Raw genomic sequence first — 70,228 nt, forward strand, 5'->3', positions numbered from 1 at the left:
AATATCTTTCCCGCCCTTTTCCCCTCTCCTTTCTTTTGAATTCCAGTTACACACATCTCTCAGGCCAGCTCAGCCCCTTGAAGCCCTGTTAAAAAACATGGGTGTTATTCCAGCTACACATGCCTCTCAGGCCAGCTCAGCCCCTTGCTGCTGCTGCTAAGTCGCTTCAGTCGTGTCTGACTCTGTGCAACCCCAGAGATGGCAGCCCACCAGGCTCCCCCGTCCCTGGGATTCTCCAGGCAAGAACACTGGAGTGGGGTGCCATTTCCTTCTCCAATGCATGAGTGTGAAAATTGAAAGTGAAGTCGCGCAGTCGTGTCCGACTCTTTGAGACCTTATGGACTGCAGCCTACCAGGCTCCTCTGTCCATGGAATTTTCCAGGCAATACTACTGGAATGGGGTGCCGTTGCCTTTTCCATCAGCGCCTTGAGGCCCTGTTAAAAAACATGGGTGTTATTTTTCGCCAGGTCTGGTGAAGCCACCAGATCGTGCATCACCAGTGAAGAGAATTCATTCTTCACAGATCCCAGGAGAAGCGGTCACGCCGCTCTGTGCACGGCCAGACGGGGACACACCAGGGTTGGTCAGGAGAGAGAGTGCAAAGGGAAAACTGTGGGCCAAGAGCCTGTGCTGCTTCCACTGTCAGGGCAATGTCCAGGGAGCAGGCTTAGCAGCTATGCCATCCTGGGCATAGGGTTGTCCCTACTTGCCTGGCACCTGGCCTCATGTAGGGATGGTCAGGGCAGAAGGAGAATTGGCGAGAGTGTGATGTAACCCAGTGAAGAAAGTGCTTGGCGAGTGGGCTCGGACTGACTTATTTGTCTGTGAAAGATGTGCTGGAGCCATGTGGCATCTCTAGGAATTGGCTGCCCTGGGCGGGGGTAAGGGTGGGGGGTTGTCTCTCCAGGGTCAGCAAAGCCCCACCTGTCAAAGCATCAGACTAGAAAGAGGTGCTTAATGCAGATACTCTCCACGTTCTACAATTCTTCCATCTCTTTGTTCTTCAGATTGAATACTTTCCATTGATCCGCCTTTAATCTTCCTGACTCTTTTACAATCTCCAGTCTGTTGTTAAACTTATCCAGTGATCTTTAAAAAAATTCAGTGTTATATTTTTCGGCTCTTGAATGATTGTTCTTGTTTATAATTTCTGTTTTTCTACTGAGGTTCCACAACGAATTTCATAAGATTTTTTATTTAAACCCTGGACGTAGTTATCATATCTGTTTTAAAAGGCGTTTATCTCTTTGTTTGCATAATCAATTTTTTTTATTACACACTGGACGTGGTAAGAGCCCCTCGAAGAGCCTTAGGCTTGGTGGCCAGGCGGTCACAGGAGGCCTGTCTGGAGATGGGGTGGCAACACCAAGCTCATGGGGAGACCTGGCAAGTTGGAGGCCAGACAGGAGCCGGGCTCAGGGGGCAGTGGGGCGTGCAGCAGGCATACAGAGAATGAAGTCACCCACCGGTCCCGAGGAGGACCACACGCAGGGGGGCCCTGAGCTGGGCCTGAAGGCTGCAGGGTGAAGGGGGGTCGTGGGTGGGGCAGCTTCCGCCAGGCTGGGGGCTCCCGTGCAACTCTCAGCACAAGCCCCCCCAACCCCCACTCCGAGCTGGCAGCCAGGCGTGCCCTCCCCCAGGAAGAGGATGAAAGACTCTGGGCTCCGGGGCAACCGCAGCGATCAGCTCCTTGTCAGACAAAGAAAGCGCTTCTTAATGTTCCGATTAATTATTGACCAGTGCCGCGCGTGCCTGGCTGCTGCTTCCTGTCGACCGACTCTGGGTCCCCGCTGCTGCGGGCGCTGGCGGAGTGGCGGGACCCCCGGGGTGACGGTGACGCCTCATCACTCACCTTCTTGTAGGAGGACAGCAAGGGAGCCCGCCCTGGGGGCTGATGCTGCCCTGGTTCGGCAGGTCCGCACCGCAGCCGCCCCCGGACAGTGCCCGGTGGGCGGGCTGGCGGGGGTCGGGAGGTGGGACCCTCAGCACAGGCCCCGCGCCCCTAACGCCCCGAGGTGCCCCGGGCTGGGACCCGGAGCCACGACTGCGGCGGGTGATTTGCACCTTGAGTGAAGCAGAATAAGCAAATCACAGGGCAAAGTACATTCTTCTTGGCTTTTTATTCTTATTTTATTGTAAAATACAACACTCAGGCCGAAAGGTGCGTAAATCAGAAACGTACCAAGGATAAGGAACTGAACGGCCGCTCCCCGCCCCCGCCCCCGGCGCCCCGCCCCGCCCCCGCTCCGGCGCCCCGCCCCGCCCCCGCCCCGCGAGCCCCGCCCCGGAGCCCCGCCCCCGTCCCCGTCGCCCCGCCCCGCCCCCGCCCCGCGAGCCCCGCCCCCGGAGCCCCGCCCCCGGAGCCCCGCCCCGCGAGCAGACCCCTCGCTGACCACGTGGCTATCACTGCGCCTTCTCCCTCTCTGGTCCCCACCCCAAAGCCAGCAGCCCTCCACAAGCTGGTTAAGCTGTCCCTGGTGGTGAATTTCATATAAACGGAATGAACCGTGATTTCCCCTTTGTTTCTTGTTCCTTTCCCCTGCCGTTCTGTCGTGACATCCAGCCGTTTTTACAATATTGCGTCTCCCCGGCTCGGCCCGGTGGTCTCTGACTCTGGGTGGAAGCCCCCGGGGAGCCTGGATCTCTACTGACTCCTCGCTCGGATACATCCCAGTCTCCTCCCTCATCCCACTGCTGAGGGAAAGCTGTGGTGCTCCCACGTGGCTGGCCCGACCAGTACCACTAAGGACATTCTTGCCCGTGTCCACTGAGGTGTGTTTTCTGCGGAGGAGAACTGCTGGGTCATAGGGCCAGCTGTTCTTCAACCCGTCTAGAGAATTCCAATCTGTGTTTTTTTTTCTTTTACTTTATAGACTTTATTTTTGAGTAGTTTGAGGTTGACGGAAAACTCGAGCGGAAAGCCCAGAGCGTCCTCAGCGACGCCCAGCACCTTGCTCTGGCCTGTGCACTTGCCACGCTTGTTGAACCAGCGTTGGTGGATGGTCACTAGTGGGTGACCATCGCTAGGGCCCGTGGCTCACATTAGGGCTCACCCTGTGTTGTTCTTCCTGTGGTGTGGATGGACGTGTAGTGCCATAAATCTCGCACTGCAGCATCACCCAGCCTTGTTTCTTTGCGCTAAAATGCCCGCGCTCCACCCACTCCACTTCCCAAAGGGACTGCCCCCCCAGACACTGCAGCCAGGGTCGATGGGGGCTCCTGATGTGAGTGCTTGGTATCGTCAGAATTCAGTTTCTGCCCTTCCGCTGGACTGGCGGCGGAATCTGGGTGCTGTGATCCTGTTCTGGGTTTCCTTGACTGCTGATGGGCCCCGTTTAACACTGTGTGGGTTTTCTCTTTTGTGAAACGCCTGTTGGAGTCTCTCCTCTGTTTTTAGACCCGCACCGTCTCTCTTTTTCTTGCTGACGCCTTTCACACATCCTCTGCACGAGGCTTCACGGGCTCATCTTCCCTGTTTCATGGGGGTCTTCGCTCTCATTCCAGGGGCCTCCTCCACCCAAACTTTCTAAGGTTATTTAATGTTGTTGAATTTATTAATCTTTCTTGTTGGTTAAAGCTTTTAGTGTCTTATTTAAAAATTCTTTCCCTGTTCAGGAGTTGTGATGCCATGACCCCATATTATCCTCCCAAAGTTTGGTGTTTTGTCTTTTCCACTTAGGCTTCCTTGGTGGCTCAGATGGTGAAGAATCCACCTGCAATGCAGGAGACCTGGGTTTAATCCCTGGGTTGGGAAGATCCCTTGGAGGAAGGAAATGGCAACCCACTCCAGTCTTCTTGCCTGGAGAATTCCATGGACAGAGGAGCCTGGCTGACTATAGTCCACGGAGTAACAAAGAGTTGGGCACAATGGAGTGACTAACACGCATTTGGGTCTGTATATTTTTTTAATATGGTTTTTTTTAGTGGATGAATTGTATTTATTTTTAATGTGTATTTATTTATTTATTCTTTGGCTATGCCACAGCATGTGGGATCTTAGTTCCTTGGCCAGGAATCGAACCCATGTCCTGTGCGGTGGGAGTATGGCGTTCCAACCACTGGGCCTCCAGGGAAGTCCCCTGGGTCTGTACATTTACTTAGGGTTGATTTTGTGCATAGTGTGGGGAGAGCTGCAAATTCATTTTTCCTCTGTTATTGCAAAGACTGTCTGTTCATCCATGCTCCGGGGTCCAACCTTGGTACTAGTCAAGTGTTTGTCAACTCCCAGGTCCGTATCTGGGGTCTCTGCGCTGTGCTGTCTGCTTCCCTGTCCTGGCATCATGTTGGTTAGGGCAGGCTCCCCGCTGCTCTCCTCCTCCTCCAGGGCCTCTGGGCTGGTCCAGGCGCTTTGTAATCCCATGGACCTTTTAGTCAGCTTGTCAACCTCCCCAGCTCCATAGAAACAAGCCCTGTTGGAGTTTTGTTTGGAATCTCACGGAACCAAAATGATCTGGGGAGAAGCGGCACCGTGGCTGTGTCGTGTCTTCCAGCACGTGGACGTGGCTGTCCGTGTGTTCTCAGCCTCCTGTCGTATGACGCTTAGCCTTCTTTCCTGAAGCCGTGTGTAACCTTGTTAGGAATCCCGCTAGACCGCCAGCCTCCTCTGATGCTCTCGAGTCCCATGTCCACTTCGTCGGTGTCGCCGTGCTGCGTTCTGAGCAGGATCCGCAGATGGACGGTCTCGCCTGCGCCGTGTAAAGTCTGCCGTTGAACCCGTCCCCCTGGCTTGCATCTGTGGGGACTTTTCAGATGCGCACATTTTTCTTCTTTTCTGAATCTGCTCCGATGTGTGCTTTTGTTTTCAGTCTCCGCAGGGTTTGGTTTTTATCCTTCAGAGGATCATTCCTCCATATTTCGTGCTCGTGACGCCAGAACCCAGACTCTCTCTGCATGTGTTTCTCTTCTCTGTGTCTTTGCGGCTCCAGACCGTGGAGTTTTATTTACAGTGTGGGGAGGCTGTCCTCGTGTGCTAGAAACTGCTTCTGGAAGAGTCCCTGCGGGAGTCATCTGCACCCTAGAGGGAAGATTCTGCCTTTAGAGATGGTTTTGGCTTGCTTTCCCCAGGTGCCGGGCAGGGCGCTCCATCTGTAACTATTCTAGGCAAAATCAAACCCCGATGTTTCCCAGGTGGGGACCTTATCACCAAGTGTGAGCCCAAGCAGGGCTGGCGTGCCCCGGGTCCCCTCACCCGGAGCCAGGCCTTCGAGCTGAGAGGGTGGAGGCTCTGTCAGACGCTGCCTCCTAGTAGCTCCGGGGTCCTCTGCGCTGGTGCATCTTTACCGCCTGGCTCTCCAGAAATGCAAGCCCGACGTGCAGCATCTGCTGACCCCCAGGGTGTGAATACTCGCACTGCGGCTGATTTCAGGCCGGCAGGCATCACACCTGATGCCGGTGCCCACAGTCAGCTCCCAGCAGCAGGATGGCCTGCTCCAGCCGCCTCCAGAGGCCCATCAGCGGCCTTTTAAGCAAGAGCAGATCTGACGTCCGTCCGGGCTTAGCTTGCAGGCCCCCTGCCTCCTCTGAGTTTGGGGCTGGGGATGCATTCCTCATGGTCTGAGCTGTTCTTTTCTGCTTTAAACTAGAACCACTCGCATCCAGCTGTTCTAGTTGTCAGGGCTGGTCCCGCTCACCTCGCCTGTTCTTACTGGAAGCAGACGCCCTCTCTTTTCTGTTTTCAGGATAATATCCGGTCACGGTGGGAGAAAGTGGAAAATGCAGGAGGAGGATGCAAAGCGCCCCGCAGGAGGCCGCTGTGGACCCTGTGGGGACTTTTTCTTCCGGCCCAGGGCCTGTGCTGTGTGCAGAGAGGGCCACCTTTGCACAGGGCAGGGTGAGGGCAGGACACAGACGATGCTGACCACAGGGCTGGGCTTGGCAGAGCCTCCGGCCTCTCTGAGCCTCTGTCCCCTCAGCCGCCAAAGGGACCGTCCCCTGCTTTCCTCAGCTTGCAGAGATAAGCCAGGCCCCGCCTTGGTGTGGCCACTTGCTGCTCAGGGGACATCAGGAGACCAAAGGCTCCCTGCGGGCAAAGCAGATGCGAGCATGGGGTTGTCAGTGGCCGCAGGGACCAGCCTGGCCACCTGGCTGGCAGGGATCGGGCCAGCTGTTGTGCTCTGTGGAATCCTGGGTTTACGGGGAGCCTGAGCCTCAGAAACGCCCAGGAATGCGTTCTTGGCAGCCCAGGAATCAGAAAATGTGTCTCCCAGGACGGCATTCCTTCCCTGGAGCACAGCTGCCCGGCTCGTGTTTTCACCCTTGAGCCATAATTAGTCCTTGTCCCCGACCCCGAATTCCTGGCCGGCCCCAAAATACACTGAGGCCACTCCTCATGGCAGCCTGTCCCTCCTGCCCTCCCGTGGGCCCGGCAGGTGGCAGAGGGGCCCGGCATGCACAAGGGAGGGCTGGGGAGGGGTCCCACAGACGCTGCGGGGGCTGGAGATCTGCTGACCGAGGCGGTGGGGCAGGCGCTTGGGGCTGGGATGGAGTGGGTGACCGGTGGCCCTCACCCAGCGCGGGAGGTGAGCATACAGCCGGGGTGGGGGAGGCTGGGGTCCAATGCTCCGGTCCTCCCACCCAGGACGGCTGCCAGGGCCTGGGGCAGAGGAGGCCATGGGAAACATCATCCCCGCCCCACCCCTGGGCCGGTCAGCTGTCTTCCTCCTGAGCTGAGGGGCAGGAGGGAGCAGGAGATGGGGGCGGAGGGACACACGGGTCCCTGGCACACACAGGCTTGCCCGCTGCCAGCAGGTGAGGGCTCTGGCCAGCACCAGGCTCTGCCAGTTCCCCGCTGTCCACACTCGCCCTTCCCTTGGTGGGCAGAGGCCAGAAAGATAGGGGATGTGCCCCCTGAGCCTCTGCCCTTCCTGGCCTGGCTGGGCTCTGTCCCCAACAGCTGCCCCAGTGTCCGTGTCCCCTCCGCTCCCAGAGGAGGTGACCGGGCCTGCAGGTTTAAGCCCCTTGGCCCAGACCTGGGTCTCCACAGAGGCTGGGGTGGGGGTCAGGGCAGGTAATCACCCCCCTCCCTCCTGTGCCTGAGCAATGAATGGCTGGAGCGTGGCCCGAGCCCTGGCCCAGGTCCGGCCCCGGCGTGTTACCCTGCCCAGCAGTGTGAGCACCTCGGGCTCTTGGCATCTGACCAGCCACATGGTGAGTGCTGACCCGGGACGGAGAGATGAAAGGAAAAGCCTACTTCAGGGGGAGACCGAGGCTCTGGGGGTCAGTGAGTGGGGCTCGGGGTCCTGGCTGGGCCCCCAGCCCCTCCGAGGTCACAGGTCATGGGAGCCTCAGGACGCGCAGGGCACTGGGCCCCCTTTTGTCCTTGTCGGCCTCACTGTCGAGGGCGAGGGGCCCTGGTCCCGCCGGGAGGGGCGGGCTATGAGCAGATCCCCAGGCCCTGGAGGCCCCGCAGGGAGCCCATGCGGGACCGACCCGAGGCTCATGCCCCGGGGCCTTTGCAGGCCCTCGGATCCCTCCGGTCGCAGGAGTAGATGGTTGAATGCGACAGCTCGCAGTGTCAACATGCCAGCAGGATGTCTCAGCTGGTCTGGGGGGGCCCCGGGGGCGGGGACACAGCGAAGGCGCGTCCCTGCCTGCGCACCTCTCCCAGGCCGGCTGCTGGCCTGGACTTGCTGCTGGGACCTCGACCTGGGCCAGGACTTGATCCTAAGGCAGAGGCACCCCTGGTCACAGCCCTGAGCCAGCTCAGAGGCCGCTGGGGCCAGCATGGGAAGCAGACGGGATGGCGCGTGCGGGAGAACGCCTAGTACGGTCCCCTCCTCCAGGGGACCCGCCTTCTGCCTTCCCGTGCCTGCGCCTGCTCGGGGGCTCCTGGGACACGGGGAACGGCCCAGGGGGAGCCTGCCTGGCTCTCTGCAGTGTGTGGGGTGCCGGCCCGGCCAGAATCAGGAGGCTGGCACTCCGCAGGGCTCCCAGCTGTGCGTGAGTGTGTGTGTGTGACCCAGGAGGGGCCAGGCCTTTGAGGGTCCATTCTTCTCTGGGACCCTGGTGAGCAGGAATTTGGATGAGCTGTGGCCCCACTGGGGAGCAGTGGTGGGGGGCTCTGGGAGCCCAGAGGACCCAGGAGGGGGTTGTTCTGGCCCCTGCAGTCGCCCTGAGGAAGGCTGGGGGCTCCGGGACACAGAGCTGAGGGTGGAGAGCGGGAGGCCCTCGAGGAGCCGACGGGCAGCACCGTGCTGGGATGGCCGGGTGAGAGGGCACAGCGGCCCCGCTGTAGCGGGGACTGGACGCGTGTATGGTCCCCCCCGGGGTGCTGCTGGGTGGGGCAGCAGGGTTCCTGGGAGCTTCTTTGGCCATCTCTGGGCACCTCGCGGGGTCTGTCTCCCCAGGAACCCTCCTGGCCAGGCAGCCGGGTGGGGCGGTGGGATGGGCTGGACTCTGCAGGGCAAGGTGCCTCCAGAAGCTCCAGCTTCAGCCCCAGGAACTCCTCTGAGCAGCCACCCGCCCTCCCAGCCCTCCCGACCAGGGTCTGAAGGGAGAGCGAATTGCTGCAGCCTGGTCTGTGGGTAATCTGCTCCTTTGTGGAAGTGCTGTGGCTCTTAAAAGCCCGGGTGAATGCCTTTAAGGGAACGCGGAAACGCTGACGGGGAAAATCGATAGCCCCGTTCTCCTCCCAGGTCTGCGTTTGCGCAAGCGCGTGCGGCGCCGGGCAGTGTGGATGTCCCGGAAGTCTTCCGCTCAGTCCGCCGCTGGACGCAGCTCGGCCAGCGGGCTGGAGGGTCGGTCCCACGGAGCGCGCCGAGGCCCAGGGGAGAGCGGGCCCGGGGTGCCCTTCCCTGCGGCCCCTGGTTGGGGCAGACCCGGGGGCGCCCGTCCCTCTGCCCACTTAGGTTCTTTCTGCTCTGTGATAACGCCCTCCCCCGATGGGTGAGAAAACCAGCTCGAAGCTCAGGTGAGGCTGGGTCCTCCTGGCCAGCGTGGGGTGGGCATGGGGGCTGGGGGCTGATCTGGCCACCCTGCGGGGACTCCTGCCTTCCGGGGGGACATGGGCCCAGCTCGCCCACCCCAACCTCACCACCCCAACCTTGTGAGTGGAGGGACCCTGAGGAGAAGCTGTTAAGATCTCAAACTGCCTTCTCATCAGCTCCCAAGTGATAATCAGACTAAATGGTGATCTGAGTTTTCTAAGAGCAAATTAAATATACATAAAAGCAGACTTAGATGATTTATAAAGTTTCTGAAGCAGAAGAGAACCGGTTATGTGCTCGAGAGTTGTTTCAGGGAATTTGTGCTGTGGGCCACCCCCCACCCCTGCCGCCGTCAGGCGGAAGGAGATGGGGGGCAGCCCCTCCTCCTCCTCCCTTCAGCTCGGGGGTCCCGTACCTGGGGATGTGCTTCGTAGGGGGTGCTTTGTCTGCCCTCCGGACAGCGGCGCCTGGAGACAGCGGAGAAGGTCCTGGCCTCTGGGGCTCCTGCCCTGCCTCCAGGGTGCTCCGGGAGTGATGGACAGCTGAGAGGAGCCGGGGAGGGTGTGTGGTTCCTCCTGCGGGGCTGATGCTGTAGCTGCCAGGCGAAGGCCCCAGGCCCGAGACATCTCTAGGACCCCGGTGCCAACCCCCCGGGGCTCAGCTGTTGCACGCACGTTTCAGTGGGGGGACTGAGGCTCAGCGGTGGGAAGGGACCTACTCCCGTGGGAGACCAGTAGGACAGGGACTGGGCCAGCGCCGGGGCCCACGTCCTCTCCCCAGGCCTCTGGGGCTTAGGGAGCCACTTGCTAAGGGGCCGGTGAGCAGGGCATGGGGGAGCAGGGTGTGAGGTGTCTGGAGCCTGCAGGGGAGTGGCCGGGGGGCGAGGCCTGGAGCGGGTCACGGGGTAGGGGCAGTGAGGGGGGTATGAAGTGGTGGGCCTGGTGGGGGCACGGGTTCCCTGCCTGCACAGTGGGTCCCGGGGGACGCTATCTGTAGTGGCCTCTCAGGCCAGGAGACCGAGGGCTGCGCTGACCCGAGGGCTGGGCTGCAGGGGCTGCTGAGGACACCTGCGGCCATGGCGCACCTGAGAGGGCTCAGAGGGGCGTCGTGGGGCAGGTGAGGGCACTGGGGAAGGTGGGGGACGGAGTGGTGGAGGGGCAAGGGGGGCCAGGATGGGGGAGTGGGCAAGGGGGCCAGGATGGGGGAGGGGCAAGGGGGCCAGGGTGGGGGAGGGGCAAGGGGGCCAGGGTGGGGGAGGGGCAAGGGGGCCAGGGTGGGGGAGTGGCTGGGGGAGGCCCCATCAGTGGGCAGAGGGGATCCCGCTCCCGGTGAAGGTTAGACCGGGTGTCCTGACGTTGGTGGGCAGAGGGGACCGTGCTCCGGGGGAAGGTTAGACCCGGTATCCTGACATCGGTGGGCAGAGAGGACCCTGCTCCGGGGGAAGGTTAGACCGGGTGTCCTGAGGGGCCTGCTGGCTGTCACTGTCACTTGGCAGCTCATCCGTACGTCCACCATCTGTCGTGAGTCATCACTCACCGTCCCTCCACCATTCGTCTGTCCATCCATTCACCCACCCACCTCTCCCTTTTCTCCTTCAGTCCTTCTCCCCTTTTCCTGTCTTTCCCCAAGTTCACTACAGCCTCTGTGAATATTCTCCCCATCTCTGATGGGGGAGGGCGTGTCTGTAGCTGAGAAGCCCCCTCCTCATGCCTCATCTCACCGCCCAGAACAGCTGGCCCCCAGCCCTGCAGGCTCAGGCCTGCTGACTCCTGGCATGAGAGCTGGGCTGCGGGCAGAGGCTCTTCCCAGCCCCCTTAAGGTCTTGCCGAGGGAGGCAGGCAGTCCCTGTCCAACCCTGACTGGCCCCTTAGCCGCTGGGTTGGCCTGGTGGCTCACGTCGGGGAGCCGAAATGCGGCCGGGGCCATGATGAAACCCCGCTGGCAAGCGCGGCCCTGCTCGCGGCTCCGTGGGTGGCTAGCAGGCGGGTGGGCTGCAGCTGGGGCCTTCCTGGCATCCCCTTGGAACGCTGGTCTCTGAGGTCGAGGGTGGTGTGCGCACGAGCTCCCGGGGACCTTGGGGTCAGTTCTCAGGACCCGCCTAGGACCAGAAGTGCCTTTTAGAGCCAGTTCTGGGCCCAAGTGGCCCCCGAGGCTCAGTCAGAGCTCAGGATTCATGGGTAGCACAGACCCCCGGCCCCCGAGAGAGCTGCTGCTCCCGCTCTGGGCTGAGCCCAGAGCCCCGAGCAGGGGCCTCCGGAGACCACCGATCCCTTCCATAGCGTCGCAGCAGAGCAGGGAGGCTGGCTGAACGATCACCTCTGGGGGACAGGCTCATGGCGCACAAGCAGGTTCCCGCCCTGGGCCGCCCATCTCTTCCCTCTGAGCCCTGCAGACCTGCTCAGGAGGGCTGGTGTGTGCTCAGTCACCTGTCCGGTCTGCCTCTTTGCGACTCCCTGGACTGTAGCCCGCCAGGATCCTCTGTCCACAGGATTCTCCAGGAAAGAATACTGGAGTGGGTTGCCATTTCCTCTTCCAGGGGATCTTCCCGACCCAGGGATCAAACAAACTCTTGTCTCCTGTATTGCAGGTGGATTCTTTACCACTGAGCCCCCACTTCAGAGGGGCCGGGGGGGGGGATGTCAAACATCAGCTGTCAAAGGGAGGTGTTCAGGGGTCCCTCTACCAGCTGCTAACTGGGAGAATTGGCAAAATGGGGCACTTCCCTGAGCCTCAGTTTTTCCACTCAAAAACTGGACACAGTTGGGTTACTGGGAGGAGGCAGCCTGGCTGTCTGGAGTAGGTCCGGCGTAGAACGCCTGTGGGCAGTATCCTCTCCTCCCCCACAGCTGGGCCCCCGAAGCCTACTGCTTCTGTGCATCCAGCCTCCCCACAGCCTCAGCTGGCCCCCTTCCCCTACTCAGGCCAGGCCCTCTGCTGCCGGCAAACCTGGTGGGCACCCCCATCTCTCCGGATGCCCTGGGGTCCGGCCCCGCTCTGATTGAGGGTGGCGGAGCAGGCTGCCCCATCGGCTTCTACTGGGGCCTCACCCTAGGGCTGCAGACTCAGAGTCTGCAGGGCTCTGGGGCCGGACAGGCTGGGTGGTGGGGTGGAGCTGGGACCTCTCAGAGGGCGAGCCAGCCATCGCTGGGCACCGGCTGATGCCTCCATGATGGCCCCTGCAGCTGGAGCTTCCAATATTTCCAGAAAGCCAGAAATCTGGGCTTTGATCTGAAATCTGTTTATAAATGTCGACCATGAGTGACTGTGTGTAAACACAGTGCAGTGGAGATGGATACGTAAGGAAACGGGAGGGGTTAAGGTCAGAGCCCAGGATGGGGGGAAGGGGAGGGGGTGGTGGGCAAGCTTACAGGGCTGCCTGGAGATGGAAGGGCGTCTGGCACCTTCGCTCCCAGCAGAGCTGTGAGTGTGTGAGCCTGAGCAACGGTGTGTCTAAGTCCTTGTTAACACCCTGCCCTGCCCTTCCGACTTGTGGTTCAGGGGCCCTGCAGGAATCAGCTGTGTCCTGTCTGTGGAGCGGCCACCATGGAGGAGCGTGGCCAGGCCCCCTCAAGTTCACCCGGCATGCTGTGGGGGCCGGGGGCTCCCAGGGGGAGGTCAGCAGGGCCGTTAGGGTCACCGAGCCTGGGCAGGGGCTCCAGATGCCAGCTCCACGCGTCCAATTTCAGACTTAATCCTGGCAGTCCCCCGGGACCGAGGGAACCGTGCTCATCAGCTTTGGGGAGTGGACGGCAGACCCTGGTGTGTGTCTGCTCATCACGCTGCCGGCTTATAAGGCTGGGGCCTCACGGGACTCTGAGCAGCCCTCCAAAGAGGTGGCAGGGGGTGGGGCAATGCATGCTGTGTCTTTCTGCAGGATACACTTGGATGCCTGGGTGTGCTGCTGGGTGTGTGTCCATGTGTGTTTCTGCAGGCGTGTCCATGCCCGTTTCTGTGTGCGTCAGGAGAGTTGATGCCTTTGCAGAGTTGCCAGCAGCGGGCAGGGTGCCTGGAGGCCAGCCCCAGGTCTCGGCAACTTCAGCCTGACACGGGCAAGAGTGGAGATCGGCCTGGGAGGCCTGGGAGAGGGTCCAGACGGTTGGAGCTGAGGGATCCCTGGCCACGGAAGCCCTCCTTGTTGGTGTGGGTGGGGAAACTCAGGCAGAGTCAGAGGCTGGGAGACAGGAGGAGGAGGGGTGTGAGGAGAGCCAGGCTGGGTGGAGGGGACTATGGGCCTGGCTTACCTTCGTATAAAAAGCCACGAAACCTGCCTGAGCCAGCCGTGGAGGAGAGGGCACCAGGCTGGGCTGCTCCTGGCCCCCCCACCCGCACCACCTCAGGGCCTGCCCCGCCTCTAAGATATGGGTGCTCAGCGCGCTATTAGCCCCAGGCAGCTGCCGTTCCCCGCTCAATCGGCTAAATTTATGCTTCTGGGAAGACGCACACCCCCAGCCAGAGCTGAGTGGGATTCATACGAAGGTGGGAGAAAGCCCGCTTCCTTCACGTCAACGTGTCAGAGGCTGAGAGCATCAGCTTCGCCGTCTCTGACAGGTCGGTCCCCAGACGCCCAGCCTGGCTGTGCCCGAGACTCCGTATGGCTGGAGACCGCCTGGGCTGTAGGCAGCCCCTGCCTTTACAATAGCGTGAAGTGAACACAGCACCATCGCTCTCATCTCAGTGCACGACTGCTCAGTGGCCGTCTGAGGACGTTCGCAACGCTGTGTACCTGTCACACCATCTGCACCTGAAGCTCTTCGGCATCTCCAGCAACTCCGCCCCTTAACCACTAACCCTTCCCCCTCCCCCCCCCCCCCCCCCCGCCCTCACCCTTCTACTTTCTGTCTCCGTGAGACTGAGTGCTCTAGGTACCTCATTTGTGTGTGATTGTGTAACTGGATCGTATCCTCCCTTCTGTGACAGGCCTATCTGACTTGGCATGACGTCATCCAGGTTTGTCCATGATGGAGCACGTGTCAGAACCTCGTTCCTTATTATGGCTCGATCCTGTTCCATTGTATGGATGGACCACAGTTTGTTTATCGATTTACCCAGCCACGGACACTTGGGTTGCTTCCGCTTTTGGCTGTTGTGAGTGACGAACGTGGGTGTGTGAACACTGGTGCCAGTCTGTGCCCTCTTTTGAGTGGTCACCCAGGAGCGGAGACGCTGGTAATTCTGTGCTCACCCTTCTGGGGAAGTGCCACGCCAGTTCACAGCCCCGCCCGCGGTGCACAAGCTTCCGTTTCTCCACAACCTTGCCAACCCTTGTTGCTTTCTCTTTCTCTGGTAGTGGCCAAACTAGTGGGTGTGCGGCGACGTCTCATTGTGGTTTAGACTCACGTTTCCCTGATGGCTAATGATGCTGAGCGTCCTCTCCTGGGCTCGTTGGCCATGTGTAGACCACCACTGGGGAAATGTCTGTTCAAATGCTTTGCCCATTTTTGCACTGGGACCTGCAGTCTTTTTGAAGCCTGTCTCCCTAAGTCACAGAGGTTAACAGTGCTGCCAGGCTGGGTCTCGATGGTCTGAATTTGAACTGTGGGAGCCCGGTTCCCATCATGCTGGAGGACTCTGGGGTGGGGGCTCTGAGAGGCTGGGAGGATGAGGACAGGAATCCTCTCGGGGGGACAGTGCCAGGACATGGGGTGCTGAGTGATGGCAGAGCCCCCCGATTGCAGGTGCTGGGGGCACAGTATGGGCAGAGGAATCTCCTGATGTAAGAGAATGAGGACCTTAGGGTGTACATGCTGAGTGGGGGCCTTTGGGGACAGTCTTCCTGGTGCTGGCTTATTCTCCTGCCAGGCCGGGGGCTTATGTCACATTTTTCCTGCCAACTGTTCACTCAGCAAACACTCCTGGGCACCATGTGCTAGGGCATGTGGTGCCCAGTGGTAACGAGGCAACTGGGTTTCTTTCCTGACACAGCCCACAGTTCTTTTTTTAAAAAACTTCTTATTTTATTTTAAAAAATCTTTTGGCCATGCCACACACCATGTGGGATCTTAGTTCCTTGAACAGAGATCGAACCCATGCCTCCTGCATTAGGGGCAGGAGTCTTAACCACTGGACCACCAGGGGAGTCCCAGGGCACAGTTTTGAGCTGTGCCACCCAATTTTTGTGAGTACTCAGTTCAGTTCAGTTCAGTCGCTCACTCCTGTCTGACTCTGCGACTGCATGAATCACAGCACTCCAGGCCTCCCTGCCTATCACCAACTCCCGGAGTTCACTCAGACTCACATCCATCGAGTCAGTGATGCCATCCAGCCATCTCATCCTCTGTCGTCCCCTTCTCCTCCTGCCCCCAATCCCTCCCAGCATCAGGGTCTTTTCCAATGAGTCAACTCTTCACGTGAGGTGGCCAAAGTACTGGAGTTTCAGCTTCAGCATCAGTCCCTCCAATGAACACCCAGGACTGATCTCCTTCAGGATGGACTGGTTGGATCTCCTTGCAGTCCAAGGGACTCTCAAGAGTCTTCTCAAACACCATAGTTAAAAAGTATCAATTCTTTGGTGCTCAGCTTTCTTCACAGTCCAACTCTCACATCCATACATGACCACAGGAAAAACCATAGCCTTGACTAAATGGACCTTTGTTGGCAAAGTAATGTCTCTGCTTTTGAATATGCTATCTAGGTTGGTCATAACTTTCCTTCCAAGGAGTAAGGATCTTTTAATTTCATGGCTGCAATCACCATCTGCAGTGATTTTGGAGCCCCCCCCAAATAAAGTCTGACCCTGTTTCCACTGTTTCCCCATCTATTTGCCATGAAGTGATGGGACCAGATGCCATGATCTTCGTTTTCTGAATGTTGGGCTTTAAACCCACTTTTTCACTCTCCTCTTTCACTTTCATCAAGAGGCTTTTTAGTTCCTCTTCACTTTCTGCCATAAGGGTGGTATCATCTGCATATCTGAGGTTATTGATATTTCTCCCGGCAGTCTTGATTCCAGCTTGTGCTTCTTCCAGCCCAGCGTTTCTCATGATGTACTCTGCATACAAGTTAAATAAGCAGGGTGGCAATATACCACCTTGACGTACTCCTTTTCCTATTTGGAACCAGTCTGTTGTTCCATGTCCAGTTCTAACTGTTGCTTCCTGACCTGCATATAGGTTTCTCAAGAGGCAGGTCAGGTGGTCTGGTATTCCCATCTCTTTCAGAATTTTCCACAGTTGATTGTGATCCACACAGTCAAAGGCTTTGGCATAGTCAATAAAGCAGAAATAGATGTTTTTCTGGAACTCTCTTGCTTTTTTAATGATCCAGCGGATGTTGGCAATTTGATCTCTGGTTCCTCTGCCTTTTCTAAAACTAACTTGAATATCTGGAAGTTCATGGCTTGCATATTGGTGAACCCTGGCTTGGAGAATTTTGAGCATTATTTTACTAGCGTGTGAGATGAGTGCAATTGTGCAGTAGTTCAAGCATTCTTTGGCATTGCCTTTCTTTGGGATTGGAATGAAAACTGACCTTTTCCAGTCCCGTGGCCACTGCTGAGTTTTCCAAATTTGCTGACATATTGAGTGCAGCACTTTCACAGCATCATCTTTCAGGATTTGAAATAGCTCAACTGGAATTCCATCACCTCCACTAGCTTTGTTCGTAGTGATGCTTTCTAAGGCCCACTTGACTTCACATTCCAGGATGTCTGGCTCTAGGTGAGTGATTACACCATCATGATTATCTGTGTCGTGAAGATCTTTTTTGTACAGTTCTTCTGTGTATTCTTGCCACCTCTTCTTAATATCTTCTGCTTCTGTTAGGTCCATACCATTTCTGTCCTTTATTGAGCTCATCTTTGCATGAAATGTTCCCTTGGTATCTCTAATTTTCTTGAAGGGATCTCTAGTCTTTCCCATTCTGTTGTTGTCCTCTATTTCTTTGCATTGATCACTGAGGAAGGCTTTCTTATCTCTTCTTGCTATTCTTTGGAACTCTGCATTCAGATGCTTATATCTTTCCTTTTCTCCTTTGCTTTTCTCTTCTCTTCTTTTCACAGCTATTTGTAAGGCCTCCTCAGCCAGCCATTTTGCTTTTTTGTATTTCTTTTCCATGGGAATGGTCTTGATCCCTGTCTCCTGTACAATGTCACGAACCTCAGTCCATAGTTCATCAGGCACTCTGTCTATCAGATCTAGTCCCTTAATTCTATTTCTCACTTCCACTGTATAATCATAAGGGATTTGATTTAGGTCATACCTGAATGGTCTAGTGGTTTTCCCTACTTTCTTCAATTTAAGTCTGAATTTGGCAATAAGGAGTTCATGGTCTGAGCCACGGTCAGCTCCCAGTCTTGTTTTTGCTGACTGTATAGAGCTTCTCCATCTTTGGCTGCAAAGAATGTAATCAATCTGATTTTGGTGTTGACCATCTGGTGATGTCCATGTGTAGAGTCTTCTCTTGTGTTGTTGGAAAAGGGTGTTTGCTATGACCAGTGCATTCTCTTGGCAAAACTCTATTAGCCTTTGCCGTGCTTCATTCCGTATTCCAAGGCCAAATTTGCCTGTTACTCCAGGTGCTTCTTGACTTCCCACTTTTGCATTCCAGTCCCCTATAATGAAAAGAACATCTTTTTTGGGTGTTAATTCTAAAAGGTCTTGTAGGTCTTCATAGAACCATTCAACTTCAGCTTCTTCAGCGTTACTGGTTGGAACATAGGCTTGGATTACTGTAATATTGAATGGTTTGCCTTAGAAATGAACAGAGATCATTCTGTCATTTTTAAGATTGCATGCAAGTACTGCGTTTTGGACTCCTTTGTTGACCATGATGGCTACTCCATTTCTTCTAAGGGATTCCTTCCCACAGTAGTAGATATAATGGTCATCTGAGTTAAATTCACCCATTCCAGTCCATTTTAGTTCACTGATTCCTAGAATGTCGACGTTCACTCTTGCCATCTCCTGTTTGACCACTTCCAATTTGCCTTGATTCATGGACCTGACGTTCCAGATTCTTATGCAATATTGCTCTTTGCAGCATCGGGCCTTGCTTCGATCGCCAGTCACATCCACAACTGGGTATTGTTTTTGTTTGGGCTCCATCCCTTTGTGAGTACTGCTACTGCTGCTGCTAAGTTGCTTCAGTCGTGTCTGACTCTGTGTGACCCCAGAGACGGCAGCCCACCAGGCTCCCCCATCCCTGGGATTCTCCAGGCAAGAACACTGGAGTGGGTTGCCATTTCCTTCTCCAATGCGTGAAAGTGAAAAGTGAAAGTGAAGTCGCTCAGTCGTGACCGACTCTAGAGACCCCATGGACTGCAGCCTACCAGGCTCCTCCGTCCATGGGATTTTCTAGGCAAAAGTACTGGAGTGGGGTGCCATTGCCTTCTCCTAGTCACTTCTAACTAATGCAATTCAAGGCAATAAAATAAAATGGGGCTTATTCTAGCCAAGATGGAGTGCTATGGACCATATTCATCTTCCCACCTGTCATAAGCTAGAAGTAGACAGAAATATGTTTAAAAGCCCATTCTCAAGATGAGGGACATCAGGCAGTGGAGTAGGGTTAGAGACTGAGTACCCTCCCTGAGTCTGGAGGGGGCGCTGATGTGGGGGACCCTCCCTGATTCTGGAGCAGGAGCTGATGCGGGAACCAGGGAGCTGAAAATGTGGGAGGAGTGAGTGGTGCACGGGAGCCCTGGGCTTGCAGAGGGCCCCGCTCAGGGCTCCGCTGACTCTGCTGAGGGATTATCGGCACCTGTGAGTCAGGGAAATGCTTGAGGTAGGAAAGGATTTGGGGTAATCCTGGTGTTCAGGGATGGTGTCTGTCTCACAGTCATCTAGAAAAGTTCAGGACTCCTGGGCCTGAGGCAGAGGCCTTCCAAGGGCCTTATGTCTGTGGCGGATGACCCAGACTTAAAGCCTGCTCCACTTCTGCCTAGAAAGCCTTTAAAGAAATGCCCCAAAGGATCAAACTCTTTCCACATCTCAGAAAGAGCTCAAGAACCCAGTAACCGACCAGGTAAAACTCACAATGTCTGGAATCCCATAAAAAACACAAACATGCACAGGAGTTGGAAAATGCAATGCATAATGAGGAGAGAAATCATCAAAACCAAAGCAGCACCGATGCAGATGTGAGGATGAGCAGAGAGAAGCGTTAGGACAGTTATTACAACTGGGTTCCGTATGTTCAAGCAGAGACATGGAAGATGTTAAAAAACAATCCCGACTAAACTTCTAGAGATAAAAACTCTAGTGCCTGAAATAAAAAACTCAGTGTTTATAATTGATGATGGATTAGATATTGCAGGAGAAATGATTAGCAAACTTGGAGATAAAACCATAGAAATTATCTGAATTGAAACATAGAAAAACATTAATTTAAAAATAAATAGAGTGTCAGTGAATACTGAGAAAGCTGCAAGTTGCTTAATATGCTTAATTAGAGTATCTGAAGGAGGTAGAGGGGTGGGACAGAAAAATACTGGAAGAAATAATGGCCAAATGTTTATCATGGATGAGGAAAACATACATATCCAATAAGCTCAAGGAAGTCACAGCAGGAGAAATATAAAAAAAACACACCAAAGTGCACCTCCATCAAATTGCTCAAAGGCAGTGATAAAGACAAAATCTAAAAGCAGCCGGAAAGTAAAAGAGAAGATTCATACTGTGGGAGCAAAGTAAGGATGGCAGCGGACTTCCGTGGAAAATGTGGAGCAGATTGTGGAGCAATGTCATCCAAGTCCTCAATGGAAAAGAATCAATCAACGTAGAATTCTATACCCGGTACAATGTCTTTCTAAGACAAAGCAAAAAAAGGCAGCTACAAACATACAAAGGCTGAAAGGACTCACCAGAAGACCTGCAGTACAAGAAGTGGTAAAGGAGGTCCTTCGTGGAAAAAGAAGATGGTACTAGGTGGGCACCTGGAGCCACGTACAGTGGTGGGAAGTAGTGAAGCCAGCACTTTTATACGTAAACATGAGATGCGTTATTACTGTTCAGCTACATTTAGGAGATAACTGTTTAAACAAAGATGGTAATAGTGCAACATGGAGTTTATGACACGTGCTAAGTCACTTCAGTCGTGTCTGACTCTTTGTGACCCCATGGACTGTAGCCTGTCATGGGATCCTCTGTCCATGGGATTCTTCAGGCAAGAAGATTGGAGTGGGTTGCCATGCCCCTCCTCTAGGGGATCTTCCCCACTCAGGGAGCAACCCCGCATCTCTCGTGTCTCTTGCGTTGCCAGGTAGGTTCTTTACCACTAGCACCACCTGGGAAGCCCATTTATCACTTACAATTAAGTAAAATGTATAAAAACAGCAACATAAAGTTTTGAAGGGAATAAGTGAAAATCTTCTATTTTAATGTTATTATATTGTACATGAAGTGCTATAACATCGCTTGACGTGGACTGTGATAAGTTAAATATGCTCCCTATAAACGTTAGAACAATCAATAAGCTACACATCAAGGAACCATAGCTAATAAGCCAACAAAAAGATAAAATCATAAAAACATATTGAATTCATCCCAATGAAGGCAGAAAAAAATGAAAAGGAGAAAAACAGATGGAACAAATAGAAAATAACAAGATAATGGACTTCAACCTGCTAATAGTACATTAAATGTAAACAGTCTAAATAGCCCAAACGAGAGACAGATTGACAGATTGGGTAAAAAAGCAAGATCCAGCTATACTTTGTCTGTAAGAAACACACTTTAAATATAAAGATACAAATAAGTTAAAAGTAAAAGAATTGGAGGGCACAGCCCTGGTGGTACAGGGGATAAGAATCTGCTCTCCAAAGCAGGGGACATGGTCTTGATCCCTGGTTTAGGAAGATTGCACATGCCTTGGAGCAACCGAGCCCATGTGCCGTGACTCCCGAGCCTGCACTCTAGGGCCCGTGAGAGCCACAGTTACCAAGCCCACGTGCTGCAAGGAAAGTAGCCCCCACTTTCTGTAACTAGAGAAAGCCTGCACAAAGCAACGAAGACCCAGCACAGCCAAAAGGTAAACTGAATAAATAGTTAAAGAAAAGACTTGGAAAAAATATCCTATGCTAACACTAATCACAAGACGTCTGTAGTGGCTATATTAATGCCAGACAAGACAGCTTTCAGAGCACAGAATACTGCCGGGGATGAAGAAAAGTGTTTCGTGATGATAAAGGGGTCAAGTCATGGAGAGGACATAATAATCCTAGATGTTTATGCAACAAATAAGAGAGCTTCAAAATACACAGAGCAGAAACTAACAGACCCAAGAGGAGAATTAGAAAAGGTCCACAATTAAAGCCAGAATTGTAATATCTCTTTTTAAATAATTGTCACAAGTCAGTAATCAGTAAGGCTATCAAAGACTTAGAAGTCAGACTCAACTGACTTTCATGAAACCCTCGCCCCCAACAAGAGAATGGCCATGCGTTTCATGCATGTATGGAGCATTTACTAAGATGGATTGTATTCCAGGCCACAACACAAACTCCCAGAATATGAAAGGATCCAAGTCATAAAAAGTATGTTATCAGACTATAGTGGAATTAAATGAGAAATGGAAGATTTCTGGAAAATCCCCCAGATTTGGAAACTAACACATTTCTTAATAACCCATGGGTCAAAGAAGAAACCAGAAGGAAAGCTGAAAAGTATTTTGAACTGAATCAAAATGAAAACTGCAAATCCCACAGAAAATGTGTGGATTTGGCTAAGTCACTCCTTAGGGGGACATCATTTATAGCATTGAATGCCTATATTAGAAAGGAAAAAAGATTTCAAATCAATGACCTCAGTGTCCACCTTCAGAACCTAGAAAAACGGGAACAAATGAATCCCAAAGTAAGAAGAAGAAAAGCCGTAATAAAGATTAGAGTGAAAAATCAATGAAACAGTAAACAGAAAAACAATAAGAGAGAATCAATGAAACCAAAGCTGGTTCTTTGAGAGGATCAATAACAGCAATAAACCGTTAGCTTGCCGGATCAAGAGAAAAAGGGGGAAAACAAATTACCAGTATCAGGAATGAAAGAGGTGACATCAGAACCGATTCCACTGATATAAAAAGGACAAGGAATGCTAGGAACAACTTTATATCAATAAATTCAACTACTTGGCGACTTCCTTGGCGGTCCAGTGGCTAAGACTTCACTTTCCAATGTGGAGGCTGTGAGTGTGATCCCGGTCCAGAGCTAAGATCCCATGTGCCTCACAGCCGGAACACCAAACATAAAATAGAAGCAATGTTTCACATAACCAATAAAACCAAAGACAAAACCGATAAAACCAAAAAATTTATTGAATGTAACCAATTCAATGGTCCACATAAAAAAAACTTAAAAAAAAATCAGTGACTTAAAGGAAATGTGTAAAATGTATAAAATTGTACATGAAGTGCTATGGCATTGCTTAAGTGGACTGTGATCAATTACATATACTTCCGATAAACCTTAAAACAATCAATAAACCACACATCAAGGAACCGTAGCTAATCAGCCGACAAAAAGATAAAATGGACAAATTCCTTGAAAGACAAAAATTACCAACGCAGGATGAAACAAATAGCCAGGTAGCCTTATATCTATGAAAGAAATACAATTTGTACTTAGACGCCTTCCTATCTGAAAGACCCAGGTGGCTTCCCTGATGAACGTTACTATGCTTACGGAAAAGACACCACCACCAAGCAATAATGGTTAACAGCACGCAGCACCGGTCAGGATGCCCAGCCTGGTTAGCTGTCACGGAGACGAAGTTAGAACCACGGAGGCACGTGCCCCCCGCCTATCAGAGCAGCAACACCGCAAGGTTGGCGAAACGAACAACAAATAAAAAGACTGGCCGTGCCCCGTGTCCCAGAGGCGGGGGCGGGGCTGGGGCGCTCAGGCCTGCTGCAGGCAACATAAGGGGACGACCACCTTGGGGAGCAAGCTGACAGCTTCATTTCAGGTTAGTTTATTTATTTTAATTGGAGGCTAGTTACTTTACAATATAGTGGTGGTTTTTGCCATGCATTCACATGAATCAGCCATGGGTATACATGTGTCCCCCATCCTGAACCCCCCTCCCCACACCATCCCTCAGGGTGGTCCCAGAGCACCGGCTTTGAGTGCCCTGTTTCATGCATCAAACTTGGACTGGTCGTCTATTTTACATATGGCAACGTACATGTTTCAATGCTATTCTCTCAAATCATCCCACCCTGGCTTTCTCTCACAGAGTCCAAAAAGTCTGTTCTTTACATCTGTGTCTCTTTTGCTGTCTCGCCTATAGGGTCGTTATTACCATCTTTCTAAACTGCATATACATGCGTTAATATGCTGTGTTGGTATTTTTCTTTCTGACTTACTTCACTCTGTGTAATAGGCTCCAAGCTGACATCTTTTTAAACATTGTATGGACACCTGCTGTGTGATCCAGACGTTCCTCTGCGAGGAGAAGGGCCCACGTACATGGAGCTGTGCCTGGAGTTGCATTGCGGCCTTAACAGCCCAGAGCCGACACAGCCCCGACGTCCAGACAGCTGAGCGCACAGATGAGCCTGGCGTGTCCAAACGTGGACACCTCTCACTGAAAAATAGCACACTGCGCCTGAGTGTCTGAATGCTGAATGAAGGAAGCAGATAAAATGTAAGTGATGAGTCTACAAAGAATGCATAGAACGTTCCAGAAAATGCAAACTTGAGAGTCCCTTGGACAGCAAGGAGATCAAACCAGTCAATCCTAAAGGAAACCAACCTTGAATACTCTTTGGAAGGACTGAGGCTGAAGCTGAAGCCCCATTACTTTGGCCACTGATAACGAAAAGCCAACTCATTGGAAAAGCCCCTGATGCTGGGAAAGACTGAGGGCGGGAGGAGAAGGGGACCACAGAGGATGAGATGGTTGGATGGTATCACCGACTCAATGGACATGAGTTTGAGCAAACTTTGGGAGCTGGTGAAGGACAGGGAGCCCTGGTGTGCTGTAGTCCATGGGGTCACAAAGAGTCAGACAAGACTTAGTGACTGAACAGCAACAACAACAATTCTTAATGACAGAATACGGATCAGAACCGCCTGGCGGCTGAGGCCAGACGCAGAGGGCGAGTGGGCTGGTGACCGCGCGGCTCCAAGTTGTCACGTGCTGGGCCTGGATGCTTTTGCTGTGCATATTCAGGTCAAGTCAGTTCAGTTCAGGCGCTCAGTTGTGTCCGACTCTTTGCGACCCCATGGAAAGCAGCACTCCAGGCTTCCTATCCATCACCAACTCCTGGAGTCCACCCAAACCCGTGTCCATCGACTCAGTGATGCCATCCAACCATCTCATGCTCTGTCGTCCCCTTCTCCTCCTGCCCTCAATCTTTCCCAGCATCAGGGTCTTTTCAAATGAGTCAGCTCTTCGCATCAGGTGGCCAAAGCATTGGAGTTTCAGCTTCAGCATCAGCCCTTCCAGTGAACACCCAGGCCTGATTTCCCTTGGGATGCTCGGGTCAGTACCTCTCAAACTGTTGACCACAAATGCGCATGGTTTACTCGTGTTGGTCATACAGCAATAAACCGATTAAATCAAGTACAATCTTAAAATCCAGCCCTGCGGTTGGAATAGCCCCCTGTCCAGACCTCAGTGGCCCCGTCGGCCAGTGGCCCCACGCTGGACGGGGCGAGTGAAGAGTGTCTTTGCCTTGAGGAGATGTGTGGGAGACAGTGCCTTAGAGGGACCGAGGCACACTGAGCAGGCTGTGGCCAGTGGCTCCATTCCCCCCATGGACATGAACCACCTGGGGGACAGCTGTGGGGGTGACCAGGTCCTGGGGGCCCCTGGTGGGGGGGCGGGCCCTTTCTCACCCAGTCAGGGCAGAGGTGTGGTGGCCGCCCTGCAGGGTGGTCCTGATGCCAGGTTCCCGTGGTGGTGGTGGTGGGGGGGCTCGGGGCGTGGGGGTGGGGGCAGGGATGCTGTCCAGGAGGGAGGCCTTGGTGAGCTCCGGTCGCGGGTGGGGGGCCTGTGTTGAGTGAGCAACAGCCTCAGTCCCACGGGCTGTCGCTGGTCCCTTGCTGCTTATCTTTGGGGAGTGGGGGATGGAGCGGCCCCACCCCTGCAGGTGGGGTTACAGGCAGTGGGGGCAGGTCTCCATGCCTCCCTGACCCTGGCCCAACGGAGCTGCGTGCAGCAGACAGGGGGCCCAGGGGGGTTCAAGCTCTGGGCAGAGCCCCCTGCTCTGAGCTCCTACCTTCTCCCTCCAGCCTAGGGATTCTGCCACTGATGGGGGCACCCCCGGCTGGGACTCTGGAGCCTGACTTCCTGCCTCCCACCACCATCTCCCTGAGTGGAGGGGCTGGTTCAGGGTCAGGCGCCAGCTCAGGGTGGCACAGTTTAGTCTCACGGCCCCTGCGTGGGGACAGTGAGGCTGGGAGCCAGCCTGAAGGTAGGGGCACAGCCAGCCCTGGGGGTGATGCTGTCCCCCAGGCCGGGGGGCGGGTGCCAGAGGCAGGGACAGTGCTGGGTGGGTAGTGGAGGCTCGTGCGTGGCTGGGCAGGCGGGGGCTGGTGGCGTCCACTCGGGCTGGCGCCTGGCCTTCACTCCTCCCACGCCTGGTAGCACTGGTGGGCTTTCCTTGCTTTGTCCCATCTGCCCCTCGGGTGAAATTGAGCAAACCCATAAAAGCCAAATGGACCTGATTGCAGAGGACGGTCCATGGCCCAGGTACGTGTCGGGACTCGTGAAGCTGAGTTGATAAAAATGTAATAAGTTCCAACGGAAGATGTATTTCATGACAGGTACGGCGGGGCCGTGTGGACTATGCCTACAATTAATTAACCTCCACGCCGTTCATTAAGCTCCGGTATTTATGAGCTTGGCACCACATGATTGGGCAAAGCCACGGGGCGGGGGGCGGGGGCAAGGGGGGCAGACACGATGAGAACCAACGAGCGGACTGTCGGCCGAGGGGTCCCTGAGGCCGGCCCCCGGCACTGGCGTCTGCGGGGGCTCGCCCACCCCGGACCCGAGCGGCCACCGTGGAGCAGCCGCCGCGCCTCCCGGCTCATTCCTTGTGTGGTTGGAAATAATTGTAGTTGTGGTTTGCACAGAAACCCTGCCCTGCACTGATTTTTCAGCTACGGCGGGACGAAAACAAGAGTGAGGCGGAAGGAGAGGGCCCAGCGCGGGTGGCCGCGGCGTTACAGCCGGAGGCCCCCTGGCGGGGAGCCTGGTGGGCCGGGGACCTTGAGCCGGTCAGCACCTCGGGGACTCTGAGCTACAGGTGCCCTCAGATGTCCTGGTCTGTCTGCCCGAGGAAACGGATCCTGGGTGGGGGAGGGCCTCGCCCGCGGGCGGAGGCCAGGTGGACCGGGAGGTCAGGTGGACCGGTAGGTCAGGTGGACCAGGAGCCCCAGCCCTGGAGTCCTGGGGGGCGGCCAGTGCCCGGGGAAGCAGCCAGTGCTGCCCAGGACCCTCGGGCCAGGGAGGGGGCAGTGCTCTGCTGTGGTATGAGCGCGTGAGGGCAGGACAAGCTGAAACCTTCCGGCGGGTGGGGGGTCCATGTAGCCCTGTGGGATTGTGCAACTAGCTAAGGATGCTGGGACTGGCACCCTCTGCAAACCGTCCCCAGTACCCCAGCCCGCACGAGCGCCCGCCCTTGGGTGACATCACCGTGGGCCTCTCTGCGCTACGCCCCTTTAGAGTCTCCATCTTGGCCAGAGTGCTGTCCTCGGCTCCTCCCAGAGCCCCCCACCTTGTCCTGTCTACCCCTCCCCATTTGGCTTCTTGTTTCCAATCTGGCCAGCATCACTAGGCTGTTGGGGGCATGGGTGCGGTCTGGGGTGCAGGGCTGGCTCTCTCTGCCTCCTTGGCCCTGGGGTGGCGAGCCCACAGCGGGAGCAGGGAAGCTTTAAAACGGATTCATGATTAGGGCGCCCGGCAGCCCTGGCCAACGGGCAGAGGGGAGGGGGCTCTGGGCAGGTGGGTCTTGGGGTCCTAGGACCCCGCAGGGGGTGCTGAAGCTGGAGTTGGGTGTCACAGCCAGAGGGGTGCCTGCAGGTGTCTGGCACCTCTTTGCTCTGCCTCCTCATCCTGTCCCGGAGCCTGGGACCCTGAGCCTGGTGGGGATGACAGCGCCGTGGCGAGTAAGCCTGGGTGCTGGTGGCAAAGCGAGGGCCCCAGGGCCCCCGGCTGGCGCGGAGGCGGGCCCAACCAGGGCTCTGAGCCGCTGAGCTGAGCTGAGTGCAGAGCAGCCCAGGGGGCTTCCCGGAGGTGGAGGCGGCACAGCTAGACTCAGAGACAGGGTGGGGCCAGCTCTCTCAGCACCTCCACGGCAGCCCGGAGCTCAAGGATGACATTTCGCAGTGCCGTGCGTGATGCTGGGGCGGGAGTGGGGTGGCGATGGGGCCGGCAAGCTCTTTGCAAGCAGACAGTCTTTTGGAGGCTCAGGCACAGCCTAGACTGGGCTTTAATTGAAAAATCAAACTCGTATTTTCTCCAAAAGAGCCCCGCTCATTTCTAAGCCCCCAGGAAGCTGTACAGACTGTGTTTCCCCATGTTCTTCTTTTTGAAAGAAGCGGAAACCACACAAAACAGAGCACAGAGCACCTCTTGGCGGCAACCTCTGTTGCAAGGAACTTTTTGGCGTCCCCTGAGATGGAGGTGACACGTCCAGGGGCCCAGCGCTGTCCTGGATCTGACAGGTGCAAGCCCTGCGGAGGTGAGGACTCAGGGTAGGAGAATGGACCAGGAGCCGGGACTTCCGGGAGCCCGTGGGCCTACCCAGGTGTCGAACATCTGGCTTTCTGGTGGCATGGGGGAAGGAGGGGCCAGGGCCTCCGTGGCTCGTCCCGAGACCCGCTCACCGCCTCCTACTCCGGAGTCCACAGTGCCTCACCTCCTCTGGAGCAGGAGATGGATACAGGGTCCAGGCCCGGCCTGGCGTGTTTGTGTGAACACCACTGTGAGTGTGTGTGCACAGGGCCAACTGGGGGTGATTGTCAGGGTGGGCGCCATTTCTCGATGACCATGGGGAGCTGATGGTGGACGCTGTCTGGGGACAGGAAGGGGCAGGTGTTTCTCGGGTTGGGGTCACGCAGTTTCTCCAGCTCCTTCTCCGGCCGCGGGAGGACTGGATGGTGGCTCCTTCCTGTGTCCGGGGGGCCCCACGTGGGTGGGGTGTGGGGGTGCGGGGGCTGCACGCCCCGGATGGGCGTATGCCGGGTCCCCACTGCTCAGCCCCTGTGCACGGACTGCACGGGGCTCCTGACCTGGGTGTGGGCGCCGAGATCCTCCTACAGCCCAGGACCTGGGGTCCCCAAGAGGAGGTGGCCGGGTCCCACGGCCTCGCGGAATCCCCTGGGGAATTCCCTGAGTGTGTCTCTGTGTAGGTCTGTGAGCCCGGTGGGGTTGGGGAGGGTGTCTGGGAGGCAGAGCTGGACGTGACCCTGTCGGAGAGGGAACCCCTTGTTCAGGCCACAAGCACGGGGCATTGAAAGCCAAGGGGTTTCTCTGGCTGTGAGGAGAGCCCATGGCTTGGATCCTGTTTTCCTGGCAGGACCACCACTTCTGAGATCCCTGTTTCTTGTTTCTGTTTGGGGTTCAGTCTCAGGGAGGCCTGGAGGAGTGAGTGTGGGGTTTCTGGACTCGGTGGTGTGAGGGGGAAGTGGGCAGAGGGATCCTGGCTTGTCCACCCCACAGGGGACGGAGAGCAAAGCTGGCCAGAGGGACAGGGCCCCTGAGGGACTTGGCCCCAACGCGGGAGGGTGGGGGGGCCTGGTGAGACCCCATCTCTGGGAGGGACCCTCCTGCGTGGGCCTGAGCCCTGACCCTGGGGGGCTGTGACCCCCCCGACCTGTCCTGACCGGGTGAAAGAAAGGGTTGGGGTGTCCTCGGGGGCCGTGGGAGCCACCCACCGGCTGTGAGCCTGCCTTGGCTGGACAGATGGCCTGCAGACGGCCGCGGGCCCCTGCCCACCCTGGGGTGGGCTCTGTCTCAGAGCGGGTCCGGGGGGTGAGGCCCGCTGCCGGCCCTACCTGTCGAGGAGGCTGCCTGGGCCCTCCCTGTTCAGAGTGCTTTCCCCGCCAGGCCAAGGGCTCGGTCTTGCGAGCCCCCTTCCTTCCGCCGGGACCCCTGATGGCGGGGCCGCAGCCGCTGCGGCTCAGAGGCCTTCTTGTGGACGGCAGCGTCTTCTGGCCCAGGACTCTCGAGAGCACCGGCCCTTCTTGTTGGCCTCCTCTCTCCCTGGGGGCTTTCCAGCCGAGGCCTGAAGGGTTCTGAGCAGCCCCTTCCTCTGTGTCTCGGGAGAGGCCGGTCAGCCGCCCGGACTCCCGCCGCTCATCCCCCTCTACAGGGGCCAGTGGGAGAGAAGGGGGCCCCTCGTAAAGGGAGGCTGGGGCACTGGGCCATCAGGGTATGGGGTCCAGCCCCGCCCAGCAGCGGGCTGCCCTGTGCCCAGGGGCCACGGGCCCGGCCAGGCGGGGGTGGGTGCGGGGAGGGGCCGGGGGAACCCCGTCTGGACTAGCGCCTTCCCTCGGGCCCATCTGTCCACTACCCTCTGGCACAGGCCCAGAGAGGGCAGGGGTGCGCCCAGGATCACACAGCAGCGGTCAGAGCCCCGAGGCCCCCCACAGTGGGCAGGGGCGGGAGGGCAGAGTCTGAGGGCGGAGGTCAGGGTGCTCAGGGGCAGCGCCTGCCCGCCCAGCTCATAAATCACCACACAGGTAAAGGGTTTCATTTTCTCTCGTTGGCTCGTTCTGTGTTCTTGCTGCCTCATAAATCTGCCGGTTATGACTCTCTCTTCGGCACTTTTGCGATGGCCGATAATGGCTGAGGAAGGGGCAGGCTGGATGGATCCCGGAGCAGGTTTTAAACAAACATGCGCATCGGAGCTGTAAATAACTCTAAGCAGAGGCGGGAGTGGACACCACCTCACAGCTACTGGGTGGGGGGTACCACCGCCTGTGGGCAGGGCCCGGGGCTCCCCACCCCGAGGGGATCAGGGCCCAGGGTGGGGAGGGGGCTCCTTTCTAAGGCTCTCAGTCACGAGGAACAGAGACCCACCAGGGCAAACGTGTAGTGCGTGTGTGCACGTGTGTGCCGTGTGTCTCCATCTGGGGCGCCCGGTCGCCCCTGGGGCTCTGTGCCCTCTGTAGGATGAGCCCTTGTTCAGTGGCTGAGGGGCCAGGACTGGAGCCCAGCCTGCTCAGCCCCCAGCCCCTGCACCTCCAGGGCAGCCCCCTGCAGCCTGGACCCCCGGGCCAGCCGCCTGCTGACAGAGGTCTCCCCAGCTCTGATGTCCCGGCCCCTCCAGGCCAGTTGTGGGGGGCAGAGCCCACAGAGAACCCTGGGCTCAGAGCGGCGGTCCACGGGGGTGCGGAGGTGGGGACCGGGGGGGGGCTGGGCTGTGGCCAGGGGAACAGGGCGTGGGGCTGGCCCCCGGAGCAGAGCCTCCCTCTGCCCTGGGCAGGGGGCTGGGGGCTCCTTTCCCCCAAGACCATCCTCTCCTCAAACAAAGAAGACTCGAGGGAGGGGCATCCCCACGCACACACCCCCATGCACACACACCCATGCAGAAAGTCCCCCGAACAACAGCCCTTGGTTTATCTGAATCTGCCGGACCCTCAAACACAGCCCGGGACCTCAGCGCCTGCTGGGCACCCGGTGACCCCATGCCTGCTGTTGCTTATTTTCTGCTAAAACTTGCTCTGCCAACCAGGGGGCTGGAGCAGCTCCTCATAAAGCCATAAGCGTAATTGATATTCTCAGCATTTCGAGAAAAAATACGAGTATTAAAGATATACAGTACACCCCATAAAATTCTCTCGTATTTCTTCTTTATGGTGGGCTCTAAAATTGGCAAAATAAATTCCCGAAGACCCATTACACTTAATGCAGAGTGTGTTTTGGAGGTGGGGGTGGGGCTGGGCGGTGGGCGGTGGGCTTCTTGTCAGGGCGGCCTCAGGCCCGCCGGGCCGTGTGCTGGTCTCCTGGAAACCTGGTTAATGTGGGAATGGTGATCGCCTTGCCACAGTCTCCAGCCACGGCCGAGCGCTGGGCACGTCCATCTCAGCGCTGGGGGATTTCCGTCTTTCTCCAAGAAAAGAGAATGCCTTACGAGGCACCCCTGTGCTGTTCTGCCATGTCTGTGATTCTGTGGGCACCGAGGTTGGGGCCAGCGTGGCCAGCCCAGAGCTCTGCACTGTCTCCTCTTGGCCAGGCCAGTGATCTGCCTGCCTCAGGCTCCCTGCTGGGTCCTGTGGGTTTAACTCAGAGGGGAGAAGACAGCCTGTGACTCAAATGCATGCTTTTCTACATTACTACCTTCCTCCTTCATGAAACTAAAGCTCCCAAGAGCAGGGACCACATCTTGTTTTAAACTTGAAAAAAAATGTTTATTGGGGGATAGTTGATTTTCAATGTTGTGTTGTTTCAGATACACAGTGAAATAAGTCATATGTATACAGTGAGTGAGTGAGATCGCTCAGTCGTGTCCACCTCTTTGCGACCCCATGGACTGAGTGACTAAACACACGCACACACACACATGCACATGCAAACACACACATGCGTACACACACACAAACACACACACGCGCACACACACACAAACACACACACGCACGCACACACCCACTCGTTTTTAGATTCTTTTCCCATATAGGCTATTACAGAGTACTCAGTAGAGTTCCCTGTGCTGTATGTTGGGGTCTTGTTAGTTTATCTATTTTATATGCTTGTTTGTGTTTAGTTGCTCTGTCATGTCCGATTCTTGGTGACCCCATGGACTGTAGCCCTCCAGGCCAGGCTCTGAACATGGGATCTTCCACGCAAGAATGCTGGGCTGGGTTGCCATTTCCTCCTCCATTTTTATATACAGTAGTGTCTATATGTCAACCCCAATCTCCCGACTTATCTGTCCTCCGCCCCACGCCCTGGTAACCATGAGTTTGCTTTCTATGTCCATGACTATACTTCTCTGTAAATAAATTTATGTGTACTCCTTTTTTAGATTCCACGTAGAAGCGATATCATATGCTATTTATCTTTTTGCGCCTGACTTCACTCAGTATGACAATCTCTAAGTCCATCCTGTTTTAAACTTTAAAACCAGCTTTACTGAGGCATAATTTACATGCAATGAAATGCATGCCTCTTTTAAGAAGTAAAAAAGTAAACTTAATTCTTTTAGAACAGGTTTAGATTTACAGAAAAATCGTGATGCTAGTCCGGAGTTCTCATATACCCCAAGTTCCCCTCTTATCAACCTCTCGCATTAGGACAGTGTGTCTCATGCAGTGAGTGACCTGGTGTCCTGCATTATTATCAAGTAGACCTGACTAATAAGCAGCGTCTGTGCATCATCCAGGCTTCCCTAGTTGCTACCTGGTTTCCTTTTTCTGTTCCAGGCCGCCAAGTCATCCCCCTTCCTCAGGCGGCTCTCGGTTGGGTCAGTTCCTCAGGGTTCCCTTGTTTCCGACGATCCTGACAGTTTTGAGGTGAACTGGTCAGGTGTTTGGTATGTCGTCCCTCAACCGGAATTTGTCTGCGTTTTTCTCACGATTACACCGGGGTCCAGGCGGACGACGCGGAGATAAGCCCAGCTGCATCACACGATTTCAGAGGCACACACTCTGGGCGTAGTGTCTCTCAGCCGACGCTGGTCTAGACTCTGGCTGAGGCACGGTGAGTTGGATTTCTCTGCTGTAATCTGGCTCCTCCCCCACACCCCCAGTTTCCCACACTGTCCTTTTTGGGACGAGGTCACCCTGCAGCTCAGAGCTGGGGACTGGGAAGTCCGCCTCCGCCCCCGTGAGAGCAGAGCATCTGCATAAATTATTGGGAATTCTGCAGGGAAATTTATCTCTTCTCCCCATTTAGTTACTTGTTTCCCTTTCTTATATCAGTACAGACCCCTGGATGCTTATTTTATGCTTTGGATCAGAATCCCGAGCTGCTTGTTTCATTGCTCAAACTGTTCCAGTCTTGGCCACTGGGAGCCCTTCAGGTGGATCCTGTGTCTGGGACATGCTTGTGGCTTGCTGACCCTTTCTGACTTTCTGGTATGACAGGAAGCTGCAGGTTCTCTGAATTTTCTCTGCTCCAGCCCTAGGATCAGTCATTTCTCCAGGGAGCCCTGGTATTGCTGGAGAATACTGTTAGAAACCGATATCTGGGCCCTGGTTGGGGGCTGCTTGCTGCCGGGGTGTTGCTGCTTCTCAGCCCTCTCGGCTGACACGGCCAGGGAACATGTGCGTGCTAACTGGTGTGGGGGTTTAGCTGCTGAGTCGTGTCCGACTCTTGTGACCGTGGACTGTAGCCCGCCAGGCTCCTCTGTCCACGGGATCCTCCAGGCAAGAATACCAGAGTGTGTTGCCATTTCCTTCTCCAGGGGATCGTCCTGACCCAGGGATCAAACCCGTGTCTCTCGCATTGGCAGGCGGATTCTTTCCCACTGAGCCACCAGGGAAGCCCACTAACCGGTGTCCACACACTCACATCACATACACGACGCACGTCTCTGTTTCTATGTGCTGGTGATAAGGCTCTCCAGAGACACGGGCGAGGGGCATGTGCGCCCCCAGGGAGGTTTTCTATGGGGACTTGGCTCCTGTGATGATGGAGGCTGAGAAGTCCCACGAACTGCTGTCACAGACCGGGGACCCAGGAAGCAGGTGGTGTGAGTCACCCCAAGTCCAGAGGCCTGAGGACCCGGGGACAGGAGATGGGATGACACCAGCTTAACGCCAAGGCAGGTGCAGAAGGGCAAATCCCACCTTCCTCCACCTTCTGTTCTATCCACACCCTCAGTGGATGGATGAGCCCCACCCGCCCCAGGGAGGCACCCACCCTGGGGAAGCCCACCCACCCTGGGGGGGCACCCGCCCTGGGGAAGCCCACCCACCCTGTGGGGGGGCACCTGCCCTGGGGAGGCCCACCCACCCTGGGGGGGCACCTGCCCTGGGGAGGCCCACCTGCCCTGGGGGGGCACCCGCTCTGGGGAAATCCACTCACAGTGGAGGGGCACCCACCCTGGGGAGCCCCTCCTACCCTGGAGAGGCCCACCCTGGGGAGGCCACCCACCCTGGGAGCCCCACCCGCATTGGGGGGGGCACCCCTGTTACTGAGACCACCTGTTTCACTGCTGAGCTCACCAGAAACCCCCTTACACACACCCAGACACTGCTTAACCTGGGCACCCGTGGCCAGTCGGGTGGACACACAAAACCACCCATCCTCCAGCTGCGTCTCTGCTAAGCTAAGCTGAGTTCCTGCAGTGTCTCCACCTCAAATTCATCACCACGTGCTCATCCCAGCCTCCTCCTCATGGTCGACTGTGACCTCCCACGCCAGTAGCCGAGCCCGGCCCTGCCATGGACCTCACCGTTCATTTCCAGGGTGGACATACAGCGGTATCCGAGTCGTCCAGCTGTCCTTCCAGGGAGACAGAGTGGGGAATTGACCAGGGCACGGTGTTTCGAGCAGCTCTCCTTGTCTGTAACCTCACAGACTCCTCTCCTTTCTGAAATCACTGAGATCAGCACTGTCCCTAGCTCCTTCAGTGAGGCTGTTTCAGACAATTTTTATTAGAGTAGGGTTCTTTTGTTCCAGTCTGCACATCTTCTCAGGAACCCCTAGCCTCCTAAATACGTTTTTAGTATTTGCATACGTTAAGACCATGCATTTGCATAAAGCTGCTTGTTGCGGCGAACGCACAGGGTCTTGTATCTGTCCTTCTGGCCTCATGCAGAATTCTTTCATTGCCCTAAAAATCCTTGCGCTTCACCTGGGCACCCTCTGCCCTCTGCCCTGCGACCCCTGGCAACCACGGACCTGTGTCCTGTCTCTGGTTTTGCCATTTCTGGAACATCATGGAGTTGGAATCCTGTAGCACCAAGTCTTTTCAGATTGGCTCCTCTCCCCTAGCCATATGCATTTGAGGTTCATCCATGTCTTTCTGTGGCTTGACAGCTCATTAATGTTTATCCCTGAATAATACTCCACTGTATGGATGTACCAGGATTTGTTTATTCGTCACCTATGGGAGGACGTCTTGATTGCCTCTGGTTTTTGGCACTTCTGAGTAAAGCTGCTATAAACATTTGCATGCGGGCATTGTGTGGACATAAGTTTTCAAGTCAGTTGGGTAAACGCCTAGCAATTCAACTGCTGGTTCATATGGTGGGACTATGTTTAGCATTGAGGGAACCTGCCAGACTGTCTCCCACAGTCAGTACCAATCTGCGTTCCCACCAGTGAGGGACGAAGATTGCTCCACGTTCTTGAAAGCAATCGGTGTTATCGACTTAGGGGCATTTGGCCATTCTTGTAGGCATGCAGTTGTTTTTCCCTGTTTTAATTTGCATTTCCCTAATGATAAATGGCATTAGTATCTTTTCATATGTGTATTTACCATTTGATTATATTTATAAATTTTTTTACTGAGGTGTCTGTTCTGACCTTTATTTTATTTTGATTATTTTATTTATTTATTTTTGGTTTTGGTTATGCCATGGGACATGTGAGATCCTAGTTCCCCAACCAGGGATGGACCACTGAATCGCCAGAGAAGTCCCAGAACTTTTCCTTATTTTAAAATCAGCTGTTTTTGTTTCCTGTTGAGTCTTAAGAGATCTTTGTGTATTTTGAAGTCCTTTATCTGACATGTGTTTTGCAAAGGTTTTTTCCCTGCCTGTGGCTTGTCTTTTCATTCTCTTAACAGTGTCTTTTGTTTTTCATTTGAAAAAGTCTAACAGCAATTTTTCTTTCATAGATTGTGCTTTTGGTGTTGTAACAAAAAATTGCTCGTCAAACCCAATATCACACAGGTCCTGAGTTTTTTTTCTCCTAGAAGCTTTATAGTTTTGAGGTTTACATATAAGTAGATTTGAGGTATTTTTTGCGAAAAGTGTCCTTGATCTGTGTTTTGATTCACTTTTTAAAATTTAGAATATGATGTCCAATTGTTGCAGACCATTTGTTGAAAATGGTCTGCAACATGTTTCTCCGTTGAATTGCCTTTCCATTTTTAAAGAATTTTTTTTTTTTCTAACGTGGACCACTTGTAAAGTCTTTATTGAATTCGTTACAGTAATGCTTCTGTTTTTTTGTTTTCATTTTTCGACCTTGAGGCATGTGAGACCTTCGCTTGTGGCCAGGGCTTGAACCCTCACCCCCTGCGTTAGAAGATGAAGTCCTAACCGCTGGGCCGCGGAGGAGGCCCTGCCTTTGCTTCTTTGTCAGAGACGAGTTGACAGTATTTGCACAGGTCCACTATCAGGCTTTCTAAGATGTTCCAGTGATTTTTTTTTGTCCATCCTTTTACCAATACCACTCTCTGGGTTTCTGCAGCCTGATAAGAAGCTTGGAAATCAGACATTGTGAGTCCTCCAGCTTGGTGCTGTAGAATGTGCTGGATATCCTGGGACTTCTGACTTTCTGTATAAACTTTTCAGAATCCATTTTTCGACAGCTACTAAATGGTTTGCTGGGATTTTGATTGGAATCCATTGACTGGATAGAGTATATTTGGAAGAAGTCATATTTTATCAATAACTCAAGTCTTCCTATCCATGATCATGGAATAATATCTCTCCATTTACTTACAGCTTCTTTGATCTCTTTCTTCAGAGTTTTGTAGTTTTTAGCTTATAGATCCTGTACATACTTTGTTAGGTTTATGCCAAAGTATTTAAATCTGGGATGGGGGACTCTCTTGTAACTGGCATTGTTTTCTAAATTTCAAATTCCAGGGACTTCCCTGGCAGTCCAGAGGTTAAGGCTTCAGCTTCCAGAGCAGGGGGCCGGGGTTTGACCCCTGGGTCGCGGAGCTGAGACCCCACATTTGTGCGTGCTTAGTCGCTAAGTGTCTCTTTTGCGTCCCTGTGGACTGTAGCCTGCCAGGCTCCTCTGTCCATGGGATTCTCCAGGCAAGAATGCTGGAGTGGGTTGCTGTTTCCTTCTCCAGGGCATCTTCCTGACCCAGGAGTTGAAGCTGAGTCTCCTGCACGGGCAGGCGGATTCTTTATCACTGTGCCACCTGGGAAGCCCGTGTCCCACATTCCTTGGGGCCAAAAAAATATTGTAACAAATTCAATAAAGACTTTAAGAATGATCCACATTTTTAAAAATCTTAAAAAAAAAACAAAACAAGAAAACAAATTCCAGTTGTTCATTGCTGATTTATAGGAAAGCAATTGACTTTCATATATTAACCTTGTATCTGGTGACCTTGTTAAACTCAATCATCAGTTCCAGGAGATAGTGAAGCAGACAGATGGGTGGGTAGATTTATTTATATACATATGTATAAAGAGATTGATTTTTGAATGTAGAAATATGCCTGACCATAGCATATAATTATTTTTATATATTGTTGGATTCGATTTAATGGTATTTTGTCAATGAATTTTGCATCTGCATTCATAAGAGTCATTGGTTTGTAGTTTCCTTTTAATGTCTTTGTTTTAGTATCAGGGTAATGCTAGCCTTACAGAGCAAATTAGGAAGTGTTCGCTCTACTTCTATTGTCCATAAGAAAGTGTTGAGAACTAGTATCTTTCAGGTCTTAAATGTTTGGTGGAATTTACCAGTGATGTCATCTGGGTTTTTAGTGATTCTTTTTCCAATTCCTATAATAGACACAGGTTTGTTCAGTTGACCTTTTTATCCTTGTGTGAGTTTTGGCGGTTTGTTTCTTTTAAGTAATTGGCCCATCTCATTACACTTTCAAATTTGTGAGCGTCGGGTTTTTACACTATTCTTTTATGATTCATTTAATGTCACCGACCAGTGGCTATGTCACCATTTTCATTTCTGGTATCAGCAATTTGTCATCTTTTATTTTTGGTTAGCCTGGCTAGAGATTAATCAATGATCTTTCCGAAGATCAAGCTTTTGGTTTCGGTGATTTCCCTATCGCTTTCTCATTTTCAGTGTCGCTGATTTCTGCTCTCATTTTTGTGACTTCCTCTACTTGCTTTGGTCTTAAATTGCTCTTCTGTCTCCAGCTTCCTAACACGAAAGCACACGTTTATTTTAGATTTCTCCTTTTCCGACACATGCGGTTACTGCCACAGAGTTCCCTCTGAGCGCTGCCTTCACTGTGTCCTGCAAGTTTTGAGAATTTTTATTTTTATTTTCATTCAGTCCAAAATATTTTAAAAAATCTCTCCCCACACTGCTTCTTAGGTCCTGTGTTAATTAGGCATGTGTTGTTTAACTTTCAAATATTTGGGGATTTTCCAGCTTCTCTGTTCTATTATTATTTTTAATTTAACTCTATTGTGGTCTGAGAATATCATTTGTATGATTCCTATTCTTTTTGACCTAAGAGTTGATTTAAGATATCGTGACAGTTTCAGGTGTGTAACACAGGAATTTGGTCACACATAGACCTGTGTCCTCAGATGCTCAGATGTGTCTGACTCCTTGCGACCCCCTGGACCGTAGTGTCAAGCTCCTCTGTTCATGGGATTTGCCAGGCAAGAATACTGGAGTGGGCTGCCATTTCCAGGGACTCTTCCCAGCCCAGGGATTATGCCCAGGTGTCTTGTGTCTCCTGTATTGGCAGTGGATTCTTTGCCAATGCACCATCTGGGGAGCCCCCCTTTCCCTTATGGGTTATTTTTAAAGTATTGAATAGAATTCCCTGTGCTATACAGTAGGTCCTTGCTGGTTATCTATTTCACATATGGCTGTTGTTTAGTTGCTAAGTTGTGTCTGACTCTTTTCGACCCCACGGACTGTGTAGCCTGCCAGGCTCCTCTGTCCAGGGGATTTCCCAGGCACGAATACTGGAGTGGGTTCCCATTCCCTTCTTCGGAGATCTTCCCAACCCAAGGATCAAACCCACGTCTTCTGCAATGCAGGCCGATTCTTTACCGCTGAGCCACCTGGGAAGCCCATTTTATGAATAATGAATGGTGTGTGTATGTTAATCCAAAACTCTTAATTTCTATTCTTTTAAATCTGTTACGGTGTCTTCTGGCCCAGATGGATGTGAGGAGGATGTGCAGTCTACTGTTGCGTGGAATGTTCCAGACATGTCCTTGGAGAAAGTCAACTGATGGTCTTCATGTTGAACTGTATCCTCCCTGGCTTCCTGACTGCTTGTCCATCAGTTACCAGAAGAGGGCTGCTCAAGTCTCAGAGGTGAACCTGCGCTTGCCGTTTCCCCTCACCATCCTGCCGGGCTCTGCTCACCTCGGCTCTTTGATGCTCTGGGGTTTGGGAGGCAGGGAAGGCTCTTCCAAGGCTGAGACTGTAGAAGTTATGGGGAAGTTCCACTCACTCGGCCGCTGCTCCGTCCCAGCTACCAGCAAATCCCTCTCTTAGTGGTGGGCCAGGTCCTATTTGCAAACCTGTGCGGAACAGTGCGCAGGGAGGAGTCTGCCTGTAGAGCTGAGTTACTCCTCCCAGCAGTCTCCGCCCCCTGCCCCCCACAGAGGGTCAGTGTCGTCTCCTTCTGAGTGTCCCGGCCATCTCTGCAGCCTGAACCCTCAGGTATGGAAAAGGCAGTCGGCAGGTAGCTTGGGTGAGAAATAACCTTCTCGGAGCCGTAAGGGTCTGAGGTCACTGTTATCCCAGCTGGCACAGACTGGCACCTTGATTCGGGTGCTGCGCCCACAAACCCCAAAGCTATGGCGTTGGCTCTGGGGCTGGTGGGGCTGTGTGAAACCTTGCCCAGACTGGTTCCACGAGGCCCCGGAAAGCAGAGGTGGAGGCTGTGGACGTAGGCCCAGAGGTTTGGGGATCAAGTGAGATCACAGGGCCTTGATCAGCTGCAAGGGCTGCGGGTCCTCAGGTGGCAGGAAGGAGGAGAGGGCAGGCAGGTGGAAGCCAGTTTGCAAGCAGTGTGGAAAGGACGGGCCCACCTCACTTTGCTGCTCTCCGCAGCTGCTGCGTTTTCTGCAGATTGGGGGTTTTTGGCCACACCGCGTTGCTCAAGTCTGTCTGTGCCGCTTTTTCCTTAGCATTTGCTCACTTTGTGTCCCCGCATCTCAGTTTTAAATTCCTGCAGCGTTCCAAATGCCCTTCCATGTTTTCCTATTTATTACCATGCTCAGTGATCTTTGATGTTTCTATTAATACTACGATTCACCGAAGGCTCAGACAGTGGTTAGCATCTTTTAGCAATAAAATATTTTAAATTAAGGCACATACATTGCTTTTTAGAAAGAATGCTATCTCACACTTAATAGAACACAGTGTAGCATAAGCATAAATTTATAGGCACAGGGAAACCAAAAAATTCATGGGACTCGGTTTACTGTGGCATTTGCTTTATTGGGATGTCTGGGACTGAACCTGCAGTGTCTCGGACGTCTGCCTGTGCTTCTTCCCTCTGGCTAACACAATATAAACTAGAGATGTTTCACTTAACAAAGGCCAGTCAGACTTAGCCTGGTGGCAAAGACCAGACGAACAGGATGGCCACCAGGGCTTCAGTTGTTAATACAATCATGGGGCAGGCTAAGGGGACAGCCATTGTTTCCCCATCTATTTGCCACGAAGTGATGGGGAAACAATGGAAAGTGACAGACTTTATTTTCTTGGGCTCCAAAATCTCTGTGGATGGTGACTGCAGCCATGAAATTAAAAAACGCTTGCTCCTTGGAAGAAAAGCTGTGACCAACCTAGAAAGCATATTAAAAAGCAGAAACATTACTTTACTGACAAAGATCCGTATAATCAAAGCTACAGTTTTTCTAGTAGTCATGTATGGATGTGAGCCTTGGAACATAAAGAAGGCTAAGCACCAGAGAATTGATGCTTTCTAACTGTGGTGCCGGAGAAGACTCTTGAGAGTCACTTGGACTGCAAGATGAAACCAGTCAATCCTAAAGGAAATCAATCCTGAATATTCCTTGGAAGGACTGATGCTGAAGCTGAAACTCCAATACTTTGGCCACCTGATGCAAAGAGCTGACTCACTGGAAAAGACCCTGATGCTGGGAAAGATAGAAGGCAGGTGGAGAAGGGGACAACAGAGGATGAGATGGTTGGGTGGTATCACTGAGTCAATGGACATGAGTTTGAGCAAACTCTGGGAGATGGCGAAGGACAGGGAAGCCTGATGTGCTGCAGTCCGAGGGGGTCACTGAGTCAGACACGACTGAGTGACTGAACAACAATGAGACAGCCCAGTAGATCTTTTTTGAGGGTGGAAATTTGTAGGAAGAGAGATTGAGGTCCCCACTCTCCTGAGGGAGCCCAATAAGATCGAGGTGACCATTAGCAAGTCTGGAGAGGGGGCACATCCCCAGAAACACCGTGGCCTGGGCAACTGGCCAAGTGGCCTGGAATCAAAGAGCCACAGAGCCGGCAAAATGCGGCGGAGGCTGTTTGGCCAGCTTAGATTCACGGCGCCTGCGGAGGTGCGAGCCTCTGGGCCTCTGACCTCCTGTGGGCGGGTTGCAGGATGCATTTTCAGATGTAGTCCAGAGGGTGATGGAAAACGAGAGGCTTCTTGGACTGGGAACCTTACGCCACCTTGAGTAGGACTCTGGGGCCATTTCCAGTGTCATGCGAGTGGAGAGGAAGGCAAACGTTGTGGCCACCGGGGCGGGTGGCTGTCCTGTATCATCGACGCCTACTCCTCTCCTCCGAAGAGGGTTGTGTCCCCCTCTTCAATCATATCAGACTTTTCCAGACAGACGTAGCAGAGGGGGCGTGCTACATCCGAGAGAAACTTTAGGGGCACTGTGCAGTTCTCCAGTCTCTCTTCTTTGGCCCTGAGAATGACCTGAGAAGGTCTGCATCCTCAGCCTGTGTCCCTCCAGAAAGAAAGCGTGCAGCGCTTACCTGGCTCATCACCTGCACGTGACGCGAGTGAGAGATCCAGCTCTGTGCGTGAGCCCGTGGGCGTGCCCGTGCGCGAGCCTGTGGGCCCGGGGACGTTTATTACTGCGGCATGGTCTAGCATGAGCTGACTGATACACACCGAGTCCTTACCCCACTCTTGGACCTCACCACTGACCTCCAGGTTGACAAGCGCCACGGGGCTTCTCCTCTCCACCCTGCTCCCTGGCCCTGCACGTATCTGACATATTTGAAGCCAGGGGAGAAAGGAGACGCAAGCAGAAGCCAGAGAAGACCCCTGCCGTGGACAGACCCCTGGGCAGAGAGGTGCTTGGCCCAGGAATAGACGTGGGCGGTGCTTCTGGGACCCCAGGCATTCTTCGTGCCCACATCCTTTTAGCATTAATGAATTCCTCTAAAATCTTAAGTTACTAGTTTTCTGTTCCAATTTGAATATGCATCTTTTAAAAGACTTTACAAATTTTGAGGGCTTCACGCATACTATTTTGATCCTCCAGCTACGAGAGCAATTGGAGAATCATGTAGATTAAGGACAGTTACTCTGGGAGGAGAAGGAAGCAGGAGATCAAACACGTATCTGTACAAATAAATTCAGTGCAATCCACAATTAAGCAGCATTTGACATTTAAAAAATATTTGATCCATGTTTTGGCTTCCAGAACCGCTTAAGGGAGCTGAGATGTGTAAATTACATTCAAATCAGGATTAAATATAGTTCTCAGAGGAAGAGTGTATGATTTAAGTTGCCTAATTATTTGGGGGAAAATCTGTTCTCCAATAATTAGGAGAATGAGGGTGCTTGGTTTGTTGGAGAGAGAGACAGAGAGATAGAGAGATGAGAAATGAGTATTCCTGGCCTTGAGATTGGCGGTGCAGTCTCGGGAAGGGTCGTGTCTACACAGGCTGGGACTGGGGTCTACAGTGGGGCAGGGCAGGAGTGGTGCTCAGAATCACAGCAGCGTGGGGGCAGGGGCGTGGAGCCAGGAGCCCAGTGGCCCTGCCAAGTGGGGAGCAGGCGCCAGCTCCTCCTGGCAGGGCCGGCCAGCATATGAGAGCACCCAGGCAGTGGCCAGACGCCACGGGAGGGAATTTGGCAGTGCTGAAAGCCAGCGATCCGTTAATTAGGTGATATTTCTTAAAAGTCACTTGGGGGGGAGGGGTGTAGACGGCAGGCAGCCTTCAGGAAAATATCCAAACCGTAGCAGGGCCTCCTTCTAGGATGAAGAAATGGTGGGGGTGGAGAACACGGAGCTAGGCGGCTTCAGTTGAGGGGGCCTCCGGGCCCCCGTTGACAGGAGGCGTGTGGCCCTGGGCTGCTGCAGAGGGCTCTGACCCCTTGCTTCCTCATCTGTAAGGTGGGAACATTATCCACGTCTCTCTGCTACTGAGGGTTAGGTGTAGACGGCACGCAGCGTGGGAGTCAAAGTCGAGGCAGATCTCTGGCCCGGGGTCTCTGCTGTGTGACCTTCACAAGCTGCTTACCCTCTCTGAGCCTCAGTTCGCTACCTGGAGAACAGAGGTGGTACCTGCAGCCACCTCTCAGGCTGCCGGGACTGCTTCCACCAGACACTCCTCTCCCGGGGCTCGCGCTGTGTCTGGCATGCGCCAGGCGCTCAGCTCCGGCATCTCACAAATATTTACTGTGCACCTGTGACATTCCAGGAGATGATCCCGGTGCCAGGTGTCCTCAGGGAACGGCGGAGGAGACTCCTGTCTCGTTCCAGTGCGGGGGTCACAGTGCAAGGAGGATGTGGAAAGTGGTGTGGGTTCTCAAAACAAAGGGTCCCGGGAGGGCCCAAGGGAGTCTGGGTGGGAGGGCTGCCTGCAGGTTGGGGGTCTGCGGGAGCCTCTTGGGGTGAGAAGAAGCCGTTCTGAGGGTGCGGGTGGGCTCGGGGCTGCGGGGGCCACGGTGCAGTCTGTGCTGTGTGGGGCCCCCTGTCCCCCCAGAACTGGGCAGAACATAGGCCTGAGGGTGGGGGCCCTGGCCGGGGGCTCAGGCCTGAGGACACCGTCCCTCCTCTGCAGGCAAGGGTCCAGTGTCTGGGCCAGGCCTGGTGCCATGATGCCCGCGGGGGAGCAGAGGTTGGCCGGCCCTGGGCACCTGCCTGTGGTTCCTGGAGAAGAGACTCAAAGCCCCCCCGTGCCCCCCTCGACATGGTTGCCCCTCTGGGACCCTCGCATTCAGATAGGATTCCTGTCCCACCCAACGCTGCCTCCCGGGGGCTCTGAAAGGGTGGTGGTCCGGGTCGCCCCAGGCAGGGTGTGTGTGGGTGCAGTATCCCGCCCCCGGGCCTGCTTTGGAGCCGCTGCCGCTGGTGGGCTTTCTCGGGAGGAAGAGGTCAGTGTGAGTTTCTGGGCATGGAGGGGGCCTGTCCTGGCCCCCCTCACAGAGGCCCTGAGGCTGAACTACGAGGCTGGGTGGGGGCCCAGTCCTCTGTCTCAGACCCCGCCGGGCACAGAGGCTGGGGGCAGCCCCTGTTCCAGGTTCTCCCTGGTCACATGTCCAGAGGGTCAGCAGACAGATGTCCCCGGGACTTGGGACGCCTCGCCGGTCCTCCTGTGCCTGTGGTCAAGGCCCTGGGGTCCCTGCGGGGCTCCTGCGGGAAGGAGCTGGCAGGGCAGCCATCCTCCACTCTGCTGAGGGGTAGGGAGGAGCCTGCCAGCGTCCACAGTGACCGGAACGAGAGCCCGACGCCCAGGCCGGGCTTGGTGGGCCTGCGTGTCCGTGACCCAGGCCGCGCCCTGTGGGGCACCTCTGGGAGGGAGGCCAGGCACCGGGCCGCTTCCTGGGAGCCCTGATCCCGGACAGGACTCGACTGGGGCCTCGGGGACAGCTTGGGGCGGGCCCCTGGCTTGCTCAGCTTCCATGAATCTGTCTGTCTGCCCTCTGGGGGGCTGGCTTGCACTCAGATCAGCTCCGCCAGCACCACGCAAACCCCCATCCACCTTCCAGTCTGGGCCGGAGTGGGGATGCGACTCTTCCTGCCATCTCATGGGTTGTGGGTCCTCTCAGGGATAGTCAGCTACGGCCACAGGGGCGTGTGTGTGCCAAGGCCCGCAGCCCCAGGACGGCGGGGCTGGCTGTGAGCAGGGGCACCATGAGTGTGGGTGAGGTGCAAGCCTCCCAGATGCCCTGTTGCACACCAGGGGTGGTGGGCATAGGTCTCCCACTGCAGCCGGTGTCCAGGCTGGCCCGGCGGCCCGGGTCTGCGCGCAGAGCAGGTCTGGGGCCCTGGCTGGGAACACGCTCATTCTCAGTTCAGTGCCCTTCGAGGACTTCCAGAAACCCCTGATCCGTCTTTGTGCCGGTTCTGCAGCTGAGTGTCGGCCGCGCACCTGCACTTCCTGAGCCCCGGAAAAGGCGGAAAAGGTGCTGGAGGTAACCTTGGCGTCGGGCCCTCCCCAGCGCCCCCTCCCCATTCACAGGGGAGACGGGGGTGGGCGGGGAGCCCGCAGACAGCTGGCACAGGTCACATTGTTCTGTGGAGCGCCTGGGCTTGTAAACCCCGGATGGTAATTGAATCTGGGCAGGAGTCCTTGACAGGGGTCGTTAAGCGCACATGGCTCTGCGGCTCTCGGTTCCCAGCTCCTCTCCAGGAAGGCCAGCGCTGCGCTTTCCCGGGGAAAGTGCGGGGCTGGAGAACGGAACCTGGGCTCTCTCCGTGCATGGGTGGTCACTGGGCTGGGGAGCCCGCCTGGTACTGGCAGGGGGGTGCCCAGGTGGCTTGGACCCTGTGCCCACCTGGTGCCCTGGTGAGCAAGGAGGGAGGGGTGTCCAGCCCCAGATCTTTCCGAATGCAGCAAGGATGGGGGTCTGGGGAGGACAGCGGAGGCCTCTGGGCGGGGGGAACAGGCCTGCACTGAGGCTGGAGGGCCGGGCGGTCTACTGCCCCCCGAGACCACGGTGATGAGGGCAGCGCCAGCAAGAGGGCTCCCACTGGGCCTAGGGAGGTTGGGAGACATCCCCCGGGGGCCCAGCGCGCCCATGGAGGTCCTGGGCAGGAACCTAGGCAGCCGGGATGACAGGAAGGCAGGCATGCTTGCCTTGAGGACCAGTCGCCAGTGTCCCGCACGGGGCCTCTGCTTCCGTGACCATGCATCTGACCATGCATCTATGGCCCGGCATCCCGGCCAAGCCATCGAGGGGGACGTGCTCGGCCCACCGGGCTGGGATGGCGGGTCGGGGGGCTGGTGACTTGTTTAGTGTTGCCAAAGGTGATGAGTTAGAAGCTAATTAAAAAAGCTATCTGCAGAGCCACGCAATAAAAGAAGCATAAAATTCCAATCTCATTTGTTCCACTCGGCTTCCCTGGGTGCAGGACGCCTGTGTGCATGCCGCAGGTCTGTGGGCGGCTCGGCAGGCAGGGGCCCAGAAGCCCGAGGCGGGCCTTCCGTGGGCTTCTGCTGGGCAGGTCACTCACATGGCCACCTTGCTGGCTGGAGGGGAGAGAGTCCTAATGAGCGGGGCAGGGGCTGTTGGTGGTTGTGGCTGCGAGGGCCCCAGGGATGCCCAGGGGGCTTCTTGGCGGGGGAGTGGGCAGGTGCCTCGTTCAGAGTGAGACCGAGGCCCATGTTTTGCTAATGGGGCTTTGCTAGCCTGCGGGCAGGTGCTACGGCTGAGGCTGAGGTGTCCTGCCTGATGGGCTGGGGTGGAGGTAGATCCCTGACCCCGGGCGGGGGAAGGGCTGGGCTCACCCTGCCTGATGGGCTGGGGTGGAGGTAGATCCCCGACCCCAGGGCAGGGGAAGGGCTGGACTCATCCGAGAAGGGGCGGTGGCTTATCCCCACTGGGCAGAGAAGTGTGGCCCTGGCCTTGTCGGCATTCGCTGTACCCACATATGCCTCTACTGTGCCTACTGCGTGCGGCTCTGTGCAGCCTCCTCTCCCCGCCTGGGGAGACCTCCTGGGAGGAGGGGTCTGAGGTGGGAACGCCTGCATTCGCCCATGTCAGCTGTGGTCACCCTCTGGACCGGGCCAGGCTGTGTGTCTGCAGCTGAGGGGCTGAGAGCAGCCCCCTTCATGCGGGTCCCAGCGGAATGTGGTGCAGGGTTCAGGGGGTGCCTTTGGGGAAACCGCTTTAGCATCAGAAGGATAGGCCCTGCCCTCTGGGCTCAGACGCGGGCTTGGTCCTGGCTCTTCCCTCTGTTGGCTGCGGGCCTCGGTTTCTTCACCTGCAGAATGGGTTACCAGGGCCACAGCTTCAGTGGGCCATGGGGAGGGCGCAGTGAACTGGTCACCTGCCTGGCACCAAGCGTGGGCTCCCTGAGTGCCTTGGGAGCTGGGGCCTGTCCCTTTACTGCAAGTCACAGCGCCTGTGTCCTCGGGGCTGTGAGCCGTAACCGCTCCAACAGGACGTGGGTGCTCAGAGAAGTGGGCCCCAGGGCCATTTGCCCTGTGGCCACAGGACATAAGGAGCCCCAGCCTGGCCATGTCCCAAGGGGATGCAGGCTGCAAGGATCCCCCAAGCAGGACAGGAGGACAGCCAGGGGCTGACGGGCCGTCTCCCAGGTGCTCTTGAGTAGCTGGGGGCCGCGGTAGAGTTGAGGGTGGTCCTGGGTCAGTTGACACCTGGCCTTAGCTTCACCCACTCACAGGCATGATGCATCTGCTGGTCACCCAGGTATGAGGGCAGCCAGTCACATCAGGAGGCAGGAGAACCCAGCAACTCCTGAACACAGGAGCCTGGGACCCCAGACTGCTCTGCGGCTCCGGAGGCCTCAGTGGGGATGTGAGCAGTCGCTGGTGTCTGGGGCTCACCTGGGCCCACTGTCCAGCTGATAACATCCCTCGTCGGCAGCAGCTCGGGCTCTATCTCGGATAACAGAGATGGCGCGTGCCGGCCGAGACTGCAAGCTGCAGTCTGACCCCATCTCAGCATGGAGGCCGGGCTTCCTGAGGCTGGCGGCCTGTGTCGGGTGCGTGGGGGGTCACTGCCCGTCAGGCCTAGCCCGCACCTTTGTCTCCGGGATGGGAGGCTTGAATGTTCCTCATTTGACCAAACTGTCCAGACACGAGGGGGTAGGAGCAGAGAAGCGACATGCTTGGGAGGACCATTCCACACTATAGGCGTCCTGGAGGGGCAGGCTGGCCCCCTCTGTCTGTCCCCAGACTACTGGAGACCCAGCCCGGGGCAGGTCTGTGGGGTGGGCCCTGGAGGAAGGCTGCTGTCACCTCGGGGTCTGTGGCCAGTGTGTGGGGGAGCGGTGAAGGCAGGGGCTGTCAGGAGAGTAGAGGGCGCCTCCCTAGACGGGCACGGAGGCGCCCGTGCGTGTCACACCATCGCTGCTGGTGGGATGGTTTCAGAGGAGCTTCCAGGGAAGGGGGCCGCTGTTTCTCATGCAGTGACTCGGGGCCCCAGGTCCTTCCAGCCTCGGCTCTGCCAGGCCGAGGGCCTCACTTCTGCCCATGGAGGGAAGGGGAAGTGTCGGGAGCCCCTGAAAATGCACTCCAGGTGCAGAGAGGCAGGTCATGAGGCAGGACGTGCAGCTGGAAGCAGGGGCCCTGGGCTCTTGGGGGTAGTCTCCTCCTTAGGGACACCCATGGACAGGTGACGGGGATGGGAGGAGGGCAGCACCCCAGTTTGTGCAGAGTGTGGCCGCACCCCCGCCCCCGCCCCACCCGCCATGCACATGCCAGCACATAGAGAATGTTCCAGAACAACACGCACCCAATAGAGAATGGCGGTCACCCCGGGGAGGCCACTCGAATGGGAGGAGGTCACTCAGACTGACCCCTGTGCCTGTGCAGTTTGAATTTCCACAAGTGATTTGCATAATTAATGAACTAAAGTGGAGAGGATTCAATCACTGAACTGTGATGCAGCTTCAGGGCCATGCTGGGGGTGCTGGTCCGACGGCCTCCTGGGCCTCCTCGGCCCCCAGGCTGGGAACGGTCCTCACAGATGTATTGTGATGATGCAGCACGGATTTTACAAAATTTGGAAATTCCAAACATGCCCAAGGAGAAGGCATTGCCTTTGTTACCCCGTCCTGGGGCCGCCGGCCGTGAACGCTCGGGGTCGGAGGTTCGGGGGTGTTTTCCATACACTCGGTTGAGATCGAGACCCACACGCTGTTTTTCAAATTGTGATCTTTTACTGAGAACAAGTATCTGCTGCAAACAGTCTAACGCCTGTACAGACGCTCCACTGATGTGACCACCTGTCCCTGGGTGACCGTCTCTGGTGCCTCCAGGCCTCCCCAGCTATGACAGCTGTCTGCCACCTCCTCAAGCATGGGTCCCAGTCTCTCCCCTCACAGCCACCTCCTCCTGGCACTGCTTCCCTAGATGCCCCAAGCCCATTCCCACACCTCAGGACCTTTGCACATCGCAGGAATGCTGCTGTGTCCCCCTCCACCCCCCACCGCCACCGAATACTGTCATAATTGATCCATCACTTTGCTGGGGTCTCTGTCAGTTATCATTTCATCAGAGCATCCTCCTGACCCCAGCCTGTCCAGACGCACACCTTGTCCTACCCTAACTAGGTCAAGTCCCATTCCTCCAGCCCTGTTTTCGTCTTCATAGCTCTTCTCACCCTTGCTGTTTCCCTTGCTCCCTGCTGGAACTCAGGTCCCGAGTGTCTGACCCCTGCGTGCTATTCACGCAGACAGCAGTGTGCCAGAAATGCTGGTTCAGTGGACGAAGGACGCCTGCTGGAATCCCTGCTGGGAGCTCCCCCACACCTGCATCCTTGGAAGTAGGGCTGGGGCCCAATGGCACACACGAGCCCCAGAGCAGGCGCTCCCTGCCCTCTCAGCCGCGCCCTTCCCCCAGGCAGCGACCAGCGCAGGGGAGAAGGGGGGGTGTCTACGCCTTCTTCATCTTTGTTGCCAGCTTGGTGAGCGATTGCTTCTTGTTCTGGGATTCGTCTGGCTAGATGCGACTGTGCGTTTTCCACGCTTTGTGGTCATTTGTCCTTCTTTGGTGAATTGCCACTCTGAGCTCTTTGCCCATCTCTGCCCAGAAGCTGATTTGTTCTCATTGATTCCTGGTTCCTAGCCCAGTGTGTGAGCTGTGGTTGCTGTGTCTGGAGGTTTGTGGGGTGTGTGAGCTGATTCGGGGCATTCAGGAGGAGGCAGTCATGGGGCTACAGGCAGGAGCAGGGATCTTCCAGGTTGAGTCAGATGTTTGGGGGATGTCCGGGTGACGGCCTGCGTGAGGTGGGGGCTCGAGTTTTGGAGGGTCAGCGGAGGGGCTGCCAGGCCTCCCTGAGAGGCAGACGGGCAGGGCAGGAGGCTGTCTCTGTAGTGCCCTGGGAGCCCAGCCACCCCCTCTTTGAAGCAGTCTCGGGACAGCCCCGTGGCCCCTCTGCCTGGGGTGGCTGGTGTGCCTGCGGCTGCCAGTGGACCACTCTGCCCGCACACACATCACTTCTTTCCTATTAGGCACCCAACCTCCTGCGGTTTCCTAATAGCCCGGCTGTTTTAATTACCGATAATTGGTGTTTACCCAAAGCCTTTACAAACAGTTCCCGCTGAGCTTGGCTTCCTCATGCAGGCAGACCATGAGGGAGAGGCCCTGGCTTCCAGCTGCCCCTTTGGCCCATGGTCATCCCACCCTCCAGGCATCGCCGCAGGGACCCCCTGGGCCACGGGAGTGCAGAATCCTCCAGGGGGCCCCTCCCTCCTTGTCTGCAGAGGCTGGCTGGCTGGGGACTGGCAGCACCTGCCTGACCTGGACTAAGTAAGTCTCAGTGCCTCCGAGCCCTTTGTGAGCTGGCTCTGTCCAGGCCCCGCCCTCTCCAGGCCCCGCCCTGTCCCCAGGCTCTGTCCTCTCCAGGCCCCGCCCTCTCCAGTCCCCACCCTCTACAGGCCCCGCCTTTACAGGCCCCGCCCTGCCCCCCGGCTCTGCCCTCCATACCCGCACGGGTCAGGGACCCCAGAGTGTTACAGAGCCGGTCACACGGCTGTTCCCTCTCCCACCATGGGATGAGGGGCCCTCCTGCTGCTGGTCTTGGGGTCTTTGAGCATCCTTTGGGTGATGGGTCCTGGGGAGGAGGAGGCAGGAAGGAACAGAAGGACACAGGGTTGCGGAGGGGTCTAGGGCTTCTGAGTCCAGGAGGCACCCCAGCCGCCCTCTGCAGCCTCGCCCTCCCACGTCGTGCTCTCCAGCGTGCAGAGGGTGAACTGCTTCTGGAGTCTTCTCTGAGGGGCGAGCCATGTGCTGCCCTGGCCGCCGCTGCTCCGTGGAGAGCCTTCCTGACAAGCCGGGATGTCCCAGGGATTCCAGGCGAGTCTCTGGCAGGGACATTTCTGGCCTGGCCTCTTCTGTCCCCCAGGTGCAAGGCCCCTGGTGTGGCCACGCCCTTTCCCAGGGGTCCCAGGACAGGGAGCTCCTAGCTGGGTGCCTCCAGGACCTGGGTGCCATGTCATCACTGTGGTCTGATGTCCTGGGTCAGCTCAGGGCCTTTGAGGGGCGAGCCCAGCTCTCTGTGTCTGCGGGCAGGGGTGGCCTGGCCGGCTGTCGCACCGGCCACCCCGCTGGAGTCAGACACGCACGACACATGTGTGATGTCAGCAGATGTTGGCACTACTTGAAGGCCCTTCTCGGGCTTCCTCAGCGCCACTCCGGGAGGGGTCTGTTGGGTTGGGATGGGGCCCTGCAGGCAGAGAGGGGAAGGGATCTCCCTGCCCTTCCCCAGGGTGGGGAACTGGGGCATCAGATGTTGGGGCCCAGGAGAAGCATCTGACATTCCCACAGCCTCTCCTATGATCTGCTGTCTCTTTCTGAAAACGGGATTTTGTTCTAGCCAGCATCTGTGGTTTTTGATGGATTCTGAAACATTTAATAAATATTTGGCTTCGCATTTCAAAATGGTCTGTGTTCTTTTTCGTTTTCCTTATGGAAAGAGACTGGGAAATGATTACCTCAACTTCCGGGATCCTGCAAGCCAGGGCGGGCAGGGTAGGTGTCTCGGACCCCTTGCCCCCAAACTGCCCAGTTGCCTGGTTCAGGGGTGACGGCTCCAGCCCAGAGCTGCTGATTCGGTTTCCTGAGGCTCAGAGGGGAATGGGGTCTGTGGTGGGGGGATTGTCTAATGCTGCTTTTTCCCTTGAAAAATGAACCAGTGCAGGGATGGGGTGAAGAGGGAAATGGGGGGTTTAGGAGGGAGGGGACATATGCCTATGGCCGATTCATGTTGATGCATGGCAAGAGCCCTCACAATATTGTACGGTAGTTATCTTCCAATTAAAATGAAAAAAATGAACCCAGTGTTTTGTGTTGATTTTCTTAGCAGAGAGTGAGCTGGGAGGGGTCTTGGAGCGTGGGAAATCCCAGCCTGGGGGCAGGGCAGGTGAGACCAGGTCTCTCTGAGCCCCCACCTTTGTCCAGGGGCTCTTCTGGGACCAGTGGTTAGGTCCGAGAAGCCCAGGACCCAGGTCTGAATCTTGAGCCCCATTTTCTTGCCTCTAAACGGCTCACGGAACAGCTGGGCACTGCAGGGTCCAGTGTTTTGCCTGTGGACCTGGCAGAGGCAGCTGCTGGGGAGCAGTGGCCGCTGTCGCCTCTCTGGGTGACCCTGATCCAGGCAGTGGCCCCTGCAGTCACTGTCTGGCTCCAGGCACCGAGGGACAGAGGAAGGTCCTGGCCATGGTCCCTCCCAGCCTGGGGGTCTCAGCCCTCTCTTCCTGAACCCCCCTTTAAGGCAAAGGCACCCCACAGGGCACCACAAAGTGCCCTGGTGTCCCAGGAGAGGCATGGGGCAGCTGGGCAGGCTGGTCCTGCAAGAAGGCTTCCCCCCCCCCCCACAGCCATGTCCCTGCGGGTCCCTGGACAGAGCCTGCCTTGCGCCCCAGAGCTAGGTGGGGTACGAGGGTTAGCAGAGAAGGTCACAGAAGCGCCCTGCTAAGTCTGGTCACCAGGAGCGTGGGGTGTTTTCAGGGGGCTTGGAAAGTTGTGGGGGGGCACTTTGGCAATGTCCAGCACCTAATGTCTCACCAGGGGCCGACCTGAGGTTGGAGGGAGGAAAATGGGGGCACCGGCTTCCCTCAGGAAGCCTGCAGTTGTCCTGGGGAGCATTAAAGAAAAGTCTGCTCTGACTAGGGTGCCGGGACATAGCACTGGGGACATGTTACTTGCGGGGGCGGTAGGGGCAGCTTACGTAGCTGTGTGTTTCCGGGCCAGAAGGGGAGGTGTCCATACGGTTATGTGTCGATCCGACTGGGCCATGGGGTCCCCAGGTGTTTGCTTAGTGATCGGACGTGTCTGGATGAGATGAACGTTTAGCTCATGGACAGGGCAGAGCAGCGGGCCCCGCCCAGTGTGGGTGGGCCTTGTCCCATCACTCGAAGGCCCGACTAGCTCAAGGAGGCTGAACGTCCCCCAGGTAAGGGGAAGTCCATCCTGCCTGGCTGCCTGTGAACTGGGACAGTGGCTTTTCCTCCTCCTTCGAACTTGAACTGAAACACTGGCTTTCCTGACTGCAGGTGGAGGGACTGCTCTGCCTCCAAAGTTAAGCCAGCTCCTTATTATAAATCTCTTTGAATATATATATATCTCCACCCATCGCATTGGTTCTGTTTCTCTGGGGAACCCTAATACAGGTAAGAAACTCTGGGCTCTGAGTCAGAGCCGAGGATTACTCTAATGGAAACGTAGGGTCTGGGGTGCAGGAGGTGACTCCCCCCAGCTTCCTCCCTGGTCCACGACAGGTGGAGATGTGCCCGGTTCCCAAACTGGACTGTGAGAGACACTGGCTAGCGGAGTGCCTGCCCCTGATGGAGCTGGGGCGGGGTGACAGGTGGGGACAGGTGTTTGGAGGTCGTCCAAGCAAACTTCCAGGAGAGGCTGTCCCTGGAGCCCAAGGACTGCGATGAGGAGGAGAGCTGGTCTGAGACGGCCCTGGGGTGGGCGGACCCCCACTCCAAGTCAAGGGGGCTCACAGCTCCCAGGCAGCGCTGGGAGGGAGGGAGGAGCCCCGTCTCAGGAAAGGGGGCAAGCAGAGAGCCTGCTACTGGGGGACACGTGGTGAGTTGCACCCAGAGGGGTCCTTCCCAGGCCTCCGTGGTCACTTCGGGACCCCAGAAGCAGGCAGAGCCGGGCTCAGCAAAGCCTCACATGGGTAGACCCAGCCTCTAGAGGTCCGGGTCCTAAGGGACAGGGCCTCCCTGCACCAGGTGGCTGACGACCGGCCCAGCAGGATGCGGTCCTGGCCTGTCTTGTAAATCTCACCATTTACAGCTATTGACGGCGGCGTGCTCCGGGCAGCCCCGCGTGATGAATTGGCAGAACACCGACCACGCTGTCCGACAAGCGATTGTTGCAGCGAAAATGAGAAATAACGATCAGGGCCAGAAGCAGATTATTAAGAAAGACTTCCAGCAACTTTGCAGGCTGTCTTAGCTGCTCTAATAATCAGGGCCTCACCAAGAGACACGTGCTTCCGGCGGCAGCATTTTTTCCCGACAAGACGGGCCGGCCGTGTGGTTTACACGGACATGCCTGTGGAAGGGCGGGAGCTGGGCAGGGGCCCCGGCCAGGCGTTGGCGGGATTCTTCCTGACCATGCTCACAGTCCAGGCATGTGGGCAGGGTGCACGCCGCAGGGGGTCACTGTGTTCGGCTTCTGGGGGAGTCCCTGAACCCCAGTGGGCTTGGAGAAGTGGGGCCATGTGTATGGTCAAGCCCCGGGAGAGGAGGTCATTCCCAGAGCTCGCATCCACTTGCCCCGGGGCCCCCAGGCCCAGCATTTCTGTCTTCTCTCTTTCACTAAGATGGAAAGAGAGCAGGCGTCAGTGGGGATGAAGCCTCTGGACCCCAGGCTGCAGACAGACAGCAGTGATGGGGTGAGGGGGGTGGCGCCCTGCTGGTCCCTGGGGAGGCCATGTGGGGATGGGCTAACGGGGAAAAGAATCTGGACCAAATGAGTGAATGAATGTATACAGGAAGGAGCCATCTGGGCTAAATGAGTGAATATGTACAGGAAGGAGCCAGGGGAAGACCCCCAGACACATGGCCAGCCCCCTTCCTTCCTCCCATCCTCCCCATGTTCCTGGAGCCCCAGGAAGGGTTGAGCCCGCAGCTGTGGGTCCTACCAGGGATGCTTGACGCCTGAGAACCACCTGCTGTTGAACGGCTCCAAGGCCGGGGAGGGTGTCTGCAGGAGAGGCCTGGGCAGTGGTCCCCTGGTGGCCCCTGGGCTGAGGCAGGAGCACAGACGGGTCACTGCAGCCCTGGCTCTGGGTCGTTCACGCCTGGGGACTGAGACACGGCCAGGGGAGGGTTAAAGCAGCAAGCAGGCTCGTCCAGCCCTGTTAAGAAAATGATGATCTGCCGCTTGACGTCATTTTAATTCCATTTCAAGGGCATTTAATCTCGTTTGCCGATGACTGATCCTTGGCTGCCGATGGATTAGCTCATGGTCCCTCCTCCAAGGGCAACTGGACCCCTGCAGCCGAGACACGGCGCCATCACGTCCTGCTGCGCCCCGAGTGGGCGGGGGAGGTGAGGACCTGACCCGTGGCCTGGCATTTGCTCAGCCCTTGGAAGTTTCCAGAAGGGTGCTGGCTGGCCGTTTCTCCCCAGCCTCACCCTGGTGGGTGGAAGGTGCTCATTCCTCAGGTTCAGGGTCAAGTGTTGACAGGTGCTGGTGTCCAGGATGCGGCCCTTGCAGGCAAGGGTGGGGACAGCCCTCCAGACAGGGCTCCTTTGTTTTGGGGAAACTGTCACAGTGCCTGAGGTCTTTCCCTCCGTCCAGGCCTCCCCAGAGGCAGAGGCAGGCAGGTCACAGCGCCAGGAGGCCCCAGGCCCAGCGAGGAGCTGGGGGAACATGACCTCCGGGAACCTTGCCCTGCCCCCTCGGCATCTGGTTTTCCTCCCGCTGGTCACTCCGCATGTCACAGAAACTTCTTCAGATTGCTCTAAGGGCTCACCCTAGCCAGGACATAGCTGCGCTTTGGGGACCTGAGGCAGGGCTGTGTCCAAGCTTACAGGTGGTGGCATCTAAGTGAGGACCACAGGCCCCGCGATGCAGGGGCCCGGGGCTTTCCCACATGGTCTGGCAGAGGCCCATGGCCCCAGCACCCAGCCCAGGCCTTGTTCCCACCTGGATGAGCCTCTTGAGATCTGCACACTTGGGGGTATGAGTGGGGGGCACGGCATTGGAGTGCCTGGGGACTGAATCCTGGGGACTGAAGGACACTGTGGTTCCCCAGGCTGGAGATGTTTGGACGTTGGGTTATGCTGAGAATGATGGATTGTAACATTTCAGACCACAAAGCATGGTCGATGTGAATGGCATGGGGTTGACCTCCAGCTTCTGGGCACCCTGGTGATGCCCGTCTGGGCTCAACGGCCCCTTCCTTGTCATCAGCTCAGGGATGCGAGGCCTGAACCAGTTTGCTCGGATGCTTGGGATGGTGGCACCAGGGGGGCTCGCCCTCAGCCGGTGGGGTGTGACCGGGCCTGGGAGCTCGTGCCTCACGGCTGCTGTGGCCAAGGTCTACTCAGAGCGGCCCCCACCTGAGGCTGACACCAGTCCACGTGTCTGTCCACCCACCCACTAGCTCTTCCTCCCATCCATCCATCCAACATTTATTTGGATCCTGCTGCATTCTGACCAGCATCTATAGCACCCTGGGCTGTGACAGAGGGTAGTTTAGGGGTGGGCATGGAGTGAGCAGCTTTGAGGAGGCCCCTGGACCCAGAGAACTAATAACAATATTCTTTTCAAATAAATCCAATCATGACATATGTCATTTACCTGACATGCCCATATTGTATGACTTTTCAGGTGAGTCAGATTTACAAAGTAAAAAATAATCCTCTGCCAGAATCTTTATTTGAGTCTGGAAAGTAGAGATTATACAGCTCTAGGAATTTCTTAGAAGGTTCTTTGGAAGTTCTGACAACCAGAACTGGTTCCCCAGAGATGGTCGGAGGCAGGAGAGATGGGAACTCCATACTCACAAGAATTAAAAAACAAAACAAACAAACAAAAACCCCACAAAAATGTTGTGAATCAGAACAGGCGTCCTGGTCCCGGAGGTGTGCCATGCCAAGTAACAGAGCATAGAGCTCGAGTACCCTGCTGCCTTCCGCACTCAGACCACCTTTCAGCTGTGTGACTTCGGGCAAGTGACTTGACCTCTCTGAGCCTCAGCTGTCTTTTTGGCAAAGAGGGATGCTAATTCTAGCTTGCAGGTGGCCGAGCCCAACAGGTGCTTCTACAGTGTAGCCTTGTGAGGCGCTCAGTCACCTGTTCCCTACTCTGGGGTTGCTCCTCCTGCAGGTGTCCCAGGAGACCCACCATCCCTCAGGGGGCCCCAGGTCCTTCGGCTCAGGCCAGGAACTGGCTCCCTCCTTATTGGATTATCTCATTTGCAAACAATAAATGTCAACACCAGGAGACCTTGTCAGACTTCCCTTCCAGGATGCAAATGTAGCCTTTATCTGACTGTGCCCTTTATTAAAACAACCACCGAGCCACGGCGGATAAACAAGACAATTAAATGTAAATGAGGTCATCTCCCTCCTCCCATTGCATTCAGGAGGCGCCCAGGCCCTGGCCAGGCGCTGGCGGGAAGCCGGAAGAGGCCGAATCCGAATCCGATTACAACTCAACGGAGAGGCCACGGTGACCTTTCGCTTTTAACGAGTGACCCAGCGCCCGAGCGAGTGTGCCAGCTGGGACCAGCCCGCTCTGGTTTTCACTGCGATTGCATTTAAAGAGTGAAGATTTACTGTCTCCCCGTAATGAGCCAGGGCTGACTGCACTGTGAGGAGCCCCGTGTGCTCGGTGGCCCGCGGTCCCCTCGCCCTCTGCTCAGCGCAGGCGCGTCTGCAGGCCTGGACGGGCTGCCACCCGTGCGGGGACCCAGCGAGGCGCCACTGCTGCCGCATAGGCAGGAGGAGCGCCGAAGGCCGTGGGCAGGACCAAGGGATCGCGGGGTGCTGGGAGGAAGGGCCGGGAGTGTGCGTGGAGCGGAGGTGCGTCCTGAACCTTGCGAGGCCGAGAGGACCAGCGGCTGCCGACTGACCCCGGCACCTCCCGGGCGGGAGGACGGACGCCACTGAAGTCACTACGTGGGGGGGGTGGGGGAGTACAGCCCTACCCCCGAGTTTCTGCCGGGCAGGGGAAAGACCACCTCCCCTTCTGTCTCTGCTGCTACTACGGCCGCTACTGTTCCTACCCCGAGCACCTGGGGAGAGGCCGAGGTCTGAGGACGCCGGCTGGGGGCGAGGGGGAGTGCGAGCTCGTGCCCGGCTGCGGAGCCCGGCCCTGCGGGCCTGCGCGCTGCGTGGGGCTCCCACGCCTCCAGCGCACTCGCCCCGAGCCGCGGTGGAATTTGAGCGACTGGGACAGCACTCTATGAAGCTTCTTCTGGCTTTTGTGAGGCAGAGAGGAGCCCAGTGCGGGCAGGCGATGGCAGGTCCCTGGTGGGTGGGGGTACCCACAGACATCCTGGTCTCGCTCCTTGCCTCCCTCTTCCGACTCTGTCCCAGTCGAGAGCCGTTGCCCCGGCCGGTCGGGCAGGCCCAGGACAAGCACTGGTTAGCAGACCGGTGCTCTGGACGCGGACGCCCAGGCGCCACCCCGGCTCCGTGTCGAGCCGGCTGTGTGACGTCAGGCGCGTCCCTTAACCTCTCTGGACTTCCGTGTAGGCGTCTGTAAAGTGAGCGCTGTGCAAGGCCCTCGGGAGCTTGGTTCAAGGGTGTGTGCGCTACAGCTCGAGGACAGGGCCAGCCGGCACACGGCAAGGGTTGGCATTTCTATTACATTACAGCAGACAAATGGGCCAGGATTTCAGTAACTGACATTAAACTGCAGTCAATTAAGCCTTCCCAGAGCTCCAGAACCCCTCCAGCAGCACCAGGGAGAAGCAGTTACATGTACCATCAGGTGCTGCTAACAAGGAAGTGGAAGCTGGGCTTTCTGGAACATCCTGTGCCCACCCCGCCACCACCAAAGCCCCGCCGCCAGCTTTCCCATTGCTGTGGCCCAGTGGTCACGTTGCTGGTCAGATCATGAGCCCTGCAGGCTGGCTGTGCTTCATCCCATCCCTGGCCCCGACGGCCAATGGCCAGCCCCGGCTCGGCCCAAGGGGCCAGGAGGGTGGGCAGATGGGGCCAGACTGTATGTGGGGCGAGGCTGCAGGACGTACAGGGGGTGTTGCTGCCAGACCTTGGCCGGTGAGTGCTGGGCTGGGAAAACCCATGGGTTGTGGGAGAGGAGCTGCCGGCCCAGGACCAGGGGAGGGGGAGCAGGACCTCTGAGCCGGGTCCGGTGGGCTCTCTGCCTCCCTGGGAAATACTCGCCCTTCTGCACTCGCTGCCCGGACACTAACACTAATTTGCAGGAACGCAATTTCACATCAGACTTCTGGCTGCAGCTCTAGACTGCAGGCCAGCCCAGCGCAGGACATGTGGATGTCAGTCACCCTGCCCTGCACAGCCGCGCCCCGAGCTGGGAGAGCATGTAGTCCAAATACCTGTCAGGAACTAAAAGGGGGCAGGGAGACCTTCCCAGAGACCCCCTCTCCGCCCCAGAGGATCAGTCTCTGAGAGTGGCCACAGAGCAGGACTGCAGGCCAGTGGGCTTACACACAGAAGCTGTTCTCTGGGTTCTGGAGTGGGGCCCACATTCAGGGTATCATGGCGCCGTCCTTCTGAAGGCCTGGGGGGACTCTGTGCATCTTTCCCAGCTCCCTACGGCAGCCTCGGGGACCCCTGGGCATGTGGGTCCAGCATTCGGGTCTCTGCCTCTTTCTCCACGCAGCTCTCCCTGTCTGGATCCAGATTTACCCTTCTTACAAGGGCACGGCCATCCTGGATTAGCGCCCACTCTAATGACATCATTTTAACTCAGTCACCTCTTCTCCAAATGCAGTCACCTAACAGTGTATTAAAAAGCAGAGACATCACTTTGCCAACAAAGTTCCCTATAGCCAAAGCTCTGGTTTTTCCAGTTCAGTTCAGTCGCTCAGTCATGTCCGACTCTTTGAGACCCCATGGACTGCAGCACACCAGGCCTCCCTGTCCATCACCAACTCCCGGAGTTTACTCAAATTCATATCCATTGAGTTGGTGATGCCATACCAACCATATCATCCTCTGTTGTCCCCTTCTCCTCCTGCCTTCGATCTTTCCCAGCATCAGGGTCTTTTCCAATGAGTCAGTTTTTCACCTCAGATGGCCAAAGTATTGGAGCCTCAGCATCAGTTCTTCCAAAGAATATTTAGGACTTATTTCCTTTAGGATGGACTGGTTGGATCTCCTTGCTGTCCAAGGGACTCTCAAGAGTCTTCTCCAACACCACAATTCGAAAGCATCAATTCTTTGGCGTTTAGCCTTCTTTATGGTCCAACTCTCACATCTGTACATGACTACTGGAAAAACCATAGCTTTGATTATGGGGACCTTTGTCAGTAAAGTCTCTGCTTTTAAATAAGCTGTCTAGGTTGGTCATAACTCTTCTTCCAAGGAGCAAGTGGCTTTTAATTTTATGGCTGCAGTCACCATTTGCAATGATTTTGGAGCCCCCCAAAATAAAGTCTGTCACTGTTTCCACTGCTTCCCCATCTATTGTACAGATGTGAGAGTTGGACCATAAAGAAGGCTGAACACCGAAAAATTGATACTTTGGAACTGTGGTGTTGGAGAAGACTCTTGAGAGTCCCTTGGACAGTAAGGAGATCAAATCAGTCAACCCCCCTGAATATTCATTGGAAAGACTGATGCTGAAGCTGAAGCTCCAATACTTGGGCCACCTGATGTGAAGAGCTGACCCACTGGAAGAGACCCTGATGCTGGGAAAAATTGAGGGCAGGAGGAGAAGCGGACAACAGAGGATGAGATGGTTGGATGGCATCACTGACTCAATGGACATGAGTGTGAGCAAGTTCTGGGAGATGGTGAAGGACAGGGATGTCTGGTGTGCTGCAGTCCATGGGGTCGCAAAGAGCCAGATGTAACTCAGTGATTGAAGAATAATAACTGTGGCCCAGCAGCAGGGGGTGAGGGAGCCCAGGGTTCCCGTGCTTCGGGGTCTTGTGGTGCCGAGGTCACCGAGGCACAGCCCACCTCTGACGCTGTCGTCAGGCCCTGCCTGGACCGGATCCCTCGCACCTGACGCCTGGAGAAGCCGGCACCCCAGCCCCGCCTCACCCCTGCCTGCCGTCTCCTGTCCCCACCCCCTCAAGTTCCGTCCCTCCCAGTGCTTCGGCTGGAAGCACCACTCAGGCGTCATCGTCCCCTGACGATGCAGGTTAGAGCCCCGTGGGGTCTCACCTGCCGCGGTCTGGCCGTGAACGCTGCAGGCCCGTGCTGGGGTCGTGAGTGTGAGGCCACATCCATGCTAACTGTCATGAGTGTCAGTTCCCGAGCTCCAGGCCGGCTCCCTGCTGCCTGGATCCTGGGGCTCCAAGCTCGTACGCTGCCCCCCTACCCCGAGCTCCTGGCCTTCCCTGCCCACAGCCCGCCCCCCAGTACGAATCCGGGACAAGAAGAGGGGCCAAGGGTCTGGACGGGAGGAGGCTTCTATGTGACGCAGGCGATGAGCGCAGAGGCCCAGGGCCAGGGCGTCAGCAGTGTGAGGGCTGCTCCTGGGAGACGTGGGGAGAGCCCAGCCTGCCCCGCGCCCAGACACTTGGCCTTCGTCCACTCCAGCTGGCTGGGTGCCCCCGCCTGCCGTTGGGGGCACTTCTGCAAGGCTCTGTGACTGTGTCCGCGCCACCCCTCGCGTGGGCAGAGCTGCTGCAGACCGCCGGCCGCTCTTCGGGTTTTGTCACCTGGAGGCCGGTCTCAGTTGGCCGACTGTGTGTGCAGCGGCCCTGAGACTTGCTCCCAGAAGCAGAGCAGGGGCTTCTGACCTGAGCCCACGGCTTGGGGTGCTGGTGTGGGGCTGGGCCAGCCAGGGCATGGCACCGGCTCCCGTACCTCTGGTCCATGCCCCTTCTGACAGAAGGCAGGGCGTGCCCTCGGTGCCTTAGGACGGAGCGTCGCTGGGGGCCTGGGTTTCCACACCTGGGTCGGTGGGGACTTCTAGGGGTTTTCAGCATGGCGGTGCTGTGGGCAGGATGCAGGCCTCGGCTCTGGGCCAACGTGGGTGCTCCTGACGCAGGAAGGCTGAGTGCCTGGCCCCTCAGACGTGACGCCCAGAACAGTCTGGTCCAAGCCAGTGGAGACCCCTGTGAGGGGAAGGTGCTGGAAACACTGGTAGGGAGGTACGTTTGGGATGGGCTGGGGGAGGCCCAGCGAAGGAGCGGCCCCCAGGAGGTCCTGCGGTGCAGACGGGTCAGAGAACAGCCAAGTTGCTAGAAGATGGGCACGCATGTCCCCTAGGGGTCCTGGCAACCTGGCGGAGCCCCGACAAGGCTGCCGGCCACTGGGCAGTGCGTCAGGCGGAGGGGAGGCCTGACGGGAGGCGGTGAGGCCCTGCGGTGAGGTGACCCCATCAGGCAGAGGGGTCACCAGCAGGGCGGGCTGTGGGGTCTGGGGTGGAGTGGCCCTGGGGGCTTCTCACAGGACCCTGGAGGATGTGAACGGCCCCTCGGCCCTCAGTCTGCTCTCTGAAATGGGGCCGTGACCAGGGCGTCTGAGCAGGGCCAGAGCGAGATGAATCGGTGGGAGTTGCAGCCGTCATGAGCAGATGGACGCTGCTGCGGGGGCGTGCGGGGTCTGGGGCAGTCGGGGCCGGGGGTCAAAGCTGGAACCCAACCCTGGTATGGGGAGGGTGGGGCGGGGGGCTGCCCTCTGCACCCGGAGGCCTCACACTGGGTGGTTCCTGGACAGGGGCCCTGGCGGACCCCCCGCCTGGCACCTCGGGTTTCCATTCCAGCCCCTCCCTGGCTTCCTGGCCGCACTGCCTGCCTCCACCCGCCCTTCCGCTGGCCTATCGGGGCTGGACCTGTTTATCCAGCTGGGCCAGAGGAAGCAGCTCCTCCGAGACCAGACAGGAGCGGCCGGTAGTCAGGGTGGAAACTGGAAATTACCCGAATGAGGGGACAGCTTGGGGGAAACACAGGCGTGAGGGTGGAGTGGATGGATCCCGGGTGCTTCCGGCAGCCGCTGGCACTGCCCCGGGACACGGGGCCAAGGAGTGTGGTCATCGACGAATGCACCTCTCACCTTGACCCAGGCTGACCTCTCCAGCGCTGGGAGCCACGTGTGCTCCTGTGGGACCCAGGGTGGGTGGGTCTGGGTGCAGCCCCAGAGGTGAGGACCTGACCCCACTGGGCATCATGAGGGTGGACATTTGCCAGGGTCTTGATGGATGAGCAAGAGTTTGCCACTTGGGTGGGAAAGCCACTTTGGGGTGGCACTGCCCTGAGCAGAGACCCCTAAAGGAGGGGTCCAGGGTTCACGGTGACACAGGCTGGGGCTCGGGACAAGTCTCAGATGAGCAGCCAATCCTGAGAAGAACTGCTGATGGCCGCTGTTTACAGCCATGGGCCAGCAGCTGAGTCTCACCAGCCTGGAAGACCCCTGCCAGGCCCAGGCCACGTCCATCACGGCCCTCAGTGGGGTCCTTTACCTGGGCCTGCCCTCCTGTGACTCTGCCCTCAAGCTGGCTCTTTCTGCCACCTGGCATGGGGACCCGAAGTCACACGGTGGATGCTCGTTCGGGCCACATTCTGACCAAGGTGTGCCTGCCCAGGGAGGGCCCCCTGCTCCAGCAGAGAGAAGGGGAGACCTCAGGCTGGACCTGATGGCTGCACAGCCGCCAGCCTGGGGCACCCCCTTGGGCACCTGCATGAATGGGAGCAGAGGGCTGATGGGCTGGGCCTGCCACTTCCTGGGGAGGGACACCAGCCCTGGAGCCCTGCTGGCCGGGGCTGCCCGTGCCACCACAGGGACACAGGGACTGGCGCCATCATCGCCAATCAGGGCACCTACCCAGTGGGCACTTCAGAGGGGCAGAGGCTGCTGTTACTAATTGGTGATTCCGTCCATTAGACGTAGGACAGATGCTGTGAGTGCTGGAAAAACATGGTCAAATAATCGGGCTATTCTCCTAAGAGCAGAGGCCGCTTGCGGCCTGTCGCATGGCATTCTGCTTCCTGCCTTTCTCCTGCCTGGTTGGCTAGAGGCTGGTTTGGGGGTGCTGGGCATAGAAGACCAGGGGGCCACAGAACCCTCTGCACCCCCAATAACGGGGGGCACTTACAGTCCGAGTGACGACACCCCTGCTGGCATGGAAAGGCTCTCCCAAACCCAGACAGTCCTCGTCCATCCCCCGCCAGGCCAGTCTCCCCTGTGCCCCACCTGGGCCGTGGTCATCCAGCCCCCAAGGCCCACCCTACAGCCCCCCTGCCCGGGAGCTCTCAGGCCCTCTGTGCACCCCTTGGCCACAGCCTGCAGGAACTGGCGGGCCAGCATAGGCTCTGCCTCATGGTATTCCTGGAGGCCAGAATCGCATCTGCCTGTCTCTGTGGCCTCACCCTGCTTTTCCTGGGCTGCCCTGACCCCATGGGGAAATGCAGTCCTGGTTGAGAAGGTGCCTCATGCATGGGCTTTCGTGCACCGTGCTGGGGGCGCCCACAGCCAGCAGCAGCCCACACCTGTGCTGGCAACCCACCCCAGTATTATTGCCTGGAAAAGCCCACGGTCAGAGGAGCCTGGTGGGTTACAGTCCATGGAGTCACAAAGAGCTGGACATGACTAAGCACAACCAAATGGGGTTTATTCTAGGGGTGCAGGGCTGCTGTAATATTTAAAAATCACCAATGTGATTCCCTATATCAAGAGGCAAGGAAGAACTATCATATGATGATACTAATCTATGAAGAAAAACAGTTTGACAAAATTCAATATCTATTCAGAATAAACTCTAAGCAAACTGGGAACGAGGGGAAATTCCTCAGCTTGATAAACAACACTTACAGAAAAACGACTGTGATCATAACACCTAACGTTATAACTAAATGTGGGCTTCTCAGGTGGCCCTAGTGGTAAGAAACTTCCCGCCAATTCAGGAGACATAAGAGGCTAGGGTTCGATCCCTGGGTCAGGAATATCTCCTGGGGGAGGAAATGGCAACCATGCCAGTAATCTTGCCTGAAAAATCCCATTGGCAGAGGAGCCTGGTGGGCTACAGTCCGTGGGGTCACAGAGCTGGACAGGACTGAAGCAAATTAGCACACACACTCGTGTAACTAAATATACGGTCAATACTGAATCATTTCCCTCGAGATCAAGAACAAATCAAGGATGTCCACTCTCACCACTCTATTTAACATAGAGCTGGAAGTACCAGCCAGTGTAATAAGGCAAGAAAATGGGATAAGAGGCATACACAACTGAAAGGAGGAAATAAGACTACCTCGTTTGCAGATGGCATTTGTCTGCATAAATAACCCCAGTGAATCTACGAAAAACTCACTGGACTAATATACGGATTAAGCAAGATTGTATGTAGTGTACAAGACAGACCTGTGGAAATCAATTATATTTCCATATCACTGCGATGAAACGTGTGGACACTGAAGTTAAAAACATGCTGCCAGGGCTTCCCTGGTGGCTAAGTGGTCAAGAATCCACCTGCCAAGGCAGGGGACGCAAGTTTGATCCCTGGTCTGGGGAGATCCTGCATGTTGTGGAAAAACAAAAGCCTGTGTGTCACAACTACTGAGCCTGTGCTCTGGAGCTGCACCTGCTGAGCCCATGTGCCCTGGAACCCGTGCTCTGCAACAAGGGGGCCGCTGAAATGAGAAGCCCGTGCTTGGCAACTAGACGGCAGCCCCTGCTCACTGCACCTGGAGGAGGCCCTTGAGCAGCAAGAAAGATCTGGTGCAGCCATAAATAAACAAAATAGATTAAAACTACACTGCCATTTACAATCATTAAAAAATGAAACACTAGGTGTAACTCTAGTAAAACATGCATACGACGTGCGCTGAATGCCGCACAACACTGATGGAGGAATAAAGACCTAAATGACGGAGAGATAACTGTGTTCGTGGATTGGAAGACTCAGCATAGCAAAGATGTCAATTCTTCCCAAATTGATACACAGAGTTAATGCCATTCCTATCAATCTCAGCAGTATTTTTTGTAGATATAGGCAAGATAATTACAAAACTTACCTGAAAATACAAAGGAACTAATTTGGAAAAGAATAAAAGAACCAGTCGACCTGATTTTAAGACTTATTAAAAAGTGTGTTGCTCAGTCGTGTCTGACTCTTTGCGGCCCCATGGACTGTAGCCCTCCAGGCTCCTCTGTCCATGGGATTCTCCAGGCAAGAACGCTGGAGCGGGTAGCTATTCCCTCCTCCAGGGGATCTTCCCAACCCAGGGATCAAACCTGGGTCTCCTGCACTGCAGGCAGATTCTTTACCATCTGAGCCAAGACTGATTAGGTAGCCACGTTAACAAAGACGTGAGATACTTAGGGAGGGATGAGCACACAGATCAGTGGGACAGACAGAGAACCCAGAAACAGATGCACGCCAAAGTGCCTGCTGGCTTTTGACAGATGCGCAAAAGCCCTTCAATAGAGGAAAACAAGCCTTCAAACCAACGTTGCTAGAACAACCGGACATTCGTAAGCAAAAAAGAAAAACAGAAAAGCGAAGAAAGAAACAGAACCTTGGCCTAAGTTTACACCTTATCTGAGCATTAACTCAGAGCAGACCTTAAATCTAAACTGTAAAACCGAAACTTAAAAAAAATTAATTCTTCCACTTTATTTTTTATTTACTTACTTATTTTTGGTTGTGTTGGGTCTTAGTTGGGGTGAGCAGACTCAGTTGCCCCAAGGCATGTGGGATCCAGCTCCCCGGCCGGGTATCAAACCCGCCTCCTCTGCACTGGAAGGCGGATGCTGAACCACTGGACCACCGGGAGTCCCTGAAACTGACCTGTTAGAAACAGACATGGGAGAAAACCTTTGGGACTTAGGGATAAGCAACGAGTTGGAAGATTTGACATCGAAAACATGGTTCTTAAAAGGAACCATTTATATTTGAGCTTCATCAAAATTGAAAACTTTTGCTCTGTGAAGAGCGTTGTTAAGAGAATAAATTATAAGCTACAGAGGAGAAGATATTAGAAACGCCTTATCTGACAAGCGACAGGATCTAACACATATATAAAATTATCAAAGCTCAACAGTTGAAAGCAATCCAATTCAAAAATGAGTGAAGGATGTGAGGAGATAGTTCATTGAGGAGGATTTACAGATGGGGATAAGCAGATGAAGAAGTGTCTAACCTTGTTAGCCGTTCAGTTCAGTTCAGTCGCTCAGTCGTGTCCGACTCTTTGCGACCCCATGAATCGCAGCACGCCAGGCCTCCCTGTCCATCACCAACTCCCGGAGTTCACTCAGACTCACATCCATCGAGTCAGTGATGCCATCCAGCCATCTCATCCTCTGTCCTCCCCTTCCCCTCCTGCCCCCAATCCCTCCCAGCATCAGGGTCTTTTCCAATGAGTCAACTCTTCGCATGAGGTGGGCAAAGTACTGGAGTTTCAGCTTCAGCATCATTCCTTCCAAAGAAATCCCAGGGCTGATCTCCTTCAGAATGGACTGGTTGGATCTCCTTGCAGTCCAAGGGACTCTCAAGAGTCTTCTCCAACAACACAGTTCAAAAGCATCAATTCTTTGGCGCTCAGCCTTCTTCACAGTCCAACTCTCACATCCATACATGATCACAGGAAAAACCATAGCCTTGACTAGACGGACTTTTGTTGGCCAAGTAATGTCTCTGCCGTTAGGGAAATGCAAATTGAAATCACAATGAGGTGTCCCTGCACACTCATCAGAACAAGTAAAATAAAACACAGTGACAAAACCAAATGCTGGTGAAGATGTAGAGAAACTGGAGACCACTCACACGTGGCTGGAGGGAGTATAAGATGGCACAACCACTCTGGAAAAGTTTGGCAGTTCCTTAAAATACTGAACATGCAGGTGCCTTTAGTGCACTAATTGCACACCTGGCCAAGGATCCCAGAGACACAAAGACATAGGCTTATCCAAAGCCTGTACCCAGTGATCATAGCAGTTCACTTACAATAGCCCCAAACTGGAGGCAATGCAGGAGACCTGGGGTCGGGAAGGTCCCCTGGAGGGGGAATGGCAGCCTGCTCCAGCGTTCCTGCCTGGAGAGCCCCATGGACAGAGGAGCCTGGCGGGCTACAGTTTATGGGGTCGCAAAGAGTTGAACACGACTGAGTGACTAACACTTTCACTTTTTCAAACTGGAGACACCCCAGATGTCCTTGAGTGGGTGGATGGTCAGAAAGTGCACTCACACCGCGGGACACTCCTCAGTCACAAACAGGAGGAAGCTGGCTTCATCCACCTCCGCCTCCTGGAGCCACTGGCTGCCTGGCCACCACCCCAGTGCGGGTGCGGGGTCTCTCAGGCTCCTGACCAAGATGCATAAGTGGTCCTCAGGGTCGCACCCGGGGCCTGTACCAGCATTACCCACAGGTGGACCTCCGGTGGGGGCAGGAAAGAGGGGTGCAGAGAGGAGACTGCTACCCTCCTCTGCCAGTGCCCAGGGCCTCTGAGACCCTGGGTCTCCCTAGACAGGCACGGGGTGGCTTCTCTGAGCACCCCTGACCCCTCAACGTCCAAGAGGGCACTGCGGCTGCACCCAGCTTTTTACTCGTGGTGGGGGGTGGTCTGATGTATCAGGCTGCTGGGCACTTACGCCAGGCACTTGGTGTCCAGGTCGGCCCTCAGGCCCCTGAGGCCTTGCCTGCTGGCTGCTGCCCTCTCTTGGGGCATTCTGTGCCTGCCCAGACCCAGCTGAGAGCGGAACCCCACCCCAGGGCCAGAACCGAGCGTCCCGTGGGGCAGTCTGGGTGAGCACACCAGAGCGGCGGCCAGCATGGTCTGAGCTGCCCACTGGAAGACCACCTTGTCCAGTGGCCACCCGCTCACCCGGCCCTGGCTGCTAGGGTCTCTACCTGCTGTGGAATGGCCTGGCCACGCTGCAGCGCCCGCCCTGGACGTTTTAATTGGAATGCCCTATCAAGGGCTTAAATTAAAAATCAAATACTCAAAGCACCAGTGCCTTTTAGATGGCTAAAATTAAAACCTAATTGAATTTTCCTAGGGAAAAATATCTTGTGGAAATTTAATTAAGGGAGTAAAGGACCAGGTTTTTAAAAATAGATATATATGGTTTTTAATTCAGGGTTATTTGCAAAGCAAATTAAAAAATAAAAAGAACTCGCTCTGTGAAGAGGTTGGATGCAGACAAAGAGGAGCTTGGGGAGGTCCCCCAGCGCCTGGTGGGCTGGGCGGCTGCTGGGTGTCCTGTGAGGCCACAGTGACTCTCCTGGGACGCTGCCCCCTTGCCCCTGGACCAAGCGCGGACGTCAGACTTGGAGGAGAAGCTCTTTGTGTTTGGTCTGGTTTTCGAACTCTGGAGTCCTTCGAGGACTGTGGACAGCCTGCACCCTGAGGTCCCCAGGCTGGGCCCTCCTCACACACCCTGCCCCCGCCCTTTCCACCCCCTGCCCCCCCGCCCCCCCCCCAGCAGGCCTTGGTGCTGTGTCTCTGTCATCCTTTCTTCTATTTGGGAAAGCACCTTTGGAAAACTAGAGCTCTATGCTGAGAACCAGCCCGCAGGACGCTCCCCCGCGTCCCGTCTCCCCCCAGGCTGACCGGCCGAGCCGTGGTGGCCGGCACCCTGGCCTTGAGCAGTGCAGTGCCCGTGTCCTTGGAGACGCAGGGTGGCATGCCCACCCAGAGCCTCGTTGGGATGCTGAGAGCAATGGTGCCACAGTCTCCGAAGGCCACGAGCAGGCCTGTGGCTCATGAAATGAGGCGCTCTGGGCCAGCTGGTGGCCCTGCGCGGCTGCGGCCGAGCCTGGCATTTTCCGAGGGGTGGTGGGCGGCGCAACCTGCTCCTGAGGGGGTCAGAATAGGGCTTTTCCTGGGCCCATCCCGCGGGGCGGCCCCGTGCTTGGGACTCGCCAAGGGTGCTTCGCCTCTGGGGCGCTGCGAGCAGCAGCTCCCTGCTCTGTGCTGGGCGCCCCGCTGCACCTGCAAGGAGGCTGCGGCCCCTGCGTCCTCGGCCACGGTAAAGGCCGCCTGAAGGTTGAAGGAGGCGGTCGGGAGCGGGCCCAGGTGATGAGACCTGACAGGAGGAGGTGGGGGCGTTGCAGGGGGAGTGGGCCGCCAGCCACCAGCCTGGCGGAGGCCACCTGCAGCCCCCCTCTGCAGGCACCCTCTGGGTCGGAAATTCAGAGTTAAATCTGATGAGCATGGGCTGTGAGCGCCTCAGGCAGAGGCGGGGTCCCTGAGACCCCTGATGCCTCTGCTGAGGCGCATCCCTGCCTGACGCCCAGCCTGGCCCCCAAGGCAGGGCCTGCATCACCCCTCCCCTCCCCTGAAGAGTGGCGGTCACGTCCACCCAGAGATCCTGGGAGAGAGGGGTCTGCAGACTGTCCCCCAACCCAGGGGCAGATGTGGAGGCTGAGGGCTCGCTCTGCCCTGGGTGACCCCTGGGAGGGTCCCTGCCCACCTCCCTCCCCCACCTTTGCCTGCCGACCTTCAGGCTCTCAAGGCTGTTTGCCCCGCACCCCCCTCCCCCACCCCGCCACTCCGAATGTACTGTTCTTAGTTTCTAAAAGGTTTTCACATTCTCATCAACAAGCAGGCCTGGCCCGTGGGCCG

The 70,228-nt window shown here is 56.1% G+C and overlaps 1 long non-coding RNA gene across 1 annotated transcript; it reads left to right on the plus strand.

Moving 5' to 3' along the window:
• Positions 1-8,542: 8,542 nt before the first annotated feature.
• On the plus strand, positions 8,543-24,319 carry LOC129634360 (uncharacterized). The gene is made up of 3 exons (XR_008705585.1): positions 8,543-8,909; positions 23,238-23,501; positions 24,222-24,319. It is a non-coding gene; the product is annotated as an uncharacterized LOC129634360 (long non-coding RNA).
• Positions 24,320-70,228: the final 45,909 nt, after the last annotated feature.

Source organism: Bubalus kerabau, chromosome 19, assembly GCF_029407905.1.
Source record: "Bubalus kerabau isolate K-KA32 ecotype Philippines breed swamp buffalo chromosome 19, PCC_UOA_SB_1v2, whole genome shotgun sequence".
In the NCBI taxonomy this organism is placed as follows: Eukaryota; Metazoa; Chordata; class Mammalia; order Artiodactyla; family Bovidae; genus Bubalus; species Bubalus kerabau.